The sequence below is a fragment of the Amblyomma americanum genome, chromosome 5 (genome assembly GCF_052857255.1).
Source record: "Amblyomma americanum isolate KBUSLIRL-KWMA chromosome 5, ASM5285725v1, whole genome shotgun sequence".
NCBI classification, from domain to species: domain Eukaryota; kingdom Metazoa; phylum Arthropoda; class Arachnida; order Ixodida; family Ixodidae; genus Amblyomma; species Amblyomma americanum.
The window spans coordinates 90774600-90846688 of record NC_135501.1 but is presented as its reverse complement, the minus strand read 5'-3'; the positions used below and the strand labels follow the sequence as shown (position 1 = coordinate 90846688).

Sequence of the window (72089 nt, the reverse complement as noted above, 5' to 3'; positions counted from 1 at the left end):
ATAGCCAATATACTTCATATCAGCTGCCTCTATAAGCACTGCACTGCTTTCATGCAGCTGTAATACGCTACGTTGGTCGCATGAACACAGCACCGAATAGGAATGCATTGACGACACGTTGTCGTGGCGTCAACGGAGTTTGCTGATGAGACGGCTCATTGGGCTCAAACTCGTTACCAACCTGCAGAATGCACTTAATCACTGCTTTTCTGAACTCTTTACATCTTAGCAGAAACAACATATTAGCTCTTTGGAATGCACGCACTATAAGAATAACAGAATATTGTCATTTTTGACGCGTATCTTAAGCTGCAAACTGCTGCGATTGCACGCCCCGCGGAGAGCGATTACCGGCTCGCCGCTTCAGGAAGAGGCCGCGTGGCGCCGCCACCGCCGCTGGAGCAACCGAATAGTGAATTTTCTTCTGCAGATTGATGTGAAAAAGTGTCCTGGTACAGACAAGATTTTAAATACATTTCTGAAGCGATACGGGAATCAACTTGCCCCGTTTTCACAAAATTTTTACACTTTCCTTAGAAACAGGCGCCCTTACGTCCGACGGGCTATGCGCAAAGAATATTCCAATTCACAAAAGCGGCAGCAGACTATCTGTAGATATGAATAGACCAATTTCGTTAACTAGCTGCAGCTGCAATCTAATGGGGCATATAATGAATAAATCCTTCAGAACGTATTAGGAAGAAAATAACTTAATTTACAGCAGGCAAAACCGCTTCAGAAAAGGACTGTCAACAATCACTCAGCTACTAGAAATAACAAACGATTTTGCACAAGGGATCGAGTCCCGGTCTCAAGCAGATGCCATTGTGATTCACTGTAGGAAGGCATTTGATCGTGTCCTATATTATAAATTATTCGATAAGCTTCGTACTATTGGCACTGGCTGAAAAGTAATAACCTGGAAAAAATCTTACCTGACAGGTTGCACGCAATAGGTTGAAATTATTAGTGGACAATCTGCAATATGTTGAAATTAATAATCCACAATCCAAACGACTGAACGTTTTCTCTGGTGTCCCACAGGAACTCGTCTTGGGACCGAAACTTTTCCTGATATATATCAACGATATCCATGCCTGCGCTGAACCTGAAATTACAATAATGCTCTTCACTGATGACTGCGTTCTGTACACTACGGTACGTACACCGGACGACCAGATAAATTTAAGTTCTGTAAATAAAATTGCCAAGTGGTGTGGAATTTGGGGAATGGAAATTAATATCAACAAAACGTCTTGCATCTCATTTACCCATAAAAAAATGACTTGTATATTTATACAGGTTATCAGGATCTAACATAATAAGGGTCGATACGGTGAAATATTTAGGCGTTACATTTACCAATAAGCTAAGCTGGAACACTCATATAACCAACACGTGTGCAAAAGCATTCAAACAGCTCGGCTTTCTCCGTAAAAAAACTGTCGGCAGATCCTCCTCATGTGAAGCTAACAGCCTACCATACCCTCATAAGGCCTATCCTTCAGCACGGCACCATCATTTGGAGTCCTCCATCAGTCATATCTCAGCGAACAACTAGAAAAAAATAAAACAAGGCCCTTCGGTTTATTTATTTCTGCTACTCACGCCATGACGGCGTACCTTCCCTGCGAGCCAAACCGCGTATCCCCGCCCTTGCTTCTCAGCGACGCGTAGCTTCGATGAAGTTTCATTTTATCCTCTACAACGAACGTATCAAAATTGATAAAAATATCTACATCCAGGCAGCTTATCATCGCTCAAAACGATCAAACTCTGAAAAGTGCATCAGACCTATCACAGCTCGAAGCAACACATACAAATTCTCATTTTTTAGGCTAGCCTTTGAGGAATGCAATGATATGCCTCACGAACTTCTGGACGACGTTTTCTTTATATCTTTTTGAAAAACGTAGTCACTATATGTAAAACAGAATTTACATTAAAAAAAGAAACTCCTACAATTTCTTGAGTTAATCACCGCGAGTGTTCAGTTTAACATTATTTTTTTCTTACTGGTGCCTTTTGACTATCGTGTTGACCTGATTGTATCTCTTCTTGGTGTCGTCGTTCTTATTTTCAGTGTTTTAGATGCATCGAAATGAACGTGTATGGCAATGCGCATGTCCTTTGACAGTCCATGGCCTCTTAACGCATTGTATATTTGTTATCAGCCTACTTTCCATGGTCTATATTACTGCAGTGCGCATGTTTTGTATCATGTGTACGTTATACTGGATATGCTATTGTTTTGGTAATTGTTTCATTATTTTGCCCACTCCTGTAAGAGCAAAATTAGGCTTACAGTATATGCTTAAATAAATAAACAAAATGAAAAATTAAACTGATACACTGATGTCTTTTTATTCCGAGCTTTTTAGAACATTTTGAATCAACGTTGAAGTGAAAAAAAATGTGCACAACCCCAGCTTGAAGAAAAAAAGAATCTAAGATAGGAATGCCTTTTCTTTTCATTCTACCTATCTATTTTAGCTGTTGCACCGCGTTGGGAAGCAAATTTATCTCCAGGTGCCTTACTTCGACCTGCCATTTAATTATATGCAGGGAATTTTCAGGGCACTCCTAGCATTTCGCAGAATTGCGCGTTTCATAGAAAACATAAGCAGGGATAAATGTCCCAACTAATCCAGAAGAGGTTGACATTTTGGCGAACTTACCTGCTTCCGGCGCCTGATTAGGCGAAAAACTTTGCGGGGGATGAAACTTCGTATAGGCCCCAAACGGCTACGAATGAAAGACGGTAGCGCCAATTCCTCCGTCAGTTACGTTCATAGCGTTTGGTGCACGAGTTGCCTCCATGACAACGGACGACCTAAAGACGCAGTCGCGGGAGGGGGGGTCTTCGTATGACATCTGCTTCGGGCAAGGACCAGTCCACAATCGGGCCCTCTAGAGGAGGTGGGTGGATTTTTCTTCGTCCGCTTGCTGCGAGCAAGCGCGCGGCCGCGCTTTGCACCTTTTGTTGTTGTTGTGGCATGTTAAAAGTGGTTCCACTGCTGGGCAACATAGGTAGCAATAGCCCTGGGTCAAGGTATGGAGAACATAGAGCATTTTTATGGTTTTATTCACACATATATATGCTTCCCGTTGTTTCAGTAAAAAAGAAATATTTCTCAAAATACCGGCATTTCTAAGTTACAGTAGTCCGTACAATACTGATAATGCGTGTCGACGCACCAGAAATGCAAAGTTCATCTGCAGCGCCGCAAGTGACATTTTCAGTACATTATTTCGTGCATCATTCACACAATTCATGCGCAATCATTCCCGTATAAATTTCCTGCAGTACAGAAGGACCTGTAGGACCAGTCTATGCATGCAATTTATGCATACATGATATACATTACAATCATAGAAAATTGCAAAAAAAGTTGTTCAGTGCTTACCTGAACTAGTGAAAGCAAACCACTATCACGCAACGGCCTTCTTTCTTCATGCTGATATATGCGACAACAATAAAATTCAGTTCACATACAATGGAATAATCTGTTCCCACGACGTGCGGACTTTTGCGGACCAAACTCAATGACTGCTTTGTCAACAGCAGTGTCTTCATCATTGTTCACAATCCACGGCGCGGAAATGAGCGGTGGCTCTCGAGAAACCGAGCGCTGGTTGCAGTTCCCGTCGTATCCGTGGGGGCCTCGATACTCTGATAGCCGTTCCGAATGACATGAGCACAAAACGAAACACCACCGTAGTTGTCGCAGCACCTACATCACTAACGCACAAAGGAACACAACGCCAAAGTGTTTGTGGCCTGGCGCCGCAAAGCATGCGACAGCGCTCGATGTAACGCGCGACAGACGGACTTCACTAGACACACAGAAATACTGCGTGGGTTCAAGTGTCCAACGATATATGAGACAGATACTACGCCATTTTTTCCCCTAAAAACCAATTATTAATATTATTATTGCCGCAGCCGCGCGGGTCAAATATTCAAAAGGATAGAGGGAGAGCGAGAGACAGTTTATGTTTTCAGAACCTCTTTGCGGTTAGATATTGCCTTTTACTACATACGCTAGTGCCAATTCATCCTTCAGTTACGTTCACGACGGATCGTGTACGAAGTGACGGCTTCAGCGGAGGTTTTTCAAATAGCCGGGACGGAAGTGGCTCGCGCTTGCCTTCCCCATAAACTTAGCTTGATATAGCAGACTCGCAATTATGCTTTGCCAGTCTTACAAATTTTTTTATTTAAAATGAACACATAAAAGTTATGGAGTAAAAAGATCTTGTTGCGGTTTTATTAGGAAAAAAGAGGTTGATTTTTTAATTAGTCTTTTATTTTCATATTCTTTTTCGGGACGGGCGGACTATATACTGTTGTTAGAGATATTAGTTAAGTCACTAGTTACCAATGATCTTAGAAGTGGAGAAAGTTTTGCTCAATAGCTCGTGGTGGGCACACGCGCAAGTAAAATTAAACCGTCAGGTGCCTTCCAATTGCTCCCTTCATAAAACAGTGCTGTGGAGACTTGTTTATCGCCGGATTGGTGTCTATAATGATTATGACATCGGTGAACATTCTCGAGATAGTCACAAACGGACCTCCTCAATATATTTAAAGTTCTAGCATTCAACAAATTTTTGCTCAAATAACTTTATTCAGATAATTGTTTTCCCAGAAAGCAGCTTCCGGTTCCGGTTATGTGCTTAGAGACACATCAAGAAAACTAGCTGGGCCAGTTGGTGCATGATTCTTAGCATAACAAAGCGCAGGGTAACAAGAAACATAAAAGAAGACGCTGAAATAGCCCTGACTACCAAATGAAGAATTTGTTGTTTTGCTCTCAACAAATACAGGAAGCATCATCCATAATGAAAACAGGAAATTCACAGAATCATGATTCTTTCCACTTGAGTCGTGATTACGTATCCAGTTAGTGAATTTACTTTTGTTAACGTCAGTGATGGTGGCCTTACTCAGGATGAATATATTTTATTTAGGATGTATACCTCACATATGTCACGCATGAGGCGTCGATGATATTCTCTAGGAACTTTATATCATCGAAATTGTGGAACACTTACAGTCCGCACGTGTCTCGCTACTTTGCTGCTCTTTGCTGTCTCCATGTTGGCGACATATTTCAGTTTATCTACCGTTGTTAATCGAAAAGGCCCACATGACCTGGTGTTATGACCCGCGGTCAAAAAAGAAGGCCTTCTATTATATACAAAAGGCCTTTTGCTGCAGGGGAATTGAAGAATCCTCACCAGCATCAGGAAAGTTTCGAGGCCCAACTGATACGGTTACATGAATCTGGTTTCTCGCTTACGTGCTCCTTAGCGTTCGCTAGGGAGCACGTTAGGGAGCAGCCGATCGACCCCATGGGGCGTCAAAAAAATTAGTCCGGCTGGCTGCTGGGAACTTAATGTTTAACGCGCCCAAAAATTATCTAACTTTTAAAAAACAGTCCACAATGTTTTCCAAATACCCCCGTTGTAATAACCCTATCACACTAGCAAATTTAATGTCATTCCAGTAGAATGTCATTCGATGCATCGAATGTCATTCGGTCTCTTTCGGTGCTACGTAATAAAAAATAATGTCATTCGAAAATTATGGCAGTGGCGATCAGTGAAAAAAAAATAGTACCATTCAAAAACATCAGAGCATATAAAATATGTTTTGAAATTGCTGTGTAGTGTTTTAAATGCGAGTGAGAACATTTCTGTGCAATACTATAAGCGTAAAATATTATTTCTGGCCATTCTGCAGCACTTTACCCATTAGAAGCCAAGCCAAGTACAAAGCCAACCACGAATCCGATAATTATAAAAAACAAAATTGCTGACACGTCGGCACACGGAGACGCGCGGAGCGTAGAAATGACTTCCAAAAGGTGAAGTGCTCAGTTACACCTTTAAGTACTTCCGAGCTAAACGAGCAATCAACGCCATCCAGCAAGAAGCACGCAATCTAAAATGATCGATGGCCGCGGGAAAAGGCCTGCTTGACGCTCGGCCGTTGCCGTTGGCTGCTGCTGCGACCGAGAGTAACAGCTATCCACGACAGCTTCTAGTGTGAAGAGGTTCGCACCGAAATTAACATTTTTTAGCATGACTAAATAAATACAGTTTCTAACTTTCGCAGTGCGCATGCTATTTTTGTGCTTCGCCTGTTTCTGCTGCGCATAAGTGTCCAAAGTACACATTCGGTTCGAGATCGAATACGAATGAGTTCCCCAAACTCATTAGATGGCGAATGTCATTGGAACCTAATGACATTAAATATTCCCGTGTAGCAGCCGGTTAATGACATTAGGTACTAATGCCAATCGATCAGAATGACATTAGATGTGCTAGTGTGACAGGCGTATAAGATAAGGTATAGAGACAAATTCATACCAAGCGACAGTAAAGCAATTTACGATTTCCCTCTGTCATGAGGAGGATCATTTGTTGGACAATGAGGTCGGTGTCTCAACATTCGTGTTCTGGAGCACGTTGGCAACAGTTAAAAAGGTATGGCAGCAAGAGAGCGAGGCACTCGTCAGACTATGAGTGTATCGACTCATTCAGCGATGTAAATTTTGAATAATTATAAACGACAGCTTATGCGTGCGATATACTAGTCGTCCATCATGCTTAAAATTACCTCAACCTGCGTAAGCGCACCATAACTAAGAATAATGGAAAATCATTTGAAGATGTCGATAAGTAGTCATGACCAAAGTGACAAAATGATGATTGCCTTCTTTGTATTTTCTTTTATGTCGTCTATTTATTGGCAGTAGCGTAATAAGTTCCTGAGTGGTTAGCGCTGTTCCCGTGCCTTCTTGTCCGTGTCCTCTTAACCTGCGTGTTGCTTTGTCTTGCATCTAAAGACTCAGCTCTTCTGTTTCCAATCTTATCAGCGCTAAGAAAAGCTTTTTGAGAAAATGCAAATCTTTACAGGGACCTAAGTTTTCTCTAAGCGTACTTCTATACTGCGCCCTTTATTGCACTGGATAATTTTTACTGAATTTTCATTGAATTTCGAGCTTTTTTCGGCGCCGTAAATATTATCGATGAGTGTGATTTCTCCTGCTAAGGACAATTTCGTTTAGCAGCATTATATAGATAAAATAAATTAAGCAACCGATAGGAGTGCAAGGCTTGCAGAATTTGGACCTTGGGCGAAATTAAAACGGAAGCACAAATCACACCTGAGATTCTTCGCAACAACAATGGGAGCATATTCAGGCTGATATATTAGAGTTTGTCAAAAAGTCATGTTGTCATGTTTCTTTCACGCAAAAATGTCGCAATAGCTTATAGTTATTGGAATAATTACTAGAAATTACTTAATTGAAGCATCACTATATTAGGTTCGTTCAGGATTATGGTGCTTATCTCTACATTTGTTGACTAATTATATCTCTTTTATCTCAAGGAATGTAATGAGTGACATGACAGTAGTTGCCAGTTGTTTAGGTGAAGAGAGAACATCTCAAGAGCACAAGCTACCTTTATCGCTAGCATCGCAACCTAGCTCTGTGCCAGAACATTAGCAATGGCAGCACCAGTGCCGAATTTTTTTTTTATTTAGACGTAATGTAATATTGAAATAGTGCACTAGAATGGAAGTAATAGATAGCCAAATAATGCAGCATAAAGAGGTATCTGCCACTAAATTGTGAGCCGTTGTTCCGTAGGGCTGTTTGAAGAACCTGAAATATCTGATTTCAAAATTCGTGACGCCATTTTCAGAAACAAAGCTAATGCTGTTACTGCAAGACCAAGCCATCCCTCCATTTCGCGGGTGACTAAAGTATTACTATTGCTGCAATGACGAGATAGAAAGAGCGAAATATTTTTACCAGGTGCTAAAATTTCCTCTTGAAAAGTAAAGACACTCGTTGAAAGCAGTCTTGTCATTGTGTTTAACAGCGGAGAGCTCAGATAAATGAGTCGTACAGGCCACATTTTGTCCCAAGGTGAAAGGAAGAGATCGCGCAGGGGCAGGAGGAAAGAAAAATATAAGCAAAGAGTACCGCTTTAGAAGAAACCATTTACCTCGTAAATGACATTTTCTCTCGAAAGCTTCAACTTCGTTAAAATGTGCTGAATAAACTAGGAGAGGCCACTGCCCAAAAAATGATGTTGGGTCACTTTCTGAGTGGTGAATAATGACCACGGAGTCTCGCACTCTGCATGAAAAAGCATGCGCAGTGAAACTCGCCTGCCTGCTGTCCCATTAGAAAGCCATCGTGAACAGACGGCGCGGCAAACGCAGAGCGCGAGTTGTGTAAGCAGGGCAAAATCGCGCCTGAGTGCAACTTTGACGTTAGTGAATAAAGTTTTCCACCACGTCCCCATCGTTGCTCTCAAACACTCTCTGAGCCTTCGAGTGGCCCCGTTTTTAGGATGAATCTGTTGGATATCGCAGATCTCATGTTCAGTGTTTCTCTGCTAGCACTGAAGGGAAACGGAATGGTTTCATGCAAGTACAAGATGAGTAAGTTAAGATTAATGGTCTGATTGAAATATTGCCTTGAGAAATACCAGCAAAACGTTTCAAGCTCAAATTAGATTTAAGCGCTTTCATAGCAATTAATTGTTGATATTTCAAGAAACCAAATTAAACCTCCCCGTTTGACGCCGAAGGTTAATCGTTTAGATACATAGGAGGTTATGGCCAATTAAATTACTACACGTATGTGCCCAGATCTTGTTCTGGTTAGGCATTGCGTTATCGGTTCTAGTGACCAAAATCAGGCACCCCTACAGACCTCGTAAGGAAATTGCGCTAACACGCGGATTTTTAAGAGCGTTAACGCTTACTTATCACGTCTCGTGACTTCGTGGGGTCTGCTACCACCCTGAGATCACAGAGCCATCTGTGGCAGCAACTAGAAAACAGCACATCTTGCATTGAGAATTGTAGCGCCCTCTGCAATAGCATTCTAGAAACAACCACCTGCTACGAGCCAATGATGGTGTCACGGTCCAATATTATGAGTAGAGGCGGAACCATGTGAGTATCACGTTAGGAGAGGAAATGGCGGCATAGTTTTGGTTTCTCAAATCCCAGAAGACCAGTGAATAAAACTGGTTAATTAGTTTATGGTTATTAGTTTAGCTACACAGGAGTTTGTGGCCTATTACAATAAGGTGCCCAGACCTTGTTGCGCAGACTATGTGAGTATAAAGCTAGAGAACGAAATGGCGGCAGTTTCGGTTTCTCGAATGCAAGATGGCCGGCCTCTAAAATTGGTTAATTAGTTCATGTTAAACAGTTTAGCTACATAGGAGCGACATGGCAGCAACTAGAAAACACCACATCTTGCATTGAAAATTGTAGCGCCCTCTGCAACAGCATTGTTGAAACAAGAACCTGCCGCGTGCCAATGATGACGTCACGATCCTCTATTATGAATAAAGGCGGAACGATGTGAGTACAACGTTAGGGGACGAAATGGCGGCATGGTTTCTGTTTCTCGAATCGAAGATGGTCGGCCATTAAAATTGGTTGTGCCGGCTTATCCCTGGACAAGGGCAGAGAATTGGGGGGCAATGATCAAGAAATTGGAAAAAAAAAAAGGTCTGCAGTGTAGACAGTCAGTATAGGAGTGCACGTATTTGTGGACCAAAGTATACATACAACCTCAAAACAACCGGTAATGCGGACTTGTCGACGTGTATTTCGGATACACCAGCGTTTCAGTATAAAAGAGTAATAATAGGATGGGGAAGTAATCTTGTGGATGTTTTTTTTTTTTAACTGACAGAGCGGGACGCTAGCACACGGAGGCTCTGCGTAGGAAAACTTCCGCCAAGATCTGGAAGTAAGACGGTTACGAAATGCTTAGATGCTCCCAAAAGAGCATGCAAGTCGGTCTCAGGGCTTCCTTATTCAAGACTACCAGCAGAACGAATGATGTGCAGTACTTAAATTTATTTCTCAAGCGTCGAGGCAATAGATAAATACTTGTTTGGTGTTTACAGAGCAGTTACTCTCGTATTTTAAACTAGCTGGCCTGCTCCACATCGTTTTCATTAAAGGAGACTTTATGTTATGTGAAAACTGCACCCGTCCCGGAACACCAGCGACTGCGTGCTTGTCACTAGGAGCACTGTAGTAAAGGTATAGCTTAGTATAAGCGCTTATTCAGATTTCCGCGCAGTGTTTCACATTGCTTTCAAACATTATGAACTGCATCCGCACAGCAGTTGTATAAAGGATGCAGCTATTGAAACACTGTGCCGGTCGAAAGGACGAGAAAATGATCAAATTGGTATAAAACTTCAGTGTTGCAACGCATAGTGATTTTACTGGAGTTTTCACGCCGTGGTATTTGAAGGGCTAGGAAGAACGGAATTCACTGAGATAAAGAGTTCAAAAAATTAAAATCCGTGTGGCACAGGCACAATTAGACATTTTTTTAATACCAATGTCGGCGAACCATTACAACGCAGTGTTTAGGAGGAAGGTAACATCGGTCAATTTCTTGAAGCATGAAAGCGGTGTCATCGAGGTAGGAAATGTAAGTTTTTCGCTACAATCGGTGTACACTACGTGTAATATGCGCTGTAATGTTGCACACACGTTTTTGCAATCATGGCACTACATAAATTTCATACTATCTTCCCGGCGTTAAAACGACAATCAGTGCGCTTTAATCCCCGGCGATTTGAACCAGCTGGTATCCACACCGTAAAACCAAAGATGCTAAGTATTTGGCTGCGTTTACACAGTTACGAGTATCCCACTTTCCACGTAACGTGTGTTCGTCTTCGCGGGCCGAAAATCAAGACAGAAGCGAACGCAACCATCGTTCGTTCGAAAGGGGAAACAATGTGGGATAGTGCGAGCAAAAGCGGGTATGCACTGCGACTAGAAAGTACTAGACGAGTGCAGCATGGTCTAGTACGAGCTCGAACAAAGCAAAAGAATTGACAGCATTTTAACGCCATGAAAGCGAGCATCACGTGCTAAAGCAATTAGATTCGAATCAATCAGCTTGACTGTTGCGTAAAGATTACCTTAAGTTGTTCATTTCGCTTGATTCTTGACTAGGTGTTGCTTTGCATTGTCATACATGACAATTTATTTCAGACTGTTGTACCGCGTGACCTTCCCCTTGCAACACCGTATCCAAGTTTTTGCATCTCAGGTTTATTTAAACTTTCGTAACACGTGACCTTCCGCTAGCCACATCCAATCCAAATCATTCCATCTCAAACATCAAAGGGTCCAAGTTTGAGGCTTCAGAGACTCACCAGCTTATTCAGGATTGCTAGTGAAGTATACTTTCGTACCAAACACTGATTTTCTGCTGAGCCGATATTGTTAACCGCGTTGTCTTACTACAAGAATTCACAACGTCAAAGAGCCCTGTATGACATGAGCGTTAGTAGCAAACTAAGAAACTTAAACGCAACGCACATACTTAATGGCTCGAGAGGTTGCACAGAACGGACTATGAAGCAAAGAGCAGAAACTGGCGAGGTTATATCAAGTATCCAACAGCTAAGTCAGGCATCAGTGACGAAAATTGATGCTACAGTACAAACATAAAAAGGCATAGCGACATTTCCGATGTAGACGCTAAATGCGTTTGCAGTAGATGCAGCATTTTTCTTGTAAAAATTACACTGGTTTCCGCTTTTGCCTTCACAACAGGGACTCTCGATTTTCCGTAGTCGCAGGGTTAGTGAGCGAAAGATTGCGGATTTATTATATACGGCTCTGATTCTAAAGGGCGTGTTGTTTGTTAAGCCATCTGCGACTCGATGGCGCCTGCCCTGGAGAAGCTTTACAAGCGCGCATAGGTTGATGAGAGTGACACTATATTGTGCAAGGCTCCGAATACAATTGTCCGCAGATAGAAAGAACCCATCAGAGGTTAAAGCTGCCTTTTGTCGAATACGCTATTAAAAAACAGCAATTTTTTTCTGTGTTGTCACAACACATTTTCTGACGACAGATTGTTCAGTAGAATTTTGCAGTCATCTTTTCTAACGACAAAGCCAGTTATGTCGCGATAACAACTTTGCAACAGGAAAAATTTATCTTAACAGGAGGACAGCAAAAAATATTAATTATTTGGGGACAATGTGTGTTATACTTTTTTTTTTACTCTGTGAGTGTAAGTTCCCGGTGACATTCGAGATCTTGTTAACTGAGAGATTCAATGTTCGAACTTGAAAATCACTCTGGTGGGAGGTTGTCCGTAAACAAAACTTTGCAGTAGGCTGGAATACCCCGAGAACCGCACGTTTTGATAAGTAGGTGACGTTGCATATACATTCAACAAATGTTCAACCTGTTTGCCGCCATGAAATTTGCAAGATTAAGAAACAAGCAGCCCAAATACATGACAGGGGACATCCGGTTACATCGGTGAGCGAGTGCGACTCAACGGGACAGGATTGCCTTTAGAGCGACACACGTATATGCTTCGCTTTCAGCGATTTCCGACGAGTTCCTCTTTCTGGAGATGGCTCCACTCCGCGAAAAAAATCACAATTTCGCCAGCGCACTCTACTCTCGCGCCATCCGGGAGAAAGGAAATGTCTGAGGATAGAATCTCGAAGCGGAGGGAAGCAGTGCCGGCGTCCTCGACCTGTCTCAACCGAGCGGGTGATGGAACCAAGATAGAAGCTGGTAGGGCCAGTTAGTGTATTCTTCATTCGTTTACCTTCTTCGCGCGGAGTCCCTCAGGGTGGAGTGCTGAGGCCAGTTCTCTTCAACCTTCCTCTCATCGGCCTGTTAGACGTATTGCCTCAATCTGCTCAGATGTCTGTATATGCCGATGATATCCGTATTTGGGCATCAGGGGTGACCCATCCTCAAGTTCGTGCAAGACTTCAAAAGGCGGCATCGATATTGACATCTTATCTTCGATTGCAGGGGCTCAACATTTCGAACGAAAAGTGTTCACTTGTGGTGTTCACACGCAAAATAATGTCACGCTACACCGTTCGCATTAATGGTGAAGCCATTCCCTATAAGAGAAGCCACAGATTCCTTGGTGTTGTCATCGACAAGAACCTCTCGTGGAGTCCATATGTCTACGACATGAGAAAGAGACTAACTGCGATTGTCCACGTCCTCTCCTTCCTCGGGGGAAAGACCTGGGGCGCATCAGTGCGCTCTATGCTGACACTGTACCGCTCCCTATTTCTGGGCTACATGCGGTACAGTCTTCCGATATTAAGTTTCATTAGAAAGACAAATATCAAGACTCTTCAAAGTGTGCAAGCGCAAGCTCTCTGTATCTGCCTTGGACTGCCTAAATGTGTATCGACAGCAGCAACTGTTCTTGTTGCCCGGGAACATACTGTTACAACATACATTGCTGTTGACACCATGAGAACACATATTCAGCACCTCACACGGGTTCCCTGTCATCCCCTCGCAACACTCCCAATAATTAGGCCGCATTCGCCAAAGTCATTGAAGCTCATCGCGCATATCTTCCATCGGAGTTCACCCCTGCGTCAAGACCGTGCTCACCCTTATGGAGTCTTCATGAACATCGGGTTAACCTCTATATTCCTGGAATTACAAAGAAAGCTGGTGTATCACTACCCGCTCACAAACAACTGACATTGAATCACTTGCATTCTTACCACAGTCACCGCATACATGTTTACACATATGGATCAGTTCACTCGACCAGTTCTGCGGGGTCGATTTTGATACCGGCCAGATCCACCTTCATGAAAGTGGAGACGACCTATCCAACATCTTCAACTGGTGCGGAACTCGCAGCCTTACGGGCTGCGGTATAGTTCAGCAGTCAAGAACCTCCACATGACTGGACTGTTTTCACCGACTTTAAAGCAGCCCTTCAATCCCTGCAAGCTGCGCTACGCCGCAGGTCGCAGGAACAACTTGTTGCTGAGATCCGTCTACTGTACCACGGCACCATTTCCAAAGGTCATGACATCATTTTTCAATGGCTGCCAGGACACTGTGGTATTAACGGTAATCACCAGGCCGATGCGGCTGCGCGTTCGGCTCACAACGACGGACTTTCAGTGAGGATCCCAATATCAAGACCTGACGCAGCGTGCGGGCTTCGCCCTTTGGCGCTGGAGCTCACATTTATAGCGTGGAACACGGGAGAGTTTTGCAACCTCCGCCTCAAGGCACTGGACCCTGGACTGCGCCTTCATCTTCCACGTAACTTAGCACGTCGCGACGGAACATTGTTATGCCGTTTATGGATCGGTGTTGCTTTTACCAGCCACTATGCTTTCCGGATGGGGATGGCCGACAGTCCTGCCTGTAAAGCTGCGGTTGTGAGGAGACCATCGATCACCTTGTCTGTGAGTGCCCTCCATTTGCGAGTGCAAGACATACACTGTGTTGTGCCCTGGACCGCCTCGATCCTCGCCCATTAACAGAGCAAAAGATCCTCGGTCCGTGGCCACAGCAGTCGACTGCCCTCAAGGCATACAAGACACTCTTTGCCTACTTGAGAGCGACTGGATTGAGTGACAAATTGTGACAGCGTTTTGCGTGTGTGTGTGTGTGTTATGCCTTTTCCCCCTTCTCTCTTCCTCCTTTTAGCCCCCTAATCCCTCTTCCCCAGTGCAGGGTAGCCAACCGGAACCCCTTTCTGGTTGACATCCCTGTATTTCCCTCCTCCTCTTTATCTAACTTTTCTTCTATGTGCGGACGCCCCCACCCGTACATTAAAACTCACGGTTTCTTGCTTATTATCAGAACGCGACAAGAGGCATCAGCGTCTTCGTTCTGCCCAACTAACAAAAAGTAAGGGTTTTTCAGCAGATAAGATGGAAGGCTTGGTTTGGGTTTGATTTTTGTGCTTTAACGTCCCAAAGCAATTCAGGCTTTGAGGGAGGCCATAGTGGAGTGGTCCGGAATAATCTTGACGTTCTGGAGTTCTTTAACATGCATTAATATCGCACAGTGCATGGGCCTCCAGCATTTTTTCTCCATCAAAAATGCGACCGCCACGGCCGGGATCACACCCACGTTTTCCGCGTGAGGAGCGAAACGCAATAACCACTGAGCCACCGCGGCGGCCTAAAACTAAATCATGGCAGCACTATCACAGTGGGCTAATCTAGGAGGGTCCTATAAAGTAAGATGATAAGAAAGGCGGAAAGCGGCCGAGGTATAAAACAATGAACGCACAATTTTTACCCCACCTGGCCGAATGTCATGATTTACGCAACAAGTGTAAATTTTTTAAAATATTTTTTCGTTAGTATTTTGTCTCAACGTAAAGGCTTAACCAATGAGATTTTCGTTTTTTATAATTGGTGCGAAAAATGGTGCGAAAAATGACGGAAATGTCATTGCTTAGCAAACACTAAATTTTTCAGATCTATGGGAGGCAGCAGTAACAATAGAGAGTGACAGACGCCTTCTTCAAGTGTAAGAAGGACATTTTCGAGTTGAACATAAAGTCAGCTTTCATCAAGGTGAGAACATTTGAGGAGGTTTGAAAAGTACAAGCATTTCCTGTTTTTAAAAGGTCGCGAATCGTCATATCTTTTTCACGTGCCTAAATGCTTTTGAAGGCGCGTTTATTTATTTTTTGTCTCCCCCACATGCTGAAGGTTAAATGCCAGCATTACGAGCGTCGCGAAGTAAAAATAGCGTTGCAAACAACTGTAAGCTATGTAATCACGACAGTCTCATTTTACACCTAAGTCTGCTCAATAGCAAAACCAGGACTTTCGTTCCAACATTATTGATGCCATAGGAGGAACTGAAATATTTTTACGTAGTTGCAACCCTCACATTTTGACAGGTTCCACGTGGCTCTTGTGGTATTAAGAACGTTCCACGGCCGGCATGTGGATGAGTGTGTATCTGGTGAACGCTCTCAACGTTAGGTTACACGCCACATAAAGTCACTCGAAACTTAGAGGCACCACAGCCAGCGCAATAGCTCAGTGAGGTAGAGAACAGCAGAAAATATAAATAGATCGTGGGTTCCAGTCGCACTCGCATAATATTCTTAATTTTTTTTTACCTGCTGTGAACAAATACTTTCTTCTGCTGTTAGCATAAAAACAGGCCTTTGAGTGTGATCATGAGTTATTCCCACACAAAGAAAAAAAAGCATTGGTTCCCGTATATCGGTACCTATAGTTCAGTAGGACGATTTATTGTAGCGGGCGTGAACAGCTTCACGACTTCTTTAAAATAATGATTTGTGGTACCATTATTGCGCAGACGTCGTTCTTCGCAAAGAACGGCGCGTTGCGGCGCGTCTAAGTGCTTGTGTTTCAAAAATAGAGGTGAGTGCGCCATGTGACACATTCAGCTGGTTTTGCTTCACCTCTATGATTCCGAATCGTTGTATTCCTAAATGCGCTGGCACGTGAGAAAGGAAGCTGTTTACAAAAACTAAACAATGTTTGTGTTATTGATCTAGTTTCGAGGCAGGATATTAAAATTACACTTCCTTGAAAATTTCCATAATTTTTATGAACGCCGCCGCGTGATTCCAAAATAAATTATTTTGTACGCGCTGTTGAAGCTTCGCGCTCAAAAAACATTGAGCGATTAGCAACGATTGGCGCACTTATTTGTGTGTGTGGCGCCTCGTAGCAGAGTAAATTCATGAATAAACACCGAAAGATGAGCACTGTGGGCCAGCCGCCAAAAAACGTTCCTTGAATGCACAAGTAGCCTCATATATAAACCTAAGCTTGTATTGAGCTTGTCGTGTTAGCTTTATGCAATGAGGTGATAAAGAAGAATAGGGAGCCCTGGAAAATTATTGGTATAAAAATTGACAAAGTGCTGAGACAAGCTAGAGCACCAAGCAGAAAAAAAAGTGGGAGAAGAGCACTAACGACTCTCAGATGAAAAGACTAAAGACGGTCTTCCACTAAGGGTTCCAGAGCCAGCCTGTCCACATAAGCCTCTGAGCCCAGGCGAGAACACTAGTAACAACAATGTTCAACAGCATAACATACTGTTATTTGGTGGCTCATCTTCTTGTAATGCAAGGCAAACAAGACGGGACACCGACAAAAAAAAAACTGCCGAAACAAACGCAGATTGGGCCTAGTAAGGATAACTCGGATCCGAAAGTAATCTCAAGAAAAAAAGTGATGACTACTGATGACCTCGTTATTTCGCAGTCTTTCAATTTTGTTATCAAGATCATAGTCATAATTATCATTACGTAAGATTTTGAATGAAAACCGCTGCCAAAAGAATTTTTCCTAAAGTGCGTATCTATGAAACAATTGAATACTAGTGAGGCACGTTGGAAATAAAACAATATTCAAGCAGGTTACGGGGGTATAATAGGGTAAATAGACGAAAAAATTGATTCCTTGATTTCATCAATAAAAAATAATACACACTGTGGGGAGCAAACCAGTGCAGCGGCGAGCGTGTAGGAGCGCTCTAAGCCATTTAAATATAGCGCCAAAAATCGAACCTCCTGGTATTTAAAAACGACAGACGCGAGGGTTTCTTTTTATGTTGTGTTCCGCCATTTTTTTCAGTGTTTACGTAATTTTTATAACAAATATGGTTAGATCTGTTAAGTATGTTCTCTTTTTAGAATTGTTTATGAGTTGCGGATGCAAATCTGTTCACCAGGGATGCTTTTATAGCGAACCGAAGCCTACTGGTTGTTGTTTCTTGTGGGCACCTTCCGCGCGCGTTATTTGACGTTTTATTGCCGGGAATAGTGCATCATTATGGCTAGAACGACTGGGAAGTGGACGAGGAAGAGGAAGTTTCGCGGCAACCAATTTAAAGGGAAAGAAACGAACGAAGAGCCGGCGCGTCGAAGTGCTAGTTTTTCAAAAATAGGGGTGAGTGCGCCATGTGACACATTCAGCGTGGAAGAGGCTACCGCTTCAGGATTTCGCTTCGCCAACATTGAGATCCTTCGAGACTTTCTACGGGAGTCGGCATTATGTAAGAAATGCGGGAAAGGTGAGGTTCAGCTAAACGAACAAGTTGATGAGAGAAGTGGACTGGCGTGCACCATGAATGCCTGTTGCCTTGAATGCGGTGCGACCAGCTCGTTCAAGACATCTAAGCGATCACAAAGAGGCTTGAGGTAACTGAACGGTTTGTTTTTGCTCTACCGACATATGGAAAAGGACTGCTGGCTGGCCGTGTGATATGCGCTGTTATGAACATGCCTCCGCCACCTACGAAATTTGCGTCGTACACTACGCGCCTACTTCATGCAACAGCGAGAGTTGCTTCACGAAGCATCACCCGGGCTGTTGACGAGGTGAAGACTGACATGCATGGCAGTTCCCAACCACAAGAAATTTCTGCTACTGTGGATGGAACCTGGATGAAGAGAGGGCATTCATCCCTGCACGGTGTCGTCACACTCATTTCAGCTGACACAGGCAAGGTGCTAGACTTCGAAGTGGAGGCTATGTTCTGCTCACTGTGTTGGCGAAATATCCATACTGACAGCAGCCAAGTAGAGTGCAAAGCAACACATATTGGACCGTCTGGAGGTACGGAAGCTGCGGGTGCTGTGGAGGTTTTTGCGCGGTCTGTTGAAAAACATGGAGTGATGTACAGCAAATACATTGGTGACGGGGACAGCAAGGCATACTTTGCTGTGAAAGAAGCAAAACCATATAGCAAAGACATTGAAAAAGACGAGTGCGTCGGTCATGTGCAAAAGCGTATGGGAACCAGGATTAGAAAGCTGAAGACTAGTTGGAAGGTAACAAGCTGTCAGATAGACTTCCACTATCTGGGAGAGGCCATCTCACAGAAAAGTAGATTGACGCCCTCCAATTTTACTACAGCAAGGCCATTCGTGAGAACACTGATAGCTTAGAAAGCACGCGGAAGGCCGTGTGAGCAATCTATTTCATAAGTTATGCACTGACGAAGAGAACAACCATGGACTGTGCACCAAATGAACGTCATCGTGGTGTGGGTACAACCGTGCCCTCAGTGAAGGTAATACTGAGGCATATTGCCATAAAAACAGCCTGCCAACTGTTGTTCTGGAACCAGTCAAGCCAGTGTTCCAGGCTTTATCATCACCAGGCCTTCTGAGCAAGTGTCTCCACGGCAGGACACAAAACACCAACGATTCAATGAATCAGCTGATTTGGCACCGCTGTGCGAAAACAACATTTGTTGGCACTGAAACGTTGAAACTTGCCACTTCCGATGGCGTGGCGTACTACAGTGACGGCAATCAAGCACAAATCGCTGTGTTGGAAAAACTTGGCCAGGTGTATTCTGTACAGTCGGTCCGAACCGGCTTGACAATGAGCGTGTTGAAACTCATCGGAAAGCAAGATCCGAAAGTCATCGGAAAGCAAGGCGCTTCGCAGAAAAAAGAGAAACATGAAGAAAGGCTTTGGGGAAGACACCAATAAAGCTAGGAAGTGTGTGTACTTTGCTGGTGCATTTTAATCTGTTGCAGGGCAGGTTCAAACATGAAAATGCGTTTTTCTCAAAATCACTTTTTTCAAAATTTTCGGAACATGATATATCTTTTCTGGTATATTATACAGCCTATTACGATGAAATCTTCCCAGATTATACTCACGTTTTTTGCTAGTAATCTGAATCTAAATGTTTGAAAATATATCGCTCAGTTATAATTAAAAAAAAGATTATTTCAAAGACCCTCTACGCTACGAGACATGTGATGGCAATGGTTTTTTCTTGTGACGTGAATTCGGGAAAGCATTTTTCAAAAGTTTTAGTTAAACCCACTGTTATACGCTTACTGTGCTTATTGTGCAAAATTTCACGGTCATGCTGTTTACTGTTTTTGAGAAAAGGTACATTTTATTTTTCCATCATAGCTTAAAATTTGGTTCTCAACTCCAAAAAAGAAAGGCTGCAGTGAAAAAATTACACCAATGAAGGCCAATGCTATTTCTATTGCGCGCGCATAATTTCACGCTACTATATAACGCAGTTATTGAGATATAAAGCTAAGACCAAGATGGCTCATGCACCCTACCATACCCCCTTAATGTTAATAGCCCTTAATAGCCGGTAAAAGTTAAGGATATAAGGAGCAGTGACCGTGTGAGAGGAGGCTTACTGTGATTCCCAACGCAAAAAAAATGTACGGATAGTGGAAACTGAACAGTGGATTAAGCAGCTTAAGACGGTAACACCTCATGTGGACATAGGCTACGTCATTTCTTCAGATAGTAAAGTTGAAAATGCAGTACAGGAACGTTTTTCAAAAACCACTCCGTCTAGAAATCGCACTCTATGTAAGTTAGTTGAGCGCTCTATGTGAAAAGTGGGTAGGGAGGCGGAACACATCCTGGAGTTGAAGTTCTTCCAAATCTATTACATAAAGAATATTGATATCGTACTGATTATTTTGTCAATTGCAAATGGTTGGCGTACACAGGACAGGCTTACATGGACGAGCTGGGATGTACAAGACAGCCGGGAGCTCGAGAGAGAAAGACGGCAAACATCTAGCCCCTAAAATGCATAATGCTTGCGAAGTACCACGTAATACAGCTCGGCCGCGATACGGCACCACTGGATGGTTCAGTATAGTGGCAGTAATCCCCCTTTCTAAAGAGTACCGTCTCGGTGCTGCAACAATGAAAGGAGGAATAGAAGGGAAGTCGGATATGTCTGGCGTCAGGTGTAGACACGCCTAAGGCGCTAGCGGTTGTGGTACGGCTTCATCTGGGGACCTGGGCAACTTCCGAGGTCGGCCGTGTAGAGGAGGGAGCTGTTCCTTGGGGAGGACTTCGTAGTTCACCTCACTGACGTGGAGGAACACCTTGTAGGGGCCAAAATACCGCAGAAAAGCTTCTCGCAGTGCCCTGGCGTGCGGATTGGGCTTCAAACCCATACTTGTTCGCAGGGCTGGTAATGCATATCTCTATGGCAGATGTCATAACGGCGAGCGTCGTGGGCTTGCTGATGCCGGATTCGTTTGTGGGCGGCCTCGGCGCGACTAATGACTAGGGCAGTACGCATAGCAGGGGAGGTAGTATTAGTTGGAAGCAGCATTGTGTCCAGCATGGTTGTGGCTTCGCGACCATGCACTAAAGGAAATGGATTGAAGCGCTTCGTTTCTTTCATCAGAGTATCATATGCGAATGCAACGTAAGGGAATATGGCCTCCCAGTTACACTGGTCTGTGTCGACATACATGAAAATTATGTCAGCATTCGTGTTTATGAGTCGTTCGGTGAATCCCTTAGTTTGAGAGTGGTAAGCTGTTGTTTTGTGGTGACTTTTGCAGCTAAAGCGCATAACCTCCTGCGCAAGGGCCGATCGGAACGCCGCACCCCTTCCAGAACGATAGCGGACGCACCGTGACGAAGCCCAGTGTCTTAAATGAAAACGTTCGCAATTTCGTCAGCGGTACCACGGTGAAGAGCTTTAGTCTCACAGTACTGGATGAGGTTATCGGTAGCGGCCACAAATATAGCGGTTACCCACCGAGGACTCAGGAAATGGGTCGAGTAAGTTCATGCCGACTTGATGGAAGGGGACTTGTGGCGGATCAATAGGCTGCTGTAGACCGGATTGCTTAGTCAGCGGAGTATTCCCATGTTGGCGCTCGCGGCAAGTTCTGACGCAACACTTGGCAATTGTATTAACCCTGGACTAGTAGTAATTGCACTGTATCCATGCGAAAGTATGGCAAAAACCCAGGTGACCAGAAGATGGGTCATCATGCACTACTGCAGAATTTCGTCACCAAAGGCCGCTGGTAGGATGAGCAGGTAGACAGCTTCTGTCAGGCTGCAGTTTTTCTTATACAGTACGCTGTCGCGTACACAGATCGACGACAGTCCGCGGGAGAGGATTCGTGGGGGAGACTGAGCGCTTCCTTCAAGACACTCAATGAGGGTTTGGTGTTGAGTGAGATTGGACGTAGAGATGGCGACAAGAAAAACCAAATGCACGCCGGGATCAGCTCGGTTGTCCTCGATAGGAGCATAAGACATAAAGTCAGCATCACTCTGCTTCCAACTGAAGCTAAAGACGGTGGTGACATCAGATTTTTGAAGTAGAAGGCTCCAGGGTGCAAGCTTTCGCGAGGGATATTTGAGGGTCGCCTGCCAACACAGCTAAAGGTGATCACTGACGAGTCTCTAAGGATGGCCATATAAATACAGGCGAAATTTGGTTACTTCCCACACAACTGACAACAATTCTTTTTCCATGGTGGAATAGTTCACCTCGGATTGTGCCAAGGTGCGGCTTGCGTATGCGATTACGCGTTGGAGACAATCCTGCCACTGCAAAAAGACAGCACCGAGGCCGAGGTTGCTGGCGTCTGTGCGCAGTTCAATGTCGGCTGACTCGTCGAAGTGTCCGAAAATGGGGGCACTTTGGAGACCAGTTCGGAGGTGTTCGAAGACCTGTTGTTTATCCTGGCCCCAGAAAAACTGTTCGACACCATTCGTGAGGCGGCTGAGGCGCTCCGAAATCTGGGATACGTTCTGCACAAAACGCTGATAATAGGCGGTGACCCAGAAAGGTTGGTGATAGAATTACAGCCACAGCGGCCGTCTTATCGGAGTCAGTGCTAACTCCCTTAGTGCTCACGCTGTGTCCCACAAATTTAAACTCTTGGAAAGCGAGGTTAGACTTTTCGAGCCTGAGGGAAAGGCTGGCCGAAGGAACTGATGTGAACACAGCACACAGGCGCCTCAGGTGCTCTTTGAACGTGGAGGAGAAGATGACAACGTCATCCGGGTACACGACGTAGGACTGCCATTTCATATCGGTAAGCGCGGTGTCCATCATCTGCAAAAAGGTTGCAAAGCTCGAGCACAGGCGGAAAGAGAAAATCCGGGTTTCGTGCAGACCGTCTGATGTAATGAAGCCGGTCTTTTCTCAGTCGCGTTCGTCCACCTCGATTTGCCAACAGCCGTTGCGTAAACCTAGCAAAGAGAAGTACGAGGCGGGGCGCAGCTGGTACAGGGATTCATCAATGCATTGCACCGAATAAACGTCTCTTTTGGTGCCTTTGTTTATATGTCAGCAATCAACGCAGAACCGTATGGTCCCATCTTTCTTTGCCACTAGTATAACAGCTGCCACTAGAGCAACGGCTGTATCACATCGTCCCCAATCATTTCTTGAACATTTCGGCGAATGGCTTCACGTTCCCTCAAAGAGATCCGATAAGGCGGCTGACAAAACGGTCAATGGTTTGCGTAAACTATAATTTGGTGCTTTGAGAGCGGGACTCAATACTGGTGTCCAGGAAGCGTTTCTGATCAGATGAGAGGTTCGGGTTTACGACGGTTTTTGTGTAAACGGTCGGTAGCCCCGCTGATGCAGGGGTTTCAGACAACGCGTGCTGTACCGCACATTCCTCTAAATACGCAATAGCTGTTTTGAGAGGCAAACACTTAGGTTCACAACCGAAATTGGTCACTAAAAATTCGATTTGCCTATTGTGTATTTTAATAATTGTGCCAGCTACACAGACTTGCCGCACAGAAGCAGCGACAAGTTGGTTCCAGCGATGCCACGACTGCCGGGGCTGTTTGAGCACTCTACGGTAATAAACTTGCCGGCTCTTCACGCGATCAATACGTGGTCGTCACAGAAGCGTAATATAGTCCTTGTGTGGCTCGGTGTTTTCGCCAACAGGACGTTGAGTGGAAAACGACACGATAAATTCCAGAGGGTTGATGACGGCACCGTACACCCGAAGGAAATTCAAACCGAGTATGAGGTACCTGGAGCACTCGGGTAACACAGGAAAGCAGCTAGAGTAAATAACACAGCGTATCTGTATTCCCGAAGTTCAAACTCCAATCAGCACCACCACATAGCCACCGGCTGTGCGGATCTGCGGTTCAGACCGAGAGGTCAAAATCTTTCTGAGGGCCGTGGCTAATAGGCTGCTCATTAGAAACATAAGTGCGGGTATACACGAGTATGTTAACGTCGTGGTTGTCGGCGGATACCGGAATTCTCTGCCGAAACCTGTCGGTCGCAGCGTGCTATTGTGGTCGTCGGGCCAGGTCGTCGTCGGTCGGATCGCCTCGGCGAATGGCCGGGTGGAGGCTCTTGAATCGGTCCAGTAGCGGCGGCCCTACCCCCGGAGGATGCCGTCTTCTGTTTTCCTGATGTGGGGACGTACTTTTAAACTGGTCAGAAGACTGCGGGCGGCTAAGCGAAGAGAACCGCCTCGGAGATTGTGATCGGGACTGGCGTCGCTGCGAGGTCGAGGACAGCACGTTAGCCGCCAGGAATTACTCGATATCGTGCAGCCGTTCACCAAAGCGCGGTCCAGGTGCGTCAGGTAAAAATCCCGTTTACCCATTCTGCGGGGGGGGTGGCGGGTTGCAGTGGCGGAGGCTGTGGCTGGTCTCTCCGCACTAGTATCAGAGTGGCCGATTGTTTGCCATACGCCACATGTGCGCTTTGCTCACGCGGGGCCTGCAGTCCTGCGGCATGGAGGGTCCTGCTGTGAATTGGTAGTGCAGACAATGCGCATCAGCTACGTAGAAAAGGCTCGCATCGCTGGCTCAGGACTTTGTAGTGTTTCGCTGTAGGTCATCACGTAGAGCTCTGCCTGCGGTGGTGGTAGTGGCTGCACAATTAGGCGGATCTCATCACCGATCACGTCCGTTACAGCAGGGACGCTGGTCTCTACAGCTTCGAAGTTAAGTTCAGCCGATAGTTCACGCACAAGGCCCCTCACAAGCTCCCGATGCTCATCGGCGGGCAGCGACGTTGGCGTGTACTGGGAAGCGGCCACTACATTAGCGTCACAACCGTAGTGTGCTCCCCATAAAGATTTCATAAATATATTATGTGTCTTACGTCATCTTTAAGAATATATGTACTTGTACAAACTTATTCAGAAATAAACAAGTGCTTAGCTGCTTAGCTATGCAGTACGTTAGATGGACTAGAGCAAAGAGCAAGATTGGCTGGACAATCACAAAAAATAATTGTTTGGCGAGCGTTTACATGCAGCTGTTTTCTGCGTATGACTTCGCTCATGATACCAGAGTGGACTGAAATGTGCGAAATTTGAATTAGTTGTGGCAGTAACCAGCACAAATGTTATAACGCCAGGTTAGTGTCAAATCTTCACGAACAATACTCGAAACCAAAAAAATTATATTAAACTAAGCATCCACAAATTTATTGGTTGTTATTGTTAAAATACAGCGCTTAACAAACGCTGATATAAAACCCAGGAATACCGCTCAAGCCGCGCCGCGTTCTTCGGCTGGAGCTGAAGATTACGCATAACAAGGTTTCATCGAAAGCAGACCCACAGCATTGTGCTACTATGCGAGAGTGTTCTTTTTGGTCATAAACCGACAGTGCCAAATTTGAAATATATAAAACAAGTAAAATTCTCTGATTCCATTGTTACTGTTTTCGAAAAAAGCAAACTAATAAAGTTTCACAATGTTGGACTGTCTTACAGGAATACATTGTACAGCACCAGAATGATCTGCTGCCTAGGGTTCACCTTTTCTATTGCCCAAAACAGGAGAGGCGAAATGTAAAATTCGCTTGTTTTCTATACTTCTACTATTTTGCTTATAGGAGCGCATATAAGGAAGACCAACCTAGGTCTCACAAGTTTCACTGATTGCCATGTGTAAAGCAGCCACCAGCCAGGCCAGTGGCGCATCCCTTAACTGCTGCAACACTGCTAGAAGGGTGGTAAGAGGACTCCCCGCGATCTATAATTGCGACTGGAAGCCCTATGACGTGATCAACCCCAAGTGACCTCCAATTGACTATTCATAGGAGACACCAGATTTTAAAATCTGGCGGCTAAAAAAGATTCGAAAATTTGGCCCACCCTCCAAAATTCCTCAGAATCTATAAAATTTTGTATGTCTGCCCAAGAGAATGCAATAGGATAGATTAGTGGGTGTGTTGTTGATTAGTCGGCTCGAATAACATTATCTCGCGTTATAACACAATGGAAGATACTGGAATCTTTATAATCAGTTATGCATACCAACATAAAGAGAAAATAACTGGTTTCAATCGGAATTTTGGCGATAAATTTTCTAGAAGTACACCCGACACCCATTGTTGACACCATAGCAGTAAACATATATGCTATCACAATTTCTTTAAGCTTGTGGTTAAGAAGTCCCCAAAGTTTTTTTTTAGTCTTTGAGAATCGAATGCCTTTCCAGAGATCGGGTTACGGCAAAACTGTTTTGTGTTTTGATGGCATCTTTGTTAGGCGCATTCAAGTGGGGAAAATGATGTGGTGATAGCAAGTTACGAGGAATGTGTTCACCTGCTTGTTTGTTTGAACGTTAGAGGCATTCGCTTGGGTAATTTAGGCTACGGACACTAGAACCGGGGTGCTGCCCATAACGAGGGAAGCCTGATTACACAGTGATCAAACGTCTGCGAGAAAAGGAGTCCGAGAAGTGGCCACTCGCTAAAATATGTGATCAGCGTTCCTGAGACATGGTTAGGCTTCAGAATGCACTGCGCAGTGGGGTGTGCGATACAAAAGTTGTATCTACTGTTCGGCACCAAACAGATCTACGCTCTTTACAGTAATGACAACCTCAGTGAATGAGAAGGTAATCAGCAACGCCACTTTTGAAGTATCGTGCGAAGGAAACTTGCTTTACGGTTACCACTGCGCAACGCGAGATTCAGCAACAAGTGTTAAAATAGTTTCATTTCACTGTATATCGCGGCAGAAAGTTCGGAACACTCTCACAGAGCAATCGTTTTGGCTTTCCGCACATATTGGTTCTTCGGCTTGGTATCCTTCCTAGTTCGTCACTGAAGCTGTCATAATGCGATTTGCAGGTTATATTTTACCGGTCCTGCTGTACTGTCTCCATCTTTTCCATCGCCATCAACCTCCACCTTCTGGTGGTTGAAAGGTTCTGAAGCATGGAGGGGAGAGCAGCAAGGAGGCTTATAGGTGGAAGATGTAGTTTTAGCTGTGCCAACCTAGTTTTGTTTACCCGTCGGACAAAGCATTTTTATAGGCACCTTAAAAGCACGGAGGATTTACAGGAGGTGCAGAGGAGGTTCCGCTTCAGAGGATACGTGTCGGGGTCGCCCTAACTCCAGCCGTGACACGCAGGTGGCCGAAATTCCAACATTTATGTCCCCACCTCAGGTGTCCAGTCAGGAAGATCAGAGATAGCGAGGCGGTTGTTCACCACCTGCTATGGGTTTGCTCGGCCCAGAAGCCGACTAGAATTCGGCACCTGGCGGCAGTTGGTCTCTCACCGAACAATCCGTATTCATATTACGTTTGAACAGAGGTGCCATATCATCGTTCGCTTCTAGACTTCTTTAGATTAGTCACCATTTTTGATTTTTTAAGCACCCTCATCACCCCTGATTTTATATCCTTTATGCCTTGTGGCAAGAAAAATCATATTAAATATTACAGAAGGAGCAGTTTTTGAATAAGGGGTATCTGTCACGAGGGGACCATATAGCTAATTCTGAAAAATGTACAACGTCTTTGTAGGCGACGGCTAAACGAGACATGTGAAGGGACCGCTGGGTAGACTTGTTAGAATACCAGCTGCCAGAGTAGGTAAGAAATAGGATAGTTAGGAGGTGGAGTCAGAGGGACAAGTGGTAGCAACGCGGCTGAACTATTCCAGATTTTTTTCCGTGGATGAAATAAATGGGTTAGGGGTTTCTTCTGCCAAACATGTCGGCAGGAATTTCCTGTGTATGTTTTCAGTTTACAAGTTCAGTATGCGGTGTTTTCCACCCAAAGCTGCATTTAGTGTCGTAGTTGAATGCAGCAGGATATTTTCCAACACCGCTCTGTAACATCCGCAAAAACCTCGAAACCCATACCTGTTTCATTATGTAGGCTCCATTAAATGCAGATGGCATGGATTGCAATCACCCATTCGCTCGGCTTGGAGGCCAGAACAGCTAATCAACCACTGCGGCATCGAAGCCTTTTCTTTTCCAGTGCTCCATCTTTTTACGAGAAATATCCAAATAAATATTGAAAAGCAACGTAGAGAAAGTGAGCTGTAGACCTTCAAAATGAGCAGCGTCAGAGAAAAAAATTTGACAAAATTTTGAGGTATCATGACTGGACACGCTCCGGAAGGTTATGTTGCCATTTTTTTCTATAGCTTGATTCAAACGCTGAAGGTGCTTGTGAATATGAAACCGTGTATGAGCAGTGATGCTTTAACAGACAACTGGCGTGATTCGTTATTTCGCCCTGTCTCACTGGCGTTTCCGCTTGCCAATTGCGCAAATCTCTACATCATCCAAATTCTCTAAAAATGAAGCTTTATCGAATTTCAAGCTTCCAGTCCCTAATGCCAAGTTCGCCAATATAATTAAAAAACTGACCAATGTTTAGCAGGTAAAGAAATAATTGAAACTTCAGCACAGGTCTTGCAACAATACTCTACACATATTTGAGGGAAAAGCATTGATTTTAAGGATTCGGATGTTTTTGTGATTATTATTTGGGAGCCTGTTTTGTTGGTATACAAGCTTCTAGTATATCGTATTGCTTGCTCTTACGTTGCCACCTAAAATACTTTTCCCTTAACTTTTCAGCATTGAAAGAAAGCCTACAATGTTCGTATTTCTGACATGACTTCTCGATTTCTTGTAAGTAGGCTATTTCCTTCACAACATGAATATAAACAATAGCCCACTCTCAATATAAACAATATAAACAATAGCTCACAATATAAACAAGAGACCAATCTTTGAAGAGCAAAGAATAAAAAACTCAAACCATTTTGGTGGACGGTACAAAATAAAAGCTTTACTGTAATATTTATTTTATTGTATGTAATAAGATGCCGCCTGATACAGTTATTTTCTGCAAAAATTTTGATATTCACAAAGAGGTTCTGGAAGCGCGCGGGGCAATTACCTTAAAATTTTATTTCGCTGACCTCAGCTACTCGAGTGGTAGCACCCTGCCTTTAAGCAGGTAAGCGGAGAATTCATGGTACGCTCAGTTATATATTTTCGAGGATTCCTACAGTTTGTCCGAGCATTATCTTTATTAAAATCCACTTCTCATATTTGTTATAAAGAACTTCTGCTGAGCGCTCACAATATCGCCCTGCGACCTATTTGTTTTCCTTTCTAAAACAATGTAGGGGTGACGGGTACGCTTCATGTGACTACTACAGCCACCGGTTATGGAACCTATCGTATCCTAATATCTGTAGGTTTGTAAAAAATGCAATGCTCCTGAATTGGAACGTAAGCGTTGAAGGCCATACAGTCCGGTTTGAAGGCGCTCTCGCGAAATGCCATTTTAACCTCCGTATGTGTGTGGTATGCTACGAATTGGCTGGTCTATGTGCGAATTGACTTCATTGTGTTTGGAATGCTACTGACACGCCGCCGTCCTAGAGGCAATAAAGAAAATTTTAGTTTTTTTATGATAGCCATCTTCTTAATAGAGCGACACACTGAGGCCAGCAATAACTAGGTACTCATTTTGGATGTATTCGTCGGCCACCATCGCTCTGTGCCGACAGTTGCGCAAGCTTGCTAGCAGCAAGAACTGCTTGCACGTGCTCCAGTTGTTCTGGCACTATGAAGACAGCCGTTTTTTAGCGGTGTCCAGGAAATAACGCCACATAATTATTGATTAGTGTGCCACGGTCTCAAGGTACGCGAACCCTTACAGTCAGTCCTGTGAGTTTATTATCATGAGTTCTGATGATGAGCAGTAGTTTTGATAGATCACAAACGCTTGTGACTACCAACTGAAAACATTGATGCCTCGTATACATAAAATTTGTTGTAATATGTTGAATATTTTCGTGGAGCTCACGCTTTCTGCTCATGCGCTAGTGGTTCAAATGCATGCTGCTTCTGCGATTTAATAAAAGGTCCAAAATAAAATATATGCCAACTGCGTCGAACTTCCTCCTTCAAAGCTATAGTGTTCAAAGAAAAACTTCAACTCTACGTTCATTCACTTTCTGAAAATAGATTTTATTAACGTTGAGGTGCATGCAAGGCACAACAGAATACTGGTCAGCATTGAAATAATAATTGGGCCAAAGATCTGCGCACATATTTCATGCCACTCAGATGCAATGTTTTGTTTCGAACCTTAGCGTGAAAATTTATATGCAGTATTTTAATTGAATGACCACTCAGTTGAAATGATTAGACTTTGGAATGTGTAGGTATGCAATGTAATCTGCCGCATTTTTGGTGTGCACCACATCTTCGACATTAGCCAGAAGTTTCCAAGTGCTTAAGATGGCGTTATTTCATGTTGATTCTAACGGCTTCCTCAGTGTTATAATGTGTCGCCGATTGGCTCCATTCAGAGTGAACTCGTCAAATTCTCGAGCGATCAGCTGATTCCGGGGCTCGAAGAATAAACGTTCTAAAGCCCGTCTACGGTGTCGCTCTTTTGCGCATCCTTCGGGCACTAATTTTGCGATCTTGTCGGCTCGTACATCCTCTAGACGTCATAAAAAGCTTAACAATCATGCAACCCAATTTTCTGCATCACCTGCCCTTCGCGTCCTGATATGATAGGATTGCACGAAAATGAGCAAAATGGAATGTGGGTGATAAAAATTACCGAAACCTATGGCGAATTTCTTTTATAAAATCAATTATCAAGATATTACATGAAGCCTACAGAATATTTTTCTGTATAAACTACACGGAAAGCTCGCTCAATAACGTTACTGTGTAATACCGTTTGCGTTTTCGTAATACCACTGCTAGGCATTATTGGCAGCCTTTAAGTCAGCTTTGCTCAAGCTTGGAAAGGCTTGTTTCGAGTAAGTGTTATCTCCTGGCACTTCCATTTTCTCGCATAATGCTGCACTGCTGGAAAGCAATAAAAAAATGCTGCACTAGCACCAATGCAGGTACAACAGCATTTGTAGCCTCCAGATGTTTCAGCACACGGGGAGATTAAAAATATAGGTTTACTAATAACAGTGGTGTATTTCGAGACAGAACCACGTCGTTAACTGAGCCGAAGGTTTTATCAAACTGATAGCACAATACATACAAAACAATGCGAGGAAAATACCTGCAGTTCAATGTACAGGAAAAAACAGCTCATTATCAAAAGTCAATAAGTCATTGTCTTGTTTACTGTGCAATGTTTTTGAGATTTTATTAGGTCATGATATTGGCGCAGATAGCCTTTGATGCTTATGCGCCACTAAGTATAACACAACAGTTGCCTCTCTACTAGTAACGATGCTGTTGTTTCTACAAACATTCCTATTAAAAATGATCATAAAACAATAATATGCTGCACACCATTTTTTCAACAGTACTCAGTAATCATGTGCTATGAATAGACGTGAGCAAGCGTAAGTGCACTCACGTGCGCACACAAAAAATTGTTTTGCAACAAATTGTATTTTGTATTGCAGGCCTGTTTACCGGACCTCGGAACACAAGACCAGACACTTTTTTTTTCCTTGATGTGGCTAAAGGACATAATGTCGGGCTGATGCTTGATCATTTTCTGTTCACTTCACAAGACATGTGACACTTGATAAGGCTGATGGCTTCAATATATTTCGTTTCTGAGTTGCTTTTGCCTTCTAAATAAAACCTCGACAAAAGCATCGCAATTTTTTGGACATCAGGAAGTCACTTCATGAACTGCAAAGCTAGTTCCTTCTCAATACCCGACTCTTCATTTCAAACAATTAGAGAAACTGAAGCTTTTCCACTGTTCCAAAGAAAGGATGTAAGTACTAGGATGGAACTGTAAAAGGCTCAATATCCGAGAATTTCTGCAGCAGGACGTTACTGCACCACAACGTTGCTGGTTTTATGGTATCTGGCACTCAACATAATAAAAATGAAAACCTTCTATTTTCCTTGAGGCAAGAAATAATACGGTGTTTATAAAGCGATAAGTGTTATAAGATATTCCAATTAGTATTGAGCCATGTGTATGGACGAGATTCGAACGCGAATATTTAGCTGTATATTTCCTGATCATATACCCTGGCGTACGACCTAGCAAGTCAAGCCTGCCATCATTGTGGGAGCCCTCGAAGATCTTACAAGAGGATGAGCTGCAATCTTATATTTAAAAAAACAATGCTAACAACTGAATATTTTATACCAACAGTGCAGTGTCATTCTGTTTCTCCACAGCGTGCGCGGAAAAGTCTCAGCCACAAAAAAAGGCAGACACTAGGGAGAAAGTATTACAGCTTCCAGAGCTGAACAGCTTAAGCACGCAGAAAGCATGATGCATGTAAGCCAACCCCTCTGCAGTTAAATTCATCACCGCAACCCAGCAAAAAGAAAGCCTCAAAAATAGTAGTAGAGACAAGAACGCTAATTTCTGTAACTAGCAAAAAGAAAGCCTCAAAAATAGTAGTAGAGACAAGAACGCTAATTTCTGTAACTAAGAGTTTATTATCGCGCAGTAGGTGACAAGGCGTAACCCTCTATTGGGGCAATGCTTACGTCAATTTAAATAAGCATTTATCTTATACAATTCAGGACACAGTCTAGTTGACTTCCTATGCCACCACGTAGAACACAACAGCGAGCTAGCAGGCGTAGTTTTTCTGCAAAAAAAAAAAATATATATATATGCCACGAGCGAGTGTCAGAGGTGTAAACTGTGTGCGTTTGAACTGTGGAGGATGGATTCCACTTTTCGCATTATAATTTCGAAGGATAGCAGGCAGCTTTTTATCGCGACCTTTTTAAAAAGGCGCTTTTGGAGGACAGACGTCGGAGATGCTCTTTGTACTGTACAGAGTTTCAAGGCGCTTGCCCTTTTTCTTGAGGGCTTTATGCCTGCCACTGCGGCGTTCTCGGTGGATGACATTTTTTTTGTTCTCGGCGCTCTCGGTGGATGACATGGAATATTCCCTTGAGCTTGTTGCGACACACTCTGCGCACATTTCCGCGCAGCTTCCACCTTGTTATTATCCGGCCGAGAGCAGCACGGCCACACGCTGGACCGCGTTACCGATAAAGCACAGCGCCACCGCTGCGTCACCCGAGGCATGCGTCACCGACGGCGGTTACAAAAACAGGCCGCCCGGCTGGGAAGAGCGGCTGTTTTCCTTCCGCTATCCGTACGAGCGTAGCGTGCGTATGCTCGTCCGCTGACGTCAGTAACAAACAGTTGTTACGTTTTATGTTGGGATTCGTCCTTCTAACGAATGGCATCCCACATTTAGTGACCCGGACGCCGGCATCTTCCCACAAGCTGTTAGAGTTGCATCTGGCCTCGACTGCAATTAACTAAGTATAAAATTTAAACCTAACGAAAATAGATCTGCATCAATCCTATATGTTACACCTGACTTTCATAGTATCTTTCTTCTTTCACACCGCGCTTACAAAAATACTTCGCTCACAAGCACATTGTGCACGGCTTTCAGTATGCGGTTGATTATCTTGTAATCTTAATGCTCTATTTTAAATATATATTTCTTTTATGTAGCCGCTAGCATTAATAATTTTTCAATTCTTATGCTAACGCATTTCAAAACAAAACTATTCACTTACTGCATATCAACTTCAACTTCTGGGGAGTTGGCGGTTCTGAAGCCGACAGTGAAACAGCAGTTCTTGCAGCGTGACACCGCACATTCAAAGTTAAGAGCGCCAGAGTTTACTTTTCGCTCTGGTGCAGAAAATTCATTCAGCCGCTGAATGAAATCTAAAAAGCACGTGCAGGTTGAGCGCCTGCATGCGGCTGGCTATCAGCCGCACATTAAATTTCGTCCACGAGAAAGTGTTCCATATATTCAAGACCATGAACCGCCACAAGTAGAGGAAGTCAGTATTTGTCTCAAGACTAAGTGCCACATGGCGTGAAGGAAGTTGCAGGTGGGTACTACGTTCGAATCATGTTGTCAGCGCCAACTGCGGTCTTATGTCACTAATAATGTTGGAGGCCGAGGCAATTTATTTAAACCCACATCCCGAAGTATCAACAGCACACAACGGAATTGAACTATTAGATTCCGTTTCATTTGGTCGGATTTATACATCTGCTCAGCATTGCGTTTCCGGACTCTGAAGGAGCCTTAGTAATCTAGGGACTCGCTGATGACATCACATTCCTAAGTAATTCAGGGAATGCACCTCAAGGCATAATCAGGGAACTAGATACGCAATGCAGAGTGGTGATTCTGGGAATTTAAACCCTGAAAACTTTACTGGTCGACAGCCTCGGAAGAAAACAGCAGATTACGAGAGCCTTGGAACAGGCAAGAAAATGCATCTACTTCGTTTAACCCCAAATGCAGACCACAGGGCTGAAGTAACTAGGCAAAAACGGAAAGCGTGGAATCCATTTGGCAGGCACTCTCCAGTGTGCAATAGTAGGCTACGAATATCCGTCAAGCGGAAACGATAAAAGAGATATACCTTAGCGGTATTGACCTATGTGACAGAAGCGAGGGTGCGGTCGAAAAGGGTCGGATTTAAACAGAAGACACTTGACAGAGCTGTGAAAAAGAAATTATGCATGTAGCCTTGAGAAGCAGTAAGAGAACAGAATAACTAAGTAAAAACTTTAAATAAGTATATTCTTAATAAAGTAAGGGCGAAATCAGCAGAGCAGCATTGCAAAGACAAGACAGCCGAGTGTGCTTAACACACTCACTTAGACAGCAATTTTCGGGGCCCGAAACCAGCACGCAACAGTACCCTCTTACCCCAATCCCTGTTGGTCATAACCCACCGGTGGCCTATTTTTAGATTTTGTGGTTGCAGCGTTTCCTAATAGCGAGTATCCGGCGGAACCGACCTATCGGAGCCCTCAAGATATGGGAACAGCAACATGGTAGATTTATTTTTCTCACACTGTCTGAAAATCTCAGCTGTCCGAAGGCATCATGCACCACTCAGTATTTGAGGCGGACACAAGGCATCGACGGCGTTGCCCACCGGTGACCCACATCCCAATGAAGGGATAAAGGGTAACAGGGAGGATTTGGAGAGAAAGAACGAAAAACGAGGCGAGAAAACGACCCCGTGCAGCCGTCAAACGCCACTGATACGCAACAGAGCAGCAGGATGCGAAACAACAGCGCATACAAGAGTCGCAGAAAGCCGCCCTGCAACGACGCCCCCGACAAACTATGATGCAAAATAGCAGCGCCTACAACACATATAGAAAGCCAGCATACAAATGCCGCCGGGGAGACAGATTATTTGAAACAACAACGTCTATAACACGTCCCAGGGCCGTCCAACAACAGCGTACCGCCGAAATTGATGATACGATGCAACAGCACCTACAACAGCTGCGGGGAACCGCCCTACAGCGGAGCGCTGGCAATCCGACGACGCGAATTAACATCAGGTGCAACCGATGGAGGCAGCCGGCCGGCAAAAGCCCATCCCCAAAACTGCCCAGGAACAAGAGCTGAGGCTTGAAATATGCGTCTATGTTAGACACCGTCGTGTTCCAGAATAACTATCTATTCCCAGCGCCGATGCCTCCTTTGTGAATCACTATATTAGTGACGATTTCGTAGCGTCGTGCAGGTTGTGCGATATACACTGGTTTGGCTCTACCTATAGCATGTACACTATATGTACTACGACCAATCTCAAGTTCAGGATCTGGAATTCACACGAAAGCAACAAGAAGGTCGAGAATGCGGTCGAATAAGTTCACACTTCATCAACACATTATATCCTTGAATTACCGACCAGTTGCGTAGTGACGCTCTTTGTGAATGCTTTCCACCTAAAAGCCACCATACAATTGCGCGCCGGAGAGACAGATTATTCGAAATAGCGTCTACAAGACATCCAGGAGCCGTCCTACATCAGCGTACCACCGTAATCAACGATACGAAGCAACAGCTCCTACAAGAGTTGCGGGGAACCGCCCTACAGACTTCCGGAACAATTTTCATTTTTCGATTTTTTTTTCTTGCGTCTCTAAACTTCTTTTCAGCACAACCCTTATTGTTTCAGCGGCTTTACCTCCTTTCTTAACGTTGATCTTGGTTATAAGTATTTTGACTTTTACATTTTGGTTGCTTTACAAATGTGCTTTTCATCAAGAAATCTTTCTGCGTGCACATTTTTTTCTTGTTGAACTCGTTTTATGCGCACGAATTTTGCCACCACCATTCATACTTTACTTCTAAGTTTCTGATTTTAGCGCTTGTTTCAGAGCTGGCACAATTTTATGTGCGAACAGTAGCTCGTTATGTCATTCAGATGATAGAAGCCCTTGCTTTCTCGTGATAAATTGCATAGTTTATATAGATGATTGTATGTGGAGCTTAAAATGCATATAAGTCTGTATTTTAGGCGTGCTATCTGTCATGCAACCATGTGCGCCATTTTGCACAGAGTTTTATATGAATGACATGCAGCGCTGAAGCATATTGCCAGGTGGCGCTGAGGCAAAAAGATCTTGACACTGGAGGCCCTCAGAATGAAAGACGTTAACGTTCCGCGCCTCCCCCACCGAAGGACGTGCTGCCGAACCCTCTCTTGCTGGGTCCCTTGTCCTTTCACCAACAGCGTGACAAAATATACAGCTCATGGATGCACTGATGAACTCTCTGCGGTAGCTCAGTTTCTTTGGCATCCGGCTGTTCATTGCAACTTCACAGCCTCAATCCCTGTCGCGACAGTCGTAGTTGGAGCTTTGTAGGGAATAAAACTGAGTTTCATGTACGACGTCGGCGTACGCAAAAAATTCAGGTGGTGTAAATTTTGCTGCACTCATACGGTATGGTGTCCCTCACCGCCCTTTTTTCGCTCAAAGACCTTCAGCGTCATGATTTACAATTTATCTCTGTATGAACGACAGTAACTACGACAAAGACACACTGGGAGGCAAAGATTAACAGCATATCGCTCCCTCACAGTGTATGAAAATGAAATGATGCGCCTCCATCGACAGCTTAACTGGAGAGTGGAAGGAAGTGATGGCATCTGCAGATACGTCGCCAGCTGCTCGGGGTGCATCGGCACGGCAACATTTTAAACGCTGCCCCACACATATGGTCCCTTGGAGAAGTTCCTAAGTTCCTAACTCATTGGCCCAAATAAAATTAACACGCGTGGATTACAGTGATTGGGATTCGTCATCGGAAAGAGAGTCTTGCCTCAAGCACTCCAGATGAGCCAAGCACTCTCTTTTATCCTGCATCATGTGGCCAGACAGCACGCCTCCCCGACGGTCTCAGTCTGAACGGCAGCGATTAAAAAGGCATTGATGGTAATATAGTACATTTTGAAAAAAAAAATAATCCACCGTTAAGACTTGGCAAGGAAACCTTACCGCAGCTGCATATCCATTCATTTGTTGAAAGAATAAGCTAGACCCATGCAAAAAAAGACAATGTTTATTCTTCCACTCATCGCGGTCAAACAGTGTTGCTTCTGTGACATTATTTATGTAAATTTCGTCGTACGTAGGCATTTTTATAAGTATTATTAATTTAATATGCTCAATAGTCAAAAATGTTTTTTTAGTAGCTCGAAGTTTTCTCTCCGTACGAGTCCAAAAATATCATTGAGAAATTTCAAAATCCATCACACAAAATCCAAATGTTGCTGGTTAACAGCCTGAAAATTGAAGTCAAGCATTCAAGCAACTGAAAAAAAGTCGTGTGCTTGATTGAGGTAATCATAGCGTAAACTGAGTAATACGCTAGGAATGTCGTATTAGTGCCAATGATTTTATTTCAGTTCCTTTAGAAAGCCCATGTAGCACAAAGTGGGTTATGAGCTGAGGATCCCTGTAGGTTCTTTGCTGGTAGCCTATGTGAGCCCCGGTGGATCCAATGTGGGATTTGCAACGTGGGCCCCAGTCCGCCCCCAGTGGGCTGCCCACATACTCCTAATACGTCCTACTTGGGAGCGATGCAGGTAGCCCTTGTGAGGGTGCCCACATCTGGCCTGAATTTTTTTATATCAGCAGCCCACCGAGCTCCCCCATCGGTCCTAATTTGGTTTGATGTTGGTAGCCTTTCAGTGCACACGTTAGGCTTTTAGCTCAACTAGACTCTCCAAAATGGGTATGAGACCGATGCGGGCTTTAAAGGGGCAAGCGTAATTCAGGCCAGCCCATGTGGTCCTGACAGGGGGCCAATGTTGATTCTTCAGTGTCAGACTCACCCCACAGGCCGTCATTGTACCGTCGATGCAAAATGCGTGTATTAATTTTTCCCTCGTCAGCCTAATCTAAGCAACCCAACCAAATTTTCTTTTTAAACAGAGGGAAAATGAGCTATGTGGGCTGCCCACAATGAGCCTGTGGTGCACTTTGCGCAGGCAGCACACATTATTTTCGCGCGTTGGCAGGACAGGGAATGTTTGCGCACCGAACTCTATTGACGGTAAGGAAGTCTCATGTAGACAAGTAAATCCTAGTAAGTCGGCACAGTCATTCGTATGCATGATCTGAATATTTTGCGCTGTTTATATGAGAGCGAGGGCAAAGATTATTAAATTTGAAGTAATTGAGAAAAGGTGTTGAGTATTATTCAACACTTGACCTGAAGGACTAAGCAATAAGTGCGTATATTACATATTTAAGCTAAAAAATTTAGGTTAAGCCCGCTGCAGACGATCTAGGACCGCCTGCGGCAATTAATCCGCTTTCCTTTTTGGGCTTTCTGCGTTTTGTGGTTTCCCCACTTTGACTCTACAAGAGAACAATGTAGAGAGCATGTCCGCGCCCTTCTCCAGCCTGAACATGAGTTAGGAGCGACCTCATATATAGCTTACATTAAAGCTGCATGTGCTTTCATGTACCCTTCAAGGAAGGGATGTTTGCAGTAGGTGGGTACACCCATTTCGGAGCACAGCCACAGCTTATGTAGGACCTAGAGTGGTTTCTTGTGGGAAGTCTCATTTTAGCTAGCAGAGCTTTTTCAAGCACAGAGCACGCAGTCATGTTTCAACTGCCCTCAAGTACTAGACAAGAGACCGATGTAGGCTAGACATTGCAATGTGGCAGCAGGTAGCCCTTGAACCACCGATTTGGGACCTAGGTAGTATCAACAAGGGCAAGCGCAATTTGGACTGGCTCCCTCATTTCCCACGAGGTGCCGACGTAGGTGATCTAGCGGCTGCCCCGGGCCCACTAGCCCATGTGGGACACACTAGGGTCCTTCATTGTCTGGCACTTGCTCAGGTTCGAACTCCCGCGTGGTTCCTATTCCCGCGAAGAAAAGCAATCTGCTCATAGTTTGTTGCTTCCCCCATATTTGCGGGGATATGAGTGTTCCTAAAGCCGCAAGGGCAACTGGTTTGGCCAGCAGTGACTGCGCAGCAGGACAAGAAAAAGCCCGATGTCTCTTTGATTTTATTATCTTCCATGGGTTACACAAATATAATGTGATGAAGAACTGTGCTGGTAATATTTTAGTTCTAGTTATATCATACGTGCCAGTGTTTGGTGTGCAAGCGGCGCGCAATGCTCCTATTTTAGGTGACAAATTTGTCTTGTCGTCCAGTGCGAGAACTTGAACCAGAAACACTAAGGCTACAACGCAACCGGCGTTATCAAGACGCACAACTGCTTACCCTGCCGAAAATTTCCGTAAGAAGCCTTATGGAAAACCTATGGATTCCACATATTTCCACAAATATTTGTATGGATGCTGTATGGACTTATGGAGTCCACATATTTTTCCACAAAACTGTTTGTGGAAAGTTATGGATTTTGCGGAGTACGTGAGGTGGTTGCGGACATATGTGGACAATGACTTTACGGGTGATGGAGTTTTATGGATGGGTGTTATGGAGAGACTTTGTGGACCACAGGAATCCATAAAATCTCGACGCGGAGTCCGTCAATTATGTATGGAAGCTCACGGACAGTGTGGAAGTGGGTTGAGAACACAATTAAAGCTTGCAATTCCTGCAAAAGGCATACGACCAGGTATGCACAATGACCACAGCCTCCAATGGCAGTATATTAGTACCAGATATAATCAATTTAATTTTATAGCCACCGCGGTGGTGCAGTGGTTAAGGCGCTTGACTGCTGACCCGAAAGATGCGGGTTTGATCCCAGCTGCGGCGGTCGCATTTCGATGGAGGCAAAATGCTAGAGGCTCATGCACTGTGCTATATGTCAGTGTATGTTAAAGAATCCCAGGTGGTCGAAATTTCCGGAGGCCTTCACTATGGCATCCCTCATATATGGCCCATTAAACACCCCATAAACCACAATTAAGTAACACAAATGAAGCATATACTTGCAATGTATACTCATACACATAATGATCGGTTTATTGAATACAACTGATATATGCACTTCAAAACCAATATTTCTTATGTTTACAATGCGGTTTAGGAGCTGCAAGTAAAACTGCTGAAAATCATAGGTAGCCGAGCCGACCATGCAGTGCTCATCCGATAGCAGCAGCCGTATTCCAATGATGGTGGAGTGCAAAAAGCGGTGTGCTATGCGTTGTCAGCACGTGTTAAAGAAAACTATGCTGTCTGAATAATTCTGGTGCCCTTTACTTCAATGCAATCCACTTATATCGACATTTAGAAAAACCAGAAAATTTTATGGTTATAACCGATTAACGTTATATCTGGACTGGCAAAAAAAACACATCCATGTATTCCCCCATGCATGCGGGCATTACCCCATAAATGTAACGGCGCACAGCGTCTTGGCACTCTGCCAAGTTAGCCGAGCGAGCCACCCCACCCCCTCCGGAGCTCCCGTCAAAAGATAAACAGGCAGTAATGTTATCGGCATAATCATCATAGAGCATCTTGGTGCACTGCCAAGGACTGTGATGCAGACAGCGCAAAACGGGGAACGTGCAAGAAAAGGAAACACTTAAAAAAAAGTAAATTCTCAACCACATTGGGCGGAAACTAATTTTTTAGTCAATGTTGCGCGGCAGCGGCCAAGCAAGCTCCTCCCTCCAGCTATTGTGTCAACGATAGTGCTTGGTTCTCGAGGCCGTAGGCAACGCTCCCCCACTTATTTCGCCATGCCGGTCCGTTCGGAGTTTTTACCTCGTTCACTTCAAAGGATTTTGTTATTTATCAAGCTTTCAGAAAAAGTTTGTCTGTAAATACCATCTGGGTGGCTAGAATCCTATCATTGTATCTGCTATTTCACCAATAATTCTATCGTTATATACGGTTTATTTTCATATAGTGGAAATGGGAGAATTCAGAAATCTAAAGAATTTGATCGTTATAAGCGATATATCGTTATATCTGGTATCATTATAAGTGGATTACACTGTACAGCACCTCTCATAGCCCAGGTATTGCTTTGGAACGTTCGACCATGCTGTACAGTTTACTTTAAATTTTCACCGTGCACTAAAGAGGAATCTGAACTTACTGTGGGAACTCAATCTACACAATCCGGGCGTTCTTGGAAACTTCGAATTATTGTCCTGTGTGGCTGATTGCCCTAAATATACCGGATTAAACATCCCGGCTCCCGCCTTTTGCTTGAACTCAACGCAGTAGGTAAGCGGAGTCAACCAACGTGTGGAGTGCCTTTAGCCAGCCCAGTGGCGGCTTCACTTTCGCTTATTTTTAAGTTTCTGTGAATAAACAGCTTCAGTCATAGACAATACAGGCACAGTTTATGCCCATAGAAATAAAAATGCATGTGGACTCTTTGATTTACGTGTCACTCCGCCAATGACAGAGCGGCAAGCCGCCATGGGACTGCCCGACTCTTTAGTTGACTCCTCCTACCTGCCGTGTTGAGTTAAGAAAAAAAGAAGGTGGGAGCCAGGACGTTTAATCCGATTTAATTAGGGCAATCGGCCTCACAGAACAATAATTCGAAGTTTTTAACAATGCCCGGAATGTGTATATAGAGTTCCCGTGGTAAAAAGACGAGTTCAGATTCTTTACTGTGCCTTTAATCACGCTTAATGAAGTTTGGCAGCTTGCAAATGTACAGCCCCTCTTCTTCCGCAAATTCAATCAACACACATGGCGCATGGATATCTTTCAGTTTCAATACAGTAATAACACCTGCATTCCATGATGTGCGGAGGTAGCTTGTGCTGGCTTTCCATGCAAACAACCTTAGTGCACAACAAAATGCATTCTCTGGTTTCATTTTCGGTAACCTGAAAAATGCGGTTTATAACAAAGAAATCATTCTCTGTTGTGCAAATAGCTGTACTGTTGCTCTTCTTTGCCCTCTCATACCTTGTGCTGTGCAGCACAGTGGAGCGGAAACTAAACTGAAAATGCTCCTCAAGAGAAGGAACGTATCCAAAGCTCAACATAAGGCTGTTTCTTTCTTCTGTTGAAAGCACGGGAAATGGATCACAAGCTCCAAACATATAAGAGTTACCCACACGTGTGGCATTCAGAGTGAGTGGGTGCCCCAGCATTGTGCATATGAAATTTCTGGCTTGCTCCTGAACAGTGCAAAGTGCCATAGCCAAATCCACTTGCTGCAGCATAATCATTCTTTCAATGACCTGGTCAGGTGCCCCATTTGCTGATGTTATTGCTCTAAGCACCCTACCATTCCCAGTTTCAAAAACAAATGCCGAATGTGCCCACAGAGGCCCGAAGTTCTTAGCAGCCTTCGCCAGGTGGAGAAGCTGGTGGACGTTGAATGTCATCAGCCGCGCTCCATACAGTGCTGGCATCCGTGACACGAAGTCCTCTAGTAGGCGGCCTGCACCAAGATAGTAGCAACATCTCACTGTAAAAATATCTAGTGATACCAAAAATGCAACGTGTAATTTAGGTGCGTTCCATTAGCAATATCAGATAAAGAAAGTAATTACGTGAACCACAAGAGGACAACTGATAAGTACTTTCTAGAATAAGCTGATAACCAGAGAAGGGATGTTGAACACTGTGGGAACATACTACAGGAAATGCAAGCTCATACGGCCGAGTCAGGCTTGAAACAGAAACACAGTATTTAATAATAAAAACAAACATGAGATAACTTTGGAAAAAAAAAGGATTGAGCCCACTGCTATGCGGCGCTCATGAAACCATGAGCTTCTAAACGTCCTTTTAAGCATAGCATTACTTGGCTCATGCTTGGCGTGAGCAGAATGTGAACGAATGATGGATGGGTATAGAACAATGAACAGAGAGAACACAGAGAGAGAGGGGAACCTCTCATGGTGAACAACAAGCTGTCTAAACAGCATTCTTTAGAGAATATGCAACTGAAGCTGGAAACTACTAATCCTGATTGTCAAAAAAGTAATTGAAATGTAGAGTATCGTGGTCAATAGACTGAACTGACTGCACGCTGAAAGCAGCGCTAGTCATTGAGGCACCCTAAGATAGACAATCCTGAATGCTCCTAAAAAACAACTGAGCAGCTGCAGAGTGCTGTCACATCAACTCTTAGAGAAAGATCACCACTAAGCACAGCACACACAAGACTAGAGGCTGTAGCTATCAATGGCTAACAAAAATGCACTTTTTTCAGCAAAGAGACTATTTAATTAAGCTTTCAGTACCCCTCAAGTGGGCAACAACTTGCAAACACTCAACTTTTAAAGGGACACTGAGTGACAAATGAAGTAGGCCTGTATAGATTAAAGCAGCCTAATAAAAATGCAATGGGAAATTTCATGAACTAGAAAACATCACAAAATTAAATGTAGATATCACCACCATCAGTCGTTGTCAGATGATAACTGCAATGATATGTAGGCAGTTTTCTCTCGCATATCCCTAGTTGACATTGCCATGCGCTTCATGCAGTGACCGCAGAGTCTTTTCCAGTCAAGTCGTAATGAATTTGAATCGTCTCATTTGCAGGTTCGTCCTTAAGCTATATCAGACTACATTAGTACATCCTGCAGTGGCACCACTTTAGTGAAATATCCAAGAATGACACAATCTATAGAGCAAAGAATAAAAGAATCAGAAGCAGCACAAATACTACAAACCACAATAAACTGTTCATGACAAACACCTGCAGACCATAAGCACAAGGCTCTCCTTGCTTTGAGATGCCACATTTTTTCCCTGAACTACCAATAAGTACTTTTGGTGCCTAGCTTCTAATACTGCATTATACAGCTGGGCCTCACCTGCATGATTTATTTGCTGCAATGTCAGCTCTTCCAGCAGTAGGGTGAATATGGCTTCAACCAGCAATGCAAAGTGGTTCAGGTAGCGCTGAGGTAGTATGCCCAAGCAGCAGGGCAGGGCATAAAAAAGCAACCAATGCCGCCATTCGCTGGCTTTCCAGTGGCACTTGTCCTTGAGCGAACGTGGCAGATGGGTGAATGAATAAGGTGGCTCTATTGCCAGCAGCCTTCTGTCCACTTTGGCCATTGTTATGGGGCGCCCTGCACAAATAAAAATGTTGTGCACTTGGCGCTGGTGTGCGCGTAACAAGGGCAATGGCTTATCACTGTTTACTGTTCTAGTCTAAAAAGCAGCTTTCTAACCATAGCAGCTGAAGCTGCATGCACAAATTTTGTGGGCCCTTTTTAGCATTAAATCTCAACATAGCAGCAGGACATCTTGTAAAAAAAAAGGGCACTGAAATGACGTCAGGCACTTACGTTGCATAGAAAACATTGAGAAGGGTAACAGAACAAAAAATCTCTGCCTTTGTCTTCACATGCTGCAGACAAATTCACACAAACTGGCTGAGAAGATGGCACTGGCTGCTGTGACGCAGAATTAGAACATAAGTGAACAAACGTGAAAGGCGTTCGATTAGGTTACGTTCCAGCATGGCACAACATACCAAGATGTTATGTCACACAGCTCACAATTCCAAGGTGAAAATTATTACACCACTTTGTTTTGACTCATAATTCAAGCTCTATAAATGAATTTTTTCTGGATCCACTGTCATAAGTTTATGGAGACCCGCCGTGGTGTCTCAGTGGTTAGGGTGCTCGGCTACTGAGCCGGAGTTCCCATGTTCGAATCCAACCACGGCGGCCACGTTTCGCATCGATGGAGGTGAAATGCAAAAACGCGCCCGTGTGTTGTGCGACATCAGTGCACGTTTGAGATCCCCAGGTGGTCGAAATTATTCCCCAGCCTTACAATGGGAGCCCTCTTTCTTCCTTTCTTTCACTCCCATAGTTTCTGCGCCATTTCCTTTCCTCAAAAGCCAATTTTGATGTTTATGGAATGCAATATCAGATAGAGAAATTAATTGCACTGCTGTTTTTGCATGCAGCCTGAAATGTTTAAATTAGAAGGTGCAGCATTAAACTTCAAGTGTTATGAACAAGATGCTAAGAAATTGAAATTTTTGCCAAAGTTGCATTCTGCAAGCTGTTGGTGATTGCTTACAACCAATGCAAATAATATGAACCCCTACTGGCGTTCAGTGGCACTGCGTGGCTGTCATGCAAATCATATCCAGGTTCCTTTTTTCGAGCTGCACAAATGCAGCTTACCCAACTTTCTGAGCACTCAAGCATGCCAGACTGTTCTTTATTGTTTGTGAAACTATGAACCTCCTCATGCTCATAAGTCCCTTAGTGCTTTTTCGTAAGTTAGTTATTTTTCATGTCTAATTTTGATAGCAGGACATAGGACCACACCTTGTTTGAGGAGCCAGCTGAATGAGCACTGCAACTTGAACATCAAAGCTAAGCTCCATCGTGTCAGCAGCTGAACTAGACGGCAACAGTTAATTAACCCTTTGTGGTCAGGTTTAGCTTCCCCACTGACTCCTGCAATGGTCAGCATTCTTTTGGTCTTTCCAGCTCCTCGCAATGAAAGGGAGTGCGACATCATGGCTTGGTTATAAACATTTATTTAAAGCCCTGTGCCGAGTCATACCGGACAATACCAACCACACGCACACTTTTCCACTGTCGGGTGATGCCCGAGGTATGACCGGAAAGGGTTAAGGAGTACCAGCCAGTAACAACCTTTGTTATCTCTTTTTTCCTATGCTTAATTTAGGTCAATGTACCCTTCAGCAATGTATTACAGAGTATTAGAAAAATTTTTAAGGTTACTTAGTGCTATAATGAGTAGAAGTGTAGCCTTTTTACTTTCTCCGCTACTTACCAATGTAGAACGGTTGCTGAGAGTTTGCTGAATCAAACCACTGGTCAGTAAGGCATTTCGTGACCCCAATGAGCACACAATGCATATACTCCACTGTGTGGCCAAACACAATGTTAAAGTGTTTCAGGTGATTCAGTGGTGACTGCCCTTTAAGCCCATTCACAGCATCTTTGATCTTCTCCGCAAACTCCATGTCTTTCGACATCTCCCCTGGGGTCCGCTCCTCACCGACTGTAACACTCATGTACCTTTGGGCCCCTGTTGAAAGGAGAGAAATAGTGTGCATGCTCGATTATTTGCCTGCAGAAAGCAGAATCTACAGAAATTAAGCAATGCCTGCATATGTTTTAAGCACTAAACTATTATGAGCAAAAGTAATCGATCCAACTGTCCATGGTGCGAACCATATTCCACGCTGCATGCTGGCGCTGCCTGACGAAACGCTCATATTGTTGAAAACGTCGCAGTGTGCCAATCTTGACACTATGAGCACTTCATCAGGTAGCACCCACATGTATACAGTGCAGTTTGGTTTGGAATGCAGACTGAAAGCCCTTACTTTTGCTTATGACAGTACTCTTGCTGGGTATAAGTCTCTCACGTGACATTCGCATGATGTATCTAGATGGGGAATTTTAGGCCCGCCTTCAATACTTTGCACCTCATATCTGCTGTCACGGATAAGTGTGGCACATGATCTATATCACATGTTTCTAATGGAAAATTTTTCAGCAGCCAGAGCTTTCATAAAGTGCACTGACAACTTTGATACAAACTGACCGCTGCAAATGCAACGTTTTTCCTTAGCAGTATTTGAAGACCGCTTCAACTTATCCATTTCTTGGTCATAGCTAGCTCAGACAGAACACTCTAAATGCATTTCAGGGCATGTTACAAGCTGTTCAAAATTAAGATATGAAATTATTAAGCATATCCACTATGTTAACATACATGCACAAGTGTTCAGCCAGATGCAATGACAAATTTGATCAACCATACCTTCGTGAAACTCGGCACAATTGTAGCACCAAGGGCAGCCGAAGAGACCATTAAACTGGACCATGTTGATCACAGATGCTCGGGCTGGCGCATCCACGCAGCAGCACAGTACATGAAGTCCTGATGACAGCAATGTATGACCTGCCTTCCAAGTGATCTTGCCAAACTGATTGATCTCTTCAACAAATTTGGTTAAGAAGGTTCTCATGTACGGGTGCTGGCCGAACCACAGCCCACCTATCAAGCAGTTCTTTAGCCTGTCGCAAGGTGGCAGCTCGTTAATCAAAAACTGGATTGGCCACACAGATGATGACGATGACTTGAATACGGGGCTTCCATCTGTGTTGATAGTGATGGTAAGATCCATCCAGCCAATTTTGCCGCTCTTCCTCAACTCCTCGGCCATAGATCCACTTGTGATGTCCTGCAACAGTGCGGCTCCTCCTTGCTGAATGACTGCCTTTAAGTTCACAAGTCTTTCAAACAATGCAGCCTTTGATTTTGCAAGCAAACATTTCATCTGTTCTTTCAAATCTAAAATGATGAAAAAATGTCCCCTAGCTTTTAGAACACAAAGTTCCGTGCTAACCTCGCAGTCCGGGCACCTCATTGATGACATTCCGGGCACTGACACAAGCACACTGCCACAGGTGTCACAATAAAAAAACCGCTTCACCAGCCTTTCCTTGCGCGACGACCAAAGCTTTCGGAACACAAACTTTGACCGAGGAAGTACATCACCTTTAAAGCCAAACAGACCATCTATGAGGCGCAGCAGATCATTCAGGGCCTCCCAAGTGAGTCCATGAGTGACGAAAACGCCATTATCATTATTATCGCGGCTGCCTTTGTCGTTGTGGAGCCCGGAAGTACTGCTGCCTCAAGCTCGACAAAGTCCGATGCCAGAAACTCGCGTTCGCCGTCGTAGTTTTCGGTTTCTCCCGACGTAGAACTGCTGTCCTCGGGTGTTTCGCCAAGCCGGTCAAAGTCGTCTGTTTGGAACAAATCTTCGGTATGCGAGCTGCCGCCTGCCTGCTCATCGTGGGCACTCAAAGTAGGCGAGGCTGGCTGCGCCGCTTGTTCTGCTGCTGGTTGCTCCCCACTTGGAAGGTTCAGCAAATCGCCCACAACGCCTCCGTCGTTGACATCTCCGTCGTTGGCAGCTGAGGCAGCTGACGTCGATGAGGCACAATGCTGAGCGCGAAGCCGCACTTCTTGCTGCCTCCTGTAAAGTGTGGTCTTCGGGACAACAAACGGTTCGTCTTTGTAGAAATAACGCTTCCGTTGTTTCTTGGTCACGTCCCCATCCATAGTAGTCTAAGAAAAACTAAATGAAACAGGCAGGCAAAAAATACCAAACTAGAATGGGAGAAATTGAACAAAATAGCAGCAGAAGGTGACAACAAAGTGACCACTGCTCTATCGGTCTTGACCGGTCTTGACTCTTGAAGTCTTGAGTGTCTTGACTTTCGCCCTCCGGATACAACCGCGAAATGCGCTGTGCAAAACACTGTAGCAATTTGAAGTCCACTGGGTACCTGCAGTCGGCTTTGTTCTACCCAAAAAAGAACTGTGAAGTTTATAAGTATTCATTAAAATATGCTCCGCGTGCGCGCTAGAAAAAAATTGCCTTTTCAAAGCATGGCCATAACAAGCCAAAAGTATCCAAAGCTTCTAGCCATCGTAGCTGTGTTAGGTATTAGGTGCAATTTTTTGGGGTCCCTAGCTGCGCTGCTTTGTTAGCCTACGAAAATATTTCTTTATTATGGAGCCGTTGCTCGCATACGTGCTGTATAAAGACGGTGAAAAGGCCGTCGTGCCAGTCAGCCTAATTAAAGATTATTGCCCAAAATCTACAAAGGACTTGGCGAAAAACAAGTTGGTCTACTGGCGGGACAAAGACGCTCCGGATGGCGGTGATGAAGATTATTATCCTGGCGATATAGAAGAACTGGCTGGTAAGTGACAACAGTATTTTTGTCCACACTAAGAAATCCGGAAAGCAGTCGCGTTGCTACGCTTGTAGGAGGTGTGCAAATTTATAAACTATCGCAGCGCGCGTGACGCTAGTGCATGCGGTACAGCTGTCTTTGAGGGTACCCCTCGCGAGTGCAGGCGAGCGTGACAAGAACTGGAGAGACCAGGAAATGCTAGGCTGTTTGCCCTCGCAATTTCGTCGGGCAGGGATTTTTCTGGAGAAAACCCGCAACAGACTGTCGCTAGCATTCATGATGACAGCGGTTTTGTGACTTCATCACAAGTCGCTATCGGGGTACAGCTTTGCTTGCAGGTCTTGCGCGGCTTCAACTTTCCGGTAGTCATTCCCACCCGACTGCGCACGTTGCTGAGTCAGCCTATTGTACTCGTCTACTCTAGAGACATAAGAAGAAACACGTTATCAACAAATGTGCAGTGTTGAGCCATGATTACTTACGATACTCATAGATATAACATGCGTGAGTGGACAAGCTAACACATCAGGGAGGGCGCATTGCACGTATTGTGACAACACAAGCCGCCACGTCGGCTGAGTGGTTATGGTGCTCGGCTGCTGGCCCGAAAGACGCGGGTTCGATCCCGGCCGCGGCGGTCGAATTTCGATAGAGGCGAAATTCTAGAGGCCCGTGTGCTGTGCGATGTCAGTGCACGTTAAAGAATCCAGGTGGTCGAAATTTCCGGAGCTCTTCACTACGGCGTCTCTCATAGCCTGAGTCGCTTTGGGATGTTAAACCCTGATAAACCATAAACCATATTGTGACAACAAGCGCACAATGTCAGATACCACTAACAAACAAATATTCTATGTTCCTGTCCTCCCTTTACTTCTAGCAGGGGTCTCAAACCCACTCCTATGCCGAACCAGAACGCATTGAGGAAATTTCGTCCCCCATGGGAAGGAGAAAGGGATCAACGTCATTGTTGCATCATGCCCCTGGCTTCCTGCTTACTTAATTTCAGCTTTGGCAGAGTGTAACTCGCTTTCAACAGCCAGCTATCTTTGCCTTGCATGCCGAAAATACTAACGTTTTTCGAAAACTGAAATCGGCATACTTTTATCGGTTTATTTTGGTTTTATCTGAAATGTCGAACCCCTACTTTTAAGTGACGTGCTCAAGTAGCCTAACTGTTTACAAAGAGAATGGCTTTGGTTCCTGGAGATTACACAGCGACTCTATCCAAATATGATAGGCAGCGTTATGAGGAGAAAACAAACAGCTGGACCCTTTCGCACTGCGGGCAAGCAGCTGCATCCAGGACATTGACTTGTGGCCATGCGTGGTTGCTTCAGGCATCCACTAATTCTGAATGTCAAGAAAAAGCTTCATTACTCATAAGCAACTGAAGTTGTGGAAGGCGCTGAGGCCTACAACTTGTAATGAGCGACTGGGTGCACGAGCCGTCAGTGAAGGAAGCGTCGGCTGACACCATAGTCATGGTAACAAAAGACATGGTAACAAAATAATCACAGCTTTGTCATGTTAATTACAACTTCAAGCATGCACAATTCTGGTGTTGGACAGCTAATAATAGGCACAAATTATTTCTTCAAATTAGAGATTAACCTTGCATCACTCATGTATAGAATGGCAAGCTGCTCCAGCATGTATTACATAAATCCACGGCTGACAATAATATTTGAAATTGTTCTGCTAATTGTACACTGCTTTGTTCATATGTTGTATTGTTTCATGAGTATTATGTTTAATTGAGATGTCTATAATGCAGCAACGGCAGAAGAACAGGCAAAAAAACTGAACAAGCGAAGGATCCGGTGGCCGAAGCATGTGTTTGATGATGCTGCTCATGAAGCTGCTCAGCAAAGTACTCAGGTATCCGTCTGTCAATTTGCAATACTTCAGTGGCCAAGTTATTGGAGCATCTGCTTCACATGTGAGAAGTGTGGCATTCAATTCTTAGTGATGCCGGGAACCTGTTGTTGATACAGTGGGTAAAAGCTTTCCTCTGGCCGGGGGCTTCCCACTTTGAGTAAACAGTCACTTTCATTAAACGAAACAACTTTGTAGCATGGCACTGTTTGGCCAAAGCCGACCTTGCATCAGGAAAAGTGTCATTAGCAGCAGCCCTTTCCTCTGTTCTTCGCTTTCGAATATTTCGTAGTGCATCTTATGTATTTGCTTGCCTATTTTAGCTGTGTGCTCCATTGTGGATTGAAAGATTGAAGTACAAGCGAGTGGGGAGATGCGCAAAGGAAAGGAAGCAGCCTGTGTATGATCAGTATTCGTAATTTATTCTAATGGGCTCCAGTCAAACCTCGGTGGGAGGCTTATCAGGCCTTCCTGACAATAATGTCCTTTGTAGCCTAAGAATAAATCGGGTACCTGAAGCCTGGCCGACGAACTAGTGCTAGCTTTGGCAGTTTTATCAATCCTTGACCATTAAAGACCTTGTATGTAACAGTAATCTGTGAGTTCTACTCTTGTTGCAGATTACGTTTGGAAGACCAGCAATTATTTGAGAATTCAGGGAAAATAATAGAGTTATACTCAGTGTGCACAAGCTGTCTGTAAAGAGACACTGAATGGGAATACTAAGTTAAAGGGGCCTTGACAGCCTATTTTCACGCATACCCTGCTTATCGCATTTAATTCTCAACTCGTTTAATTAAAATTCCCCCAACTTTCAGTTGATTCTGTGCGGCAAATATTTTGAAAACGATTTTTTTCTGTTTCTTCTGCGAACTGCTTGCTGGTCTGGCAACAACCTCTGATCGCTGACGTTAGAAGGGCATGTGCACCCCGCGTTGTCTGCTGCGCGCTGCTGAGGTGCTTGCATGCACGTCATAGACGGCGGTCGCTCGAAAACTTTTCTTCTTTTTTTTTGAGCTTATCCAAATAAAATACATTTTCAGTGTTTTATTTTCGGAAGCCGTCAGCTTAGTACGCTAGCTGAGAAATCCTTAGGAAAGTAGACTTGCTTGTGGCACCCCTTTTCTGATTGTTGAGGAAACAGAAATCGATGGATCCCTGCTTTATTATTTACGCTCATAAACAAGTTATTTTGATGTTATGAGTGTGGTTTCTTTTGAGCAGTCGAGTGCTTTTGTATGCGAAAAGCGGCACGTGCCGTGCATTGCATGCCTTCGCCGATGTGCGCCGTGAAAGCCGCGTCGTTTTGTAGCTGGATACCAGTTTCTTGTCCGCTATTCATCGGCTTGATAATTAAACTCAAACTATCACAAGGTGGCACTGGAGTAACCTTGAGGCACGAAAGGAGCAGAGAAAAGTGCCGAATGAGACGACTTCCCGCTGCATATGTGCATTTGTAACATACATTCCCTTCGGCTCATAGAAGCCTTTTGCAGGAACCAAGCCGCTTGCAATACCCTACGCGACTCGAATGTTTTCACTGCCCACACCGATGAATGGTCGCCGCCGTCTAGATGAGTGCTTGAAAATGATAGCACATCATTTAGCGTTTACTGTGCGTGCGCATTGCGGCCTAGGAATGCGATGATCACAGCAACATATAGCCCCGCGCTGGGATTGTTTACATAGCTGTGCGCAAACAGTACTGCTTGGCATAAAGCTCAAAGTGGGCTCTCCTTATCTTAAATATTACGTAGTATTGCTCGCAAATTGTAGCTTTCCTCGTCTACACACTATGATAACACTGCAATAAGCACCGCTGATGCTATGTCGCCTGCTTGGGAAACGCCTCGCATAGGACTGGCGCTTCCCGCTGAATGCATCTGCTTCTTCTTATGTCATCAGTATTTGATTTTAAAGCGCTTTAGCTAAAGATAAGTTTGGACATTACTTGAAATAATGAAAACTACCAGATTTGTTGTCCACAGTCGACGCCGACTGCTGCTGCCGGCTGCCTTCAGCACATGCTGTGAACACCGGGTCACATATCGACACTTCTTTATTGTACTCGCACCCTGCGATGTAGGCAGTCGTCGCTTTGAGGGCACTGTAGCCAAAGTTAAGCTCAACAGCTATTTAAGGTGCTAAAACTCGCGAATTCGCTCTTTGCAATCGCCGAAATCGCACACACGAATCCTGCGTACTCGCTAGGCCTCGTCACGAAAGGGGCCGGCGGTCCACCATTGACCGAAATTCAAGATTATGGCGAAAGTTCCTTACTGATTAGTAATAAAGTGTGAAGTTATGAAATGCAACCGCTCGGTTTGCTTTTTTCGATGTGGATAAGGTACACAAGCGCTGTCTTTCGGGCCGTCTATTCACCGGGTGTGAAGCTTTCGCTCGGCCGCACAAGCCTAGGCGACGGCGATGAGTGGCACCGTCGTGCGGCGTTTTCTGTCCGTGTCGCTTGCCTCGCTGATAGGTTCTATGCGCAGGCACCGAATAAAAGCACATCTTCGTTCGTGCACGAACATCGCGCGTATGTCGCCGTGGCTAGCATCAGGTCCAATAAGTTTTAAAGTTCTTAAGTTTAGTAAAATATGTCATATCAACTAGCCCCCACCACACTCTGCCAGTTCCTACTATGTTCACTCTTTTTACATTACTGCGATACGGGGTCATTGGTCCTGCTGGCGTCGTCGTCGGTATAGCTTGACAGACTAGTGCGTCAGCGATGGCATTTGCATACCGACCAGCCAACCGATCGCCGTAGCATCGGCCTAGTGTAACCGTACCCTATACCGAAGAATGAAGAATAACTGCGTTACAATTATTAACGCTTGGCATTGTGCAAACGAGACTGTGGCATTTCAGCTCTGCCAAACATGCTGACCTTTCTCTGAATGCTCGGTTCAGTTATTTAACTACAAATGAGGCAGTGAGTACAGCATCCTTTATTTTTTTTCATTTAATGTTACCTCTCCACATTTCATGAGAGTGAGCATAATGATTTGACCAAGCATATTCAGGAAACTGCCTAATTCAAGTATTCGAGGGACTCCGGCGCTGGTTCATCGCAGACTCGCGAGTTTGGTTGTTTATGCATACGTACCACCTTTTCAATGGTGAGGATTTTATCCTTCATAGCATGCCCGTACAGGAGAAAACAATACATTTTATAATTTGAGAATGCCACAAGCGCGCGGAAAGAAGCCAGTTCAAAGGCTTAACCGAGAACTGGACCCCTTGACTGTCTTCCGAGCAAACAAAACGGTGTAAATCTGTTGCAAGCATACCATTCTAAACATGCTCATAGCATGGCTGCACACAGGGTGGATGCACAGAATGCAAGGTAAAAGTCTCTGTAGTGACATTCCTGTCTCATCTTTCTGCCCATCATCTGGTTTGCGCTGTTTTTATGTATTTCACATTCTTGACTGCTTGGCCGTGCGTCGAACCACTCAACCAATTGTTACTGGCGAAGTAGACACGCCACGAGCTTCAGTTTCTTGAATCTGCATGGGGTGTTACCACAGGTGCTTCACTTGGAGGCAATTTTCTGACTGTCATCATCCTGAGATGTTAATCAATCAATCTATCAGAACTTAGTGTTCCCATCTGGTTTCCCTTTAATAGTGACATTAAAAGGCAGTTATGTGTTTAAATATAGTGACATCACCTGTTGATTTGCTTCGTAATAGCAAAATCATCCACAAATTGAAATTCTTCACTGGTTGATAATGAGTTTATGGCATTAAAATGCTATTATCTGTTTTGTCGAGATGCAACCATGTGGAGTCAAAATGGTCACAGAAATTTTCTTCACCTCATTCGCATAAAAGCCTTGCGTAGGATGATGCACAGAGTTGGTTGGGCAACACTACTTGTTTTTTGTAGTCAGACAATTGCAGACTACTTGCAAGTTGGTTATGCTGCTTGGAAAGTACTTCTAGTGGGCCCCATGGTATGTGTGCTGAAAGCAAGAAATAGCACCATAATTATGGTTATTCTTCCATTTTATCTCGTTCTTAGAAGTTAGATTTTTATGGGACTGGAAATTTGCCCATGAATGTGCTTTAGAATGATAGTAATAAGATGTATATGTTCCTTTTCATTTCAGCAGGTTATGAGCCAAAAACAAAAAAAGGCCCAGAAAAAGGAGGCTTGCCACAAAAAGCTGAGCTTTTCTTTTGAAGAAAGCTCTTCTTTAGATGAAGACCTCATGGAGAAGAGGGCACTGGATGGAAAAAAAAAGAAATAGAAAACCTACAATTGGAAATTAGGTCCCTTAGGAAAAAGCTGTCACAGGAACACCAACGAAACTATGACCTGCAAGAAGTGGTCATAAAAGGAATTGGTGAGGCACATAACTGTTTGCATCTCAAGAACAAAATTGGTGCATGAGAGATGCAGTGCCAGCATTGTTTGCTGAGGTGTTTCTTTGTCAGCGTGGCTGCTGTTAGTTCCACGTTTATAGCAACTATTCTTAGCAAGCATGTATTTGGGCTTTTAGAGAACATTAGGCAAGGCCAATGCATGCTTTGACTAAGATGCCCTATCATAAATGAGGTGGTGAGCCTTGTGAAATTGAGTTCTTTGCCTCAGGGTCTTGATAATATTTTCATTGCTGACTTTCTGGTGGCTAAAATTCAAAACGTTGTGGCGGTATTTGCTGTGAGAAATTCCGTTTTATCTTTTTGAGTAGTATATGAGTGCAGGTGTATAGTGGAATGAGTGGTGGTGTGTAGTGCATAGAAGAATGAGTGACGGCTTCCAGCCAATGATGATGCAATCAAGATAACAAGACATATTTATTTTGCCTCATTTCCAAACGGGCATCACGTTTGGTGCTGGCATTGTCTTTGCCTGAGGTCTACTTCATTGCTCGTTTTTAAAGGGGGACCCACATGGAGCGAACTTGCACTGCAGAACGCCACCGCTCTTCCGCCGTGCAACACCACAAGCGGCGGAAAATGGGTGGCTGCCACCAGACCGCTGCTGCAAGGATTTAAAAACGGCGTGATTCCATATGCTTAGTAAAATGCTGAAAAGAACAGCTGTGCATTTACAATTAACCTATTGATTCCTTGATGACAAAGAGGACGAATTATTCTTTGTGACCCCTTACTGAACAAAAAAATTGTTAACCTATTTGAACCTCTTGCACTTCCTGACATCAACCGACGTGTAGTGGCTAAGCCTAGCAGCTTTGCAAATACAGAATTCCGAAAATCTGGCGCGTTTCATAGCAAAAATTTTGTGCTGCGGGCATCTTCGGACAAAGCGAAAGCTTCGTGCGACTTTTGTTTGCCGTGAACCTGAGGCACAGTGTAGCGGTAACGACGAGTTCGTGGTGAAGCGAGAGGCCGCTTCGGCAGGTGCGGCCATGTTGTAGAAGCGGGCGGAAGTCTGACGCGGTCGTACCCTGATTGGTCCGCGCTGATAGCCCACGTTGGCCGCTTCCGGCGAGCAGCTGACTGCCGGGCGGACATATCTAGCCCGGCTTGATCAGCAGCGAACGGCCGCCCCGCCGGACGCCAGTTTTTTGCAAGAAAAATGCTCCATGTGGGTCGCCCTTAAGACTGCTTGTTGTTGAATTGGAGCTTCACGAATAGCACTGTGTCGTAATTTGTCATTCACCCCACTGGTCAAACAGATATGCTAAGGTGTGCTTAGAATGGGAGGTGTGAAAAGTGCAGTACATTCACCATTGAGAGGAGTAGCCTGCTTGCACATGAATGTCACTAGGGCAAAATCAAGAGCTGCCATCTAGGGCGCTGGCACCACGCTAGCGGGGAGGCAGCTTGGAAGTATGAACAGCATGTGTGCACACTTGGTTAAGTTCGCGATGTAGGTATCTCATGTAGGATTGTGATATGGTGATTCATGAGTATAAGAGCATGACAGTGATTTTGCTCGATAAAATGCATGACACTCGGCACCTTGAAGAGCCGAGTGGCGCCTCTCGCCATTGAGGGATTTGACAATGTCGCTCTGTATAAGGTTGCGATTTCGAACTTTACATTACAAAAGTTTTTCTCTTCGTCGCACCTGTCTAAAAAGATAGGGTTGCTATGTTTACACACAAGTACCCTAAAGGAGACGAGTGTCAGGAAGAGAACTCTCTCATTCATGAAAGGTGCAGTTTCAACATGTTTATATTTAATCTAAATAAAGTGAATGCTCCTGAAATGAATTATAATTACCCATGCTGTGCTGCAATTCTTGCAATGTTTAAAATAAAGTAATTGAGAACTGCATGCAGTCTTGATGTGGGTATTTCTTTTCTATAGGCAGGTGACATAAGCACAGAAGTAAAAAAAAAGCACAGTACAGCAGATGAAAAGAAATTTTGGCACAGTGTTAAGTGCTCTGGAATTAATGTGGCATCCTTCAGGACAGCAACTTGAGTTCAGACATCTTGAGAGTTAATTCAGTATAATGCAGCTGATCATGCACACTACCAACGCAATGAGCGGCCATATTTTTCTGCTCTACAGGGATTTCTCTCCTATGTGAGCTTAATCTCGAACTGAGCTCAAAGAAAAATAAAGCCCTGTGATGTGTGAAATGCGCAGTCGCAATAGTTAATTTGTAAAAAGGTTTGAAGACCTTAAGCTGCTCTGTTCCCTTGTCAGCTCATTCATGCATTCAAGGGCCAGTTTTGCCTGGCCGGTTTTCACACCTCCCCTGCTATGCACCCCAGTTATGCAGTCTTGCTGAGCGCATTGGTATGCGATACAGTGTATATTGAAGTATGAAATTGGATAAAAATAAGCAGAAAACTTACTGGCTTGAAGAAATGTTATTTTCATGGCCTTCTTGGATTTTTTTTAATTGGAAACAGGCTTGTTTCTTATGTTGCACACAAGCGGAATGTACAGTGTCTCTGCTTATGGGTGCAAAAAAAAGATTACAAAGGCCATCTGTAATGGCAGAAATTGAGAAGTATTCATTATGTGAACACTCAGTTTAACATGTTGCACAAATCGCATTTTTTGTCTCCAAGTTTTGCGGTTTTGTTTTCATCATAATTGGGTTTTCACTTGTGACGGGGTGTTGAAGCTATCTGTTTGGCATGAATACAAGTGCTTTCATCGTGCAGGAGAGCTGCAAGAACACCTGAAGAAAAGAAAAACCTGCCAGTGCAGTGAACAGCAACAGGTATGTGAAGTGTAGTGAGATTCAATACTGGCATATACAAGGGCATTTTCAATTTGTCTTGTAGGTGTGCAACTCAGACATACCGGCCACGAGGGAGCCTGAGCTAGGCTCAGAATCCCTTGGGGCACGAGACGTGCCAGGTGAAGGGCTGGCAGAGCTGGCTGCAGCTGCACCAACTGCAGTAGAGGCTGCTGCCTCCAGCAGTCCGAGCCCAGCACAGCAGGGGCTACCAGTGCAAGTGAGTGGCACACATGATATATACAGTTAACGACCATTATTACCTTGTAGTGCCAAAAGAGAGGTAATGGTATTTGGTGCACTGAATGTTGTTTAGTTAGTAGGACAAGTCTTCCAGTGTGATGGGTAGAAGATCAGCCCATTTGCCCTGAGTAATATTTTCGTTGTTTTATCATAACTGAGTGTTCATTATAACTATATGGCTGTTACAAGTAAGCCTGATTGTGTTGGGAAACAAGTTCTTATTTAAATCACTATTTTTCACGAAAGAAATTTACTGGGCCTAACTATAGTTCGTGGAAACATACATTGGCAGTGTGTTTTTAGAATATATTGAAGTCAACAGTTTGACGGAAACCCATCTGGTCGGGATGATGCATGACAAAAAATAAAGGATGCCGACCAAAAGAGCGAAGACAACTACACTTCGCCTTCCACGCGGCAGCCTTGTTCACAGTGAGGGCAAAAGGTAGAGTCGACGTCTTAAAGGGGTCATGACATGGTCTACCAACAAATCGTGGTTTTACATAGCAGGTACTAGCCACAACATTGTTATGCATGCCTAAAAAAGATGCAGAGCTGGACTTGCGCTTTTGAAGTGGCAATTTCAATTAAAGCTATCAGCTCTAAGCCCCTCCCCCTGACAGCAACAGCCATATTGAAGCAGGCTGAGCTATGTCATAAACCGACAGTGCCGTTGTCTGCTGCAAGACTGCCGCGTGCACGGTTGGTGCGGAGCAATGTGTTCGTTCTTCGTTCAGCCCTCATTGTGAACAAAGCTCCTGTGTGGTAGCTGAAATATCTAGTTCGTCATTCTTTTGGTTGGTGTTGATTATTTTTTGTTGCGTTTTTAGAAAGCAAGATGGCATGTAGCGTATCACTTTCCAAATTTAATTTGCCATTTGGCAGGACATTCTTTGTGCCCTGTCAAATATGTCCTGTCTTTCACTGCAGTGGTGCATAATCCTCTTATTAGTTATTATTTCTGGGCTGCACTTCCCATGCAAGGTGTGTTAATGCCTTGTGTGGGATAATTGATTTTGCTGTTGATCTGTTACTTCTCGAATATCATTAAAATTTACCAGTCTTTCTTATCGTTCGTGTCATCCTTGTGTCGTGCCTTGTGGTTTACAATGAAACTCATTGTCTTCCTGACAGTTTTGCTCTTCACCTTTCTGTTTCTCCAGTGGTTTCATATGAGGAGCTGTGTATTTATTAGCCACATATGCAGTCAAGCAAGGATTTTTTTTTTCTGTTTTGGCTGGTCACGGGCTTGAATAGAGAAATCTATCTTAGTAACTAGTTTTCCCGAGAAGATGCACGTATACCCTTTTAATTACTCCACACAGAATGATGAGATGGATAGCTGGCATCTCCTCAAAAATACATTTGTTACAGCAGTGGTTATTACTAATAATTCAAAAGTTATTCTAATAGCAATGCTCGAGTTCTGTATGGGGATATTTTTGTAGATTGTTGGCTGGCATTCGATGTTCGTTTGGCTGGGAAGTACTTAAAGCTGTAACTGAGCACTTCACTTTTTTTGAAGTTATTTCAACAATCTGCGCTCCACCGTGTCATGCCAGCCATTTTGTTTGTTTACATTTTTCAGATTTGCGGTTGACTCTGTCCTTGGCTTGGACTTTGATGGCTAAACTTAAGTGCTGCAGAATTGCCAGAAATAATATTTGAAGCCTTAATATTGCCCAGAAATGTTCTTAACAGCTTTTGAAACAGTACGCAACAATTTCAAGCACGTTTTATGGGCACTGATGTCTTTTAATTAGACTTTTTTTTCACCAATTGTCATTCCCATAATTTGCAAATGACATTATTTTTTACCATGTAGGACCAAAAGAGACCGAATGACATTAATTTAGTGACATTAAAGACAAGAACCCTACATCTGTGCACCACCACCACGCAGATCCCATCGCATCGATCACCCTCTTCCAAGTTCTGCACCAGTGTGCCGGTGCCAACGTCTTTACCAATCATTATTTTGTTGAGTAGCAACTGACTGTAGACGGCCTTCCCTATCATATCGCTGCCATAACTTGCCCATCATTGTTTATGACGGCTGTCACTGGTGCACCATTATCCCACCCTTTATGTAACACCCCATTTGGGATCTTTAATGAAAATAAACTGAAGTGAAATTTGTTAGTGTGGCAGGGGTATTAGACTACTACCTTATCATTCTTTACTCAATATGGAACCCTCATGCCAGCTTATTGCAAAGGTGCTGTCACATAACTTGCTTGCATAGCAAATAACCTAACACTGTGACCAACTTTAATTAAAATTTAAATAAATGATAATAGTGCACTTTACTTGAAGAGTTCTTGATTAATACCTGTGTACAATAATTGGGAACTGAAATGACAATTTTATTTTTGCAGGCGCAGATTTATGTGCCCACTTCATCGGTAATCGCCCAGGAGCGGCAACGGGCCCCAAGAGGAGGCGACACACAGAATGGTGGTAGAGAAAACGAGGAGGTACAGAATGGAGATTTTCATTTTTACTCGCAGCATTAATGAATGGAATAAGGTTCAGGCCATCAGGTGAATTAACAAAGCCTGACAGTCAGGATGAGCTTGGAAAGAACATTCAGGTCTGATAATCGTCACCCATTAATTTTATATGTTGTTGTTAGTGATGTGGATGTACGAAAAGTTACTTTAGTTAGCGTTAATTATGCCTATGTTATCATAAAATGAATTTTAAAGCCCAGCTCCACTGAACGAAAATTTTGTTGAAGTGAAAACAAGCCTGAAAAATGGCTGTTTGTGGCAAAAACTTTGTTGCATTGTCTTCTATGGCTAGCTAACAGGGAATTACAAATATTTCGCTTGATTTCGTTTAGGGGGTTAACTGGAGATGGCTCACAAGAGAGATGTGCTTGTATAGAACTTTTATGAGCGTATCACCCGTAAAAGAAGCTGGAAAGCAGTCATAGTGACAGACACTTTGTACCTCTTCTGATGAGGAACTGTAAACAAGAATTAAAAATGGAAATTCTTAGGGCTGCACTGATGGCCTGCATTTCCTCAGGCTTCGGAACTGTTGTGGTCTACAATTCATAACTTCCTCTTATTCCATATCGTAGCCCAGCTGCTGCATGCACTATGGTTAGCATTAGCACTGTATGAAGATTAAAACAGTTTTTGTTGATTATCAGTAACCAATATTTTACTTGATGATGCGCTTTTTCTTAGTGTGTCTGACATACCTTACTTCAAAATTTTTTTTAGGTGCACTTGGCCTGTGGGGTGACCCTCCCTAGAGGGAAATGGGCTTACCTGCAGACACAGCCCAAGGACTCTCTCTTTGTGCGGGAAATGGCAAAGGCTCTATGGGGTATGAAAGAGCTCTACAATAGGAGCATAACCGGTAGGCCCTGCCACCGTTTCCTGCACAAAGAGGGAGTTCCTGAGCTACCAGAGAGGCGGGCTCTTACGCCCGAAAAACTCAAAGCTCTCCGAGGTAAGGTTATTCATTGTAAAGTATTTCTCTGCATGTTACTCTTTTCTCATTCACATATTTGGAGACTATAATGCATTAACACTTGGTCCTTGGAGTTGCATATAATACGAAGTTTATTTGAGGATTCCATAATTGTAGGTACAAACCTGTAACTAACCATAAGGAAATAACTTTCTCTGCTATGATGACGACACTTGTGACCCTTTCAAAGCATATGGTGCAAGAAACAGTCTGAATCAATATAGTAGAAAGTAATTATAAGGGTCCATTTTTTTCATCTTTCAGTACCATAAAAAGCGCATAGATTGCATCAGTTTCCAAAACTTTGTGTACTCTGTTATTTTTACTGTTTTCAGCGGCCTTCGAGATGCACATGGAAAAGCATCCCAGCATCAAAATGAGGGAGGAGCGCTTGCGCAGCATAAATATATCCCTTGGCGACATGCTGAAAGTGCTGAAAAATTGAGTGGCTACATATATGAATTAAAGATATTTAAAGTACTTTGCTTAGCTGTACATTTTAGCAGCACTTACACTGGCAGTGAGTGCTGTTCATGCATGTCAACACATACATGTATAGTCATATATGGAGAAAAGTTTGCATGATGTGGGTTTACGAAAAAATATTTCCTTAGGCGAAGCAAGACAATCAAAATCATTGGATCATGAGGGCACATGCGTGCTCCATTTGCAAAAATACCAGCTGACTGCATATTGAGACAATGCAGAAATAATTTTTTTTTCTCGAATCTGCATCCAACAAAATTTTGTCTATATACTGTACATATTTCAGTCTCACTGTGAATTTTTACTTCTGCAAATAATAATCAATACGAATACAGAACTGTATAGTTGCCTCATATTGCTAAAAGCTGCATGCATGCTGTTGCATTCCCAAAGTGTGCAATTGTAATTCGGGCTGAATCGCCCTCCACATGGTAGTGCGGAGTCCGCACAAATATGTGGAGTCCACCGCTTATGGACTGCTGTGGAGTCCGTTCAGTTCAACTGTACGGAGTCCATAACAGGCGGAGGTCCATAAGAATCCCTCAAGTACGGATGAACGCGGATACCCGTACACTGTGGAGTCCGTAGTTCCATAATTCCGTACGTATGGATCCGCTTTCTCCGTTCTATGGAAATTTTCGGTAGGGTAGCGCTTTAAATTATCGCTCAGTATGAAGTTTTATCGGCGATACAGAAGCAGCAGCCTAAACATTCAACAGGAGTCAATTAAATTCCCAGCCTCATAAACAAAGGATACAGTAACATGTTTGGTCAAGCTTATCTAGCGTATTTTATTAAATTATCTTTGCGCATTGGCATTTTTCCTTGTCTTTGAAAACTGTCAAAAGTTGTTCCTGTATATAGGTCTGGCGATGCTGTGAATAATTTTCGGCCAGTGTCAATTATTTGTTGAATTGGAAATTTTTTTGATATGGTAATGTATGAACGTATGAATTCATATTTTAAACAAAAGATAACACCTCTGGAGCACGGTGTAAAAAAACGATCAGTTGAATTTTATCTCTGCAACTTTCTATGGTACAGTGGGCTTTACGTGTTTATTCACAGTGAAGTGGGCACTGTCTACTTTCACATGACTAAACCTTTTAACACTTTTCGCCATGAGATACTTATGACGAAGACGGAAAAATAGGGGCTCGGTCCCATGTAGTGCAAATGGCTCAAAAGCTGCCTTGGCGGCGTGCATAGCTGCTTTGAAACCCACAAGCTGGCTCGAGGAAATTTTTAAATACAGACCTCCTCAAACCAATCAAAGTTGGAGCATGCAAGAATTTTTGCCCGAAAAATTTGCACAGATAATTTTTTTTTGTCAGAAAACAACTTCAGATTGCAATTCCCTGCAAAAAGACTGAGCATGTCTCTCTCCATTCTTATGAGTCCTAATAATAGTTCTTTCTGAAAATCGAAATTTTAATAGAACACTAGCGAGATATCAGAGCGTACTTACATAATGCGTGCATTATTCTGTATTTTTTATCGCTGTACTTATTTTTGTACTTCAATCTTGATTGAGTTTTTACCTGAGGTGTAACGCTTATCAAAGTAGGCACTCTTTTCTGCTTGCAACAATTTCAGTTCGCAGCAATTTTTCAATAAATCTAATATAATTATCGTTAGTAGCGCAAAATCCTCACATATTTTGGATTTGTTCCACACTATAGTGGAAGCAGAAATCACTCCTGAGATACTTGGCAACCACAATGGAAATATACTAGGCCTATCAGACTATAATCCTATACTGAAAACTGACGTGCCCATGTATCGAAGTACAAAATTCTATGTCGATTCATAGATAGAGATAGAACTAAATATAGTCTTATTTTAATCGATGCATGAGTGTGTAAGTACTTCTGAGTTTTAGAACGTATCTATATATGCGTTCAAAAATTAATTGCTTTTGCTGTTAAAGTAATTTAATAAATAAAATGACTGGAGTTACCGGATATTTAGGTCAAGAAAAAAACATGCAATGAAGGCAACTGATGCTCAAGAGCATCATTTGCCTTCATTGTGAGCAAAGGAGAGGCGTGAAAGAAGTATCGCTGCCGTTGTCTCCTGCTTCAAGGCCGACAGGAGTAGCAATAGCAACTAGTGCGCGAATTTTTTTGGTTTTAACTAATAATGTATTTTGAAACCACTGAAATGTGAGCATTTATTCGCGAAGGCCGTTTTAAGAAGCTCAAGGAGTTTTTTTCTGTAAACTCTTCATGTTGGATATTTTCGCAACAGAAAGCAGTTACTGCAAGACCAAACAGATGCAACTTCATGCGGGTCAATAAACTAAAGCTCTCGTTAAGAAGACCAGACAAAGACACTATAAATTATTTTACATGGGACATTTTTTTCCAATGCGAAGTAAGGTATTCGTGGAAATCGGTTTTTTCATCGTTGGTATTTCAGCTGAGAGCTTAGGTTATTGACAATTACTGGCTGGATTTTGTATCAAAGAGAAAGAGGCGAGTCGTGCTGGGATAAGAGGAAAGAGAGACATGAAAAAGAAAGACCAACAATTTTCGAAAACACCATTCACCTAGAACCGGTCCCGTTTTTTCAAAAGCTTTAACTACTGAAACAAATGGCCTCGGTCAACTCCGACAGGTTAGCGTCGAAAAATTATGTTGGCTCACTTCTTAAAGTATAAACATTCCCCAGTTAGTGAAGCACTCAGCATGAAGAAGCATGCGTTCCGAGGCTTGCCCGTCTGCTATTCCAATAAAAGCGATTGTGAATGAGACGGGAAGGTAAGCAAAGACTGCGCGCTGTGCAAGCAGTAAAAGATCGTACCTGGAGTACAGGCTTTAGATCTAGTGAATAAATAATGGCACCATCTCGCATCTTTGACATGAAAACCTTTCTCTGCTATCGACTAGCCCCGTTTGAGCCATGAATATTTCAGCCATCGCAGATCTCATGTTCATTGTGTTTCCGCTAGCATCCAAGGGAAACGGATTCGTTTTGTGCAAGTACAAGCTGAGTAAGTTAAAAATATGGGGCTAAATGAACTATTGCCTCAGTAATAACAGCAATGTATTTTGGAAGAAAATTAGAGATGATAAGTTCTTCTTAGTGGTGAAAAAACCTGTTCCTTGTCCATGAAACGAAATTAGGCACTTTTGTTTGACGCGTTCTTTTAATCTGTCGATATCCTGCAAGGTGAATGTTTTTCGCCAGAATAACTGTTAATTTTACAGGATGACAATCCAAACTATTCGGTATGTTTTTATCGTACAAAGAGGGGGGATCATGTGAAGCATTGGCCCGCAGATGTAAGAGGAGGGAGGACGAAAAGCTCGTAGCGATAGGAATGGCCGTTTTTTGTAGCCGAAAGTACAAAGCATACAACTTTCTTCCTTTCTTCTTTCACTCCCTCCTATATCCCTTCCCTTACCGCGCCGTGAGGGAAGGGATGAAAGAGGGAGTGAAAGAAATGTGAGACAGATGCTGCGCCATTTCCTTTCTCTAAAAACCAACCAACCAACAACGTGATCTTACGCGTTGGTTTGTTACACGATATTCTTTGATATAATATTTTTAAATATGGTGTTAAATCAGCCGGCAAGGCTGGTGCACTGCTGCTAATAAGAAGTAGAGGTGAGGTTGAGAGAATTAAATTCATTGACAAGCACTGCAAGAAATTTACAGAAGAATTTTAGTGCTTTGTCGCCGAGGAGTTCTCGTGACGGGCAGTGGCTTAAAATAAAACACGCCGCGACGAGCTCTCAATGAGGGGGGGGGGGGGGGTGATTACGGTTGGCGACTTCTCAAACGATAGGACTCTCCAGCTACACGGTGGGTTCTGTTTACTACCAGCAGTGACAGTAAATGCTGATGTAGTGAGATGCATGCGTAGTGAGATGCCGATGTAGTGAGATGTAGTGAGATGCATATGTGAAGCCGCTTGCCCTGTACGTTCTAGGAAAAGCAAGGTTCACTTAGACAGCCTGTGGCAAGCCCTGGTAGCCGCCCATTTGCATGTAGGGTGCCGTTGCACTGCTCCTGGTAGAAAATAAGTGAGATCTGGAATGGTATAGCTCCGACCAATTATCGAAGGGTTCCAAGCCAGCTGCAGACAAGGAGTTAGCGAGTAGCGCACCGGGTCTCAGTCATGGCCACTTTTAAACAACCTGTCTTTTAAACCTCCTTTTTCTTATACTGCCTTGTATTTCGATTCCGTCCTTAATAAATAAGGTTTGTTTGCTAAGAAGTTGGAGTAGCTGCCCCAAACTGAAAGTAGTCGCCGGACGAGCCAACAAAGTCCCGAAGTTGTCTTCGTACTGCAAACACAAAGGACTTGGACAACAAAGCGCTCGTGTTGTCCAAGTCCTTCTTTCTCCTTGTTTTTGCGCTTGTACGTGACTGAAATGCACCAACTCGCCAAAAGGTGTGTACTGCTAAATGACTTGTATAAGACCACAGGTCAGCGTGCACTCATTCCCGCTCGCCACGAGCGAACGACAAGCCCAAACCGGCCATCAGAGTGTAAAGCTCTTGCTCTAAAATTGCCTCAACACATTGAATTGGTCCTCCGGTAACTTCCGTGGATATGTGCGACTCGTCGGGGAGCGAATAATTTTACATTGTCATCTCTAAATGCAACGTCTTCAGCGGTTGCCGACAATTTCATCTCTCTGGTCAAGGCTGCACTATGCGATCACACCACAATGACGCCAGCGCGCTCGGCTCTCGCGCAATCGAATCCAAAGATATTGCTTTAGGGTAGAAATAGGGAGCGGAGGGAAACAAACTGTGTTTTTTGCGTTCGCCGTATCTCCAGCCATGGAGCGCGCAACGGAAGCAAGATAGAAGCGGCGCGGAAGAAGATTGCATTCGCTGGTTACATACGCGCTGATTATTTTTAGAGATGCAGTTTTTATTCCTTTTAGATTAAAGCGCTCGAGATGTTGCCACTTCGGGTCATTTATTTTCTTTTCTTAAAAATGGACTGCGCTATATTTTTGGATAATTATAGTTGGAATCAGCACCCGTCCTGTAATATGTTTTGGTGTATTCATCAAAATATAGCTTTTTTTAACTTCAAGAAAATAAAATGCATCACAAATATACTGCGCAACCTCTTTTATTGGAGCCACCCCTCTGATGTGGCTTCTAGATGTTGTCTATTCATCCCCTTTTACAACTTCAGCAAGCTGTCATTTCTTAGCACGGACATTTTTTTCAGACCCATGGGAGACAGCGGTAGCAACAAGGAGAATAACAGACGCATTCTTCAGATGCAAAAAGGACATTTTCGAGTTGGACATTAAGCCTGCTTTTATTAAGGTAAGAACACGTGAGAATGTTTCAAAAGTACAATCATTTCTTCCACTTTAGAGATAACGAACAGCGACGTTGCATTTTTTGCAACGTCCAGAGCGCTTCGGGAAGTGAACGTCATATTTTCTTTCTCGAACTCAAATGTCGAAAGTTCTTTGGCGCCATTAAAAGCGCGAAGTAAATATACGCTAGGAATGTATTGTTACTGTTGTTATAATAAGTGTTAAAATGTATGTACGAGCACCACATTTTCCTGGTCATTACTGCTCAAAAGAGACACCAGGGCATCGGTTCTGCCAGTATTGGCGCGGTAGGTCGCAAAATAATGTTTGGGAGATATAGTTTCAGTACGCAAGATCAAGCCGACTTCGCCGTGGATTGCCGGCTGACCTTCAAGTGAACCAAAGATCAAGCATGGCTATAGGCCTTACCCAATGTGGGCTACCACGGTGTCGAACCACTTGATCTTTGACCTTAAGATACGCCGATAGAGGACGGTAGAACAGGCCGCAGCGTTCATAGGCTTACCAGCTTTACTCTATCAACTAACTGCCACCTGCCAGGGTGACAGGGTTGGCGCTGCCTCTCCAGTGTGCGGAACGCATCCAACGTAACAGAAGCCACGCCGCGTCTACTTGACCGATACACCACAACTTCGGCTAACCAGCTTTGGCAGGTGTTAAACCGCAGATAATTTTTCGCACAGCTTTGACCTTTACACTTCGATCAGTTTCCACATAGTACTTGTGGTGTTAAGAGCGTTATACGTCTGTCGCTTCGGAGGAGTTTCGCGGGTTAAACATATCAACGTAAGATTACACGAAACCCAGTCACTTGAATCTAAAATAGTGGACAGCCGCTTCCATAGCACAAATTGTAGGTTACTTTTGAAAATAGCGCGAAATAGGGGACTTAGAAAAAAAGCACACTTTGTGCGGTGTGCGTTGTTTCGTTTCTTGAAACCGTGTTTCACGCTTTTTTCTACAGTCCTGAGCCCAGTGGCACAGCGATCCTGCGTTTCACAATCACAGAGCACCGTGTGAGATATAGGCGGGTTCTATAATCTGATTAGGCAATGAAGGGGCGGGAGCAGTGTTCATACATTTTCAATTACCCGCTTCGGTGATTTAAAATGCTCGGTTTGCAGTCATCATATTGATCAGTGGTTCCTTTCGCGAAGACTCATTTTGGTGGCATTCCTTTCAGGAGGTCGATCACTGCTGCTGCGTTATCCGTTTATGCCATGCATACGCCAGCGGTTTTAACAAGGCAAGTTGCAATTCTGCAGGCTCGCAGTATGCGTTTTTTCTCCATAATTTTCTGACGAATTATCTCCATAAAACTTTCTGCTTGGAGGGAAAGCTCATATAGTGGTGCATAGACACTAAGGACTGCATCAGATGTGTCCTAAAATCTAGAAAAACGTTTCTATTCCACCGCAAGAGAATATTACGCGAAAGCAGCAAGCACCGTAACGGTATGACCAAATTCTCATTTTCATGTATGTGACATTTTGTGGGGAATATTGCCATAGGCTCTTTCCCGCTGTCTTTAACACGTGGCATATCAATAAAAATTCATGCAAGTTGTTGGGTTGTCATTGGTTAGATAAGATGCTTTCCTAGAAGGATTGTTTAAGCGCAAAAAAGTGAATATAATTTTGCGCTGCCTCAGTTTTGGGCATTAGAAAGAGTGAACTCTAGCCAGCGGACCACTCTGATGCTGAGGATGAAGTTATTTAAATTTGTTTTCTTTCAAAACGGCAACAAGGAAAACAAAGAATTTGCAGCTTTTAGGTAATTCAAAAAAACTCTGTGGCTTAAGTGCTGAAAAGAACAATGTCGGGTACTTGAGCAGTACTGTCAACCTGATTTTAATGAAACCTTGCTATACGTAATCTTAAGTTCCTTTAGGAGAACGCGTGGTGGTTTTAACTGCGAACCGGGTATTATATCAATTTATGATGAAAAACAGTTAGATACAGTAGTTTTATTTCACCTTAAAGCGCTGGTGCTAGTTACCACTCAATATATTTCAACTTTGTCTTGAACTTTTATATCTGGCTTTTGCATCTTGAATGGAGCAGCATCAAGAGAATAGCTGCAAGTAGGCCTTCCACATATCTCTTTAAAGCCACCTGTTCCTGTCTTCCTCTATACCCTAGTCCATCTGCCATGCTGCGTAGTTGCTCCCTTCTTCAGTTCTGAATAAATTTATGGAAGTTCTTGAATTCAAAAGGAATAAATTGATGAAATTTATACATAACGCATTTCAAAAGCATGTTACTTTTACTAGGCAACATGATTGCAATACGCTGTTGTGTACTTTAATCTGCGTTACAAGCTTGGAACCGCACCTATATACTTTATCGTAAATAGCGTATATTTCAGTCTGAGCATAGGAAGGCCCGGCAGAAACATCAGCCCTTTACTAAGATCCCAAACAGCAATGGGCAAAAGTATGCCCAAGAAAGTCTGCGAGAACTGAATGGGCTGTCTGAGTGCTACAGCTAAACGCCCTCTGTGAGGTAAATGGATACCTATCTGGTAGGCGTACTTTTTTGTGTTGTGCTGTATTTTGGGCACCCTCTAGTGATGTATCGAACGAGGGACATTTTCTAGAAGTAAAGGAAAATTGTTTGCTTGTCTAATCTTCCACGTTAGTTCACTCAGCATTGTTATTTCTTTTATAGCTTAACATCACTACTAGTGATACAAGGAGCACCGACTGCTGCGGGAACAATAAAAAGAGTTTGAATTAGAAAGGAAAATTATCTAAATAGAATTAACAGCGGCCAATAGCTTTATTATTTCGGAAAGCTTCCCGCAACATTGTAACTGTTTGTTTACTGAGTAGCAAATAATGAGATGGATATCAATATGCTGCGGGAAATAGGAATAGAAGAACTGTAACTACAGAATGCGCTCCCTCTTAGTAGTGCAGAAAAGATGTGACACATAAGATGGAGCTTTTAAATTGAGCGGCGATTTGAAAAACCGTCTTGTATTCCTTAGGCAACCTTATTCTCTGAATAGTTGTTTCTACGACACGGGCTGCTACTGAGAACAAATCATAAATCAACGTTTTCAAATTCGAAATTTCTGCAGATTTCTTGTGACAGTAAGAAGCACAGCAAGCTTCATCTGAAAAGGTAGGTAATCTATATATTCTACCGTCTGTGTATGCTCAGATAAGCAATTTCCTACTAAATTACTCTTGAAATGTTTGACAGCACCCTTCCTGAGTGCCTTCTTTGTGTCTCGCATATTTGTTTTCGCGCTACAGGACCAGCATATTTTATAAGCATTTGGATAAGTTGCATTTAAGACGCATGCAAGCGACGGAAGACTTTGGCAAAGTAGATGAAAGTTCGCCGCCAGCTAAGTTTTGGAAGTTCACTTTTGAAATTATAAAATGCTACCTGGGCTTTGCATTCTAAATCTACAAGCTAGTGTCTATGCACCACTATATGAGCTTTCCCTCCAAGCATAAAGTTTTATGGAGATAATTCGTCAGAAAATTATAGAGAAAAAACGCATGCTGCGAGCCTGCAGAATTGCAACTTGCCTTGTTAAAACCGCTGGCGTATGCATGGCATAAACGGATAACGCAGCAGCAGTGATCGACCTCCTGCAAGGAATGCCACTAAAATGAGTCTTCGCCAAAGGAACCACTGATCAATATGATGACTGCAAACCGAGCATTTTAAATCACCGAAGCGGGTAATTAAAAATGTATGAACACTGCTCCCGCCCCTTCATTGCCTAATCAGATTATAGAACCCGCCTATATCTCACACGGTGCTCTGTGATTGTGAAACGCAGGATCGCTGTGCCACTGGGCTCAGGACTGTAGAAAAAAGCGTGAAACACGGTTTCAAGAAACGAAACAACGCACACAGCACATAGCGTGCTTTTTTCTATGTCCCCTATTTCGCGCTCTTTTCAAAAGTAACCTACAATTTGTGCTACGGAAGCGGCTGTCCACTATTTTAGATTCAAGAGACTGGGTTTCGTGTAATCTTACGTTGAGATGTTTATCCAGCGAAACTCCTCCGAAGCGACAGACGTATAGCGCTCTTAATACCACAAGTACTGTGTGGAGACTGATCAAAGCATAAAGGTCAAAGCTGTGCGAAAAATGATCTGCGGTTTAACACCTGCCAAAGCTGGTTAGCCGAAGTTGTGGTGTATCGCTCAAGTAGACGTGGCGTGGCGTCTGTAACTTTGGATGCGTTCCGCACACTGGAGAGGCAGCGCGCCCACCCTGTCACCCTGGCAGGTGGAAGTTAAATGAATGGTTGATAGAGTAAGCTTGGTAAGCCAATGAAAGCTGCGGCCTGTTCTACCGCCCTCTACGGGCGAATCTTAAAGTCAAAGATAAAGTGGTTCGACACCATGGCAGCCCACATAGGGTAAGGCCTATAGCCATGCTTGATCTTTGGTTCACTTGAAGGTCAACCGGCAATGCACGGGCAAATCGGCTTTATCTTGCGCACTGAATCGTGATCTTCAAAACCATATTTTGCGACCTACCTCGCCACAACTGGCAGAACCGATGCCCTAGTGCAGTTTTTGAACATTCATGGCCAGGAAAATCAGGTGCTCGTAGTGACATACAGAGAAACACTTATTATAACCACAGTTACAGTAGATTCCTAGCGTAGATTTACTTCGCGCTTTTTAATGGCGGCA

At 43.8% G+C, this 72089-nt stretch overlaps 2 protein-coding genes and 1 pseudogene across 2 annotated transcripts; 2 read left to right on the top strand and 1 right to left on the bottom strand.

The window, feature by feature from the left end:
- The first annotated feature begins 18113 nt into the window (after positions 1-18113).
- Positions 18114-19372, top strand: LOC144134042 (uncharacterized; annotated as a pseudogene).
- Positions 19373-24419: 5047 nt separating this feature from the next.
- On the bottom strand, positions 24420-48187 carry LOC144134041 (uncharacterized). The gene is made up of 7 exons (XM_077667043.1): positions 47750-48187; positions 46877-47666; positions 45878-46135; positions 43921-44181; positions 42201-42533; positions 26744-26811; positions 24420-24665 (listed from the first exon to the last, which is right to left on the bottom strand). The coding sequence occupies exons 1-7, from the start codon at positions 48185-48187 to the stop codon at positions 24420-24422; spliced, it is 2394 nt and encodes a 797-aa protein (XP_077523169.1).
- Positions 48188-48588: 401 nt separating this feature from the next.
- On the top strand, positions 48589-62059 carry LOC144134040 (uncharacterized). The gene is made up of 6 exons (XM_077667042.1): positions 48589-48834; positions 57809-57867; positions 57932-58105; positions 60507-60605; positions 61362-61593; positions 61950-62059. The coding sequence occupies exons 1-6, from the start codon at positions 48642-48644 to the stop codon at positions 62057-62059; spliced, it is 867 nt and encodes a 288-aa protein (XP_077523168.1). The 5' UTR covers positions 48589-48641.
- Positions 62060-72089: the final 10030 nt, after the last annotated feature.

Excerpts from the sequence above, each read along its gene's own strand:
- LOC144134041 (XM_077667043.1), bottom strand. The coding sequence starts at position 48,187 with ATGGATGGGGACGTGACCAAGAAACAACGGAAGCGTTATTTCTACAAA. Across the intron at positions 47,667-47,749 it reads TTGTCGAGCTTGAGGCAGCA|GCCCTGAATGATCTGCTGCG; the intron begins GTACTTCCGGGC and ends CTCACTTGGGAG. Across the intron at positions 44,182-45,877 it reads TCAGCAACCGTTCTACATTG|GGCGCCCCATAACAATGGCC; the intron begins GTAAGTAGCGGA and ends TTATTTGTGCAG.
- LOC144134040 (XM_077667042.1), top strand. The coding sequence starts at position 48,642 with ATGGAGCCGTTGCTCGCATACGTGCTGTATAAAGACGGTGAAAAGGCC. Across the intron at positions 48,835-57,808 it reads CGATATAGAAGAACTGGCTG|GAGAGCTGCAAGAACACCTG; the intron begins GTAAGTGACAAC and ends TTCATCGTGCAG. Across the intron at positions 58,106-60,506 it reads AGCAGGGGCTACCAGTGCAA|GCGCAGATTTATGTGCCCAC; the intron begins GTGAGTGGCACA and ends TTATTTTTGCAG.